General features: G+C 35.2%; 1 protein-coding gene across 1 annotated transcript; it reads right to left on the minus strand.

Moving 5' to 3' along the window:
* Positions 1 to 368: 368 nt before the first annotated feature.
* Positions 369 to 43,396, minus strand: TRPC3 (transient receptor potential cation channel subfamily C member 3). Its single transcript, XM_070948448.1, has 12 exons — positions 43,122 to 43,396; positions 30,432 to 31,203; positions 22,059 to 22,244; positions 14,399 to 14,563; positions 12,197 to 12,413; positions 10,946 to 11,179; positions 9,942 to 10,206; positions 8,314 to 8,509; positions 7,183 to 7,392; positions 4,184 to 4,267; positions 2,292 to 2,367; positions 369 to 511 (listed from the first exon to the last, which is right to left on the minus strand). The coding sequence occupies exons 1-12, from the start codon at positions 43,394 to 43,396 to the stop codon at positions 369 to 371; spliced, it is 2,823 nt and encodes a 940-aa protein (XP_070804549.1).
* Positions 43,397 to 54,258: the final 10,862 nt, after the last annotated feature.

Here is a 54,258-nt window from a genome sequence, read left to right on the forward strand (position 1 = left end):
TTGTTCACAGCAATAATATGAGAACAGACATGCAGTACAATCCTAAAGTTTTAATCTACAGTATTAATTTTTTTCATTTGCTACAAATATTATTCATTTTACTAATAGAACTATTAGCAATGAAAAATTATTTAGATACAATAGTACTGTATTAAATAAATGCAAAATGTTTTATACCTTAAACTTAAATTGTTTGTGTGTAAATTCATAAAATTTTCTAAGACTGTATTTCAAATGAAGCTGTACATAAAGTCATTTAGTACTAAAAATCTACATATTTTTCAAGTATGAATCACTCAGAAATATTATTGCCAATGTTTGTGCTATAGTCAAAATCCAGGTAATAATCTTGAAAATGTCATTTGGGATCATTCACATCTTGATATATTTGGATTGAGTTTTTCACTTAATTTATGTATGAGAATTGCCAATTCCTCTGTTGCTTGAGATTTGTCTTCCAAAAGTTCATAGCGAAGACTAGAAATATCTTGTTTAATTTCCTTTAATTCACCTGTGTAAAAACAAAAAGACTTTTAACATATCTTGATAAAGTATCATCTGCTACATTGTTCATAGTAGTTCATAAAACTAAGCAGTTGAAGTTCTTCCATTTATACTGAACAACTGAAAGCTTTGAAAAAATGTGAAGTGACTGAAAGCTGTACTGTAACCTTCACTTTTTTCAATTTGTCTTCCAAACAAAAAGTTTCACAATCAAGCAATGATGATACATCTCTGACGGAATGGGACAGCTCTCCACAGCCAACTTGCTACGGGCAACTCTCCGTGGTCTACTTGCCACAGCCAACATGCTATGGCCAACGTGCCGCTGGCAAATTCAGCAATTCAATTTAATTATTTCGAATAATTTAAAAAATATTCTAATTTTTGTCATTCACATTTTATTTTGTCCCTCCTTTGGCATCCTCTCTTTAATGATTCTATTTGACTATTTCTTTGATATTAGTGTAACTCTTGTACTGTGGCGAATTGTCCTCAGGTGACTTGGGCAATTGGCCATGGAGAGTTGACCATGGCAAGTTGGCTTTCCAGAATTTTTAACAATCTGCAGACATGGAAGTCTCTTCTTGAGGTAAACTTGTAGAAACTAATCAAATGTACTCATTTGTCTTTTCATATGGGCATCTAAATGAACCTATATAAATGGTAGCTATATAGCTATTTGAACTCTACATGTTTTGAATATATTCTTAATTTAATAAATGTTTATTGGAATATGATTTATTCAAGCCAGTCAAAATCTCAGCAACATCAATCTCTCTAATATAATTTTTCAGATTTGGAATTCATATGAAGTTGTCAATTCAGTATGTTGCATAGTCCTATGAATTATTTGACAAAAAATCTGAGTGAAAAGAACATTTATCAAGTAAGAATTCATAATATTATTTACTTAAAAAGTAAACAGCAGGCAGCTTGGCTTGATTTTAACTTTCAGTGTAATGTGTACTCAATATGCATTATAAAACTATACTAAAAATCCTGACTTTCATTTTAAGAGCATGCAATTTGAATAAAAGATCAGTAATCTTAAAACTGCACAGAGGAATTAGTTCCAACATTTGAGTTTTTTTCTAATCTGTTCTGAATACAAAATAAATTAAGATATTTGAAAATGAATTTAAAGAAAACCTGGGATCTTATTTTTTAATGGGGAAGGGATTCAGGTTTATATAGGAAGAGTAACAAAAAACCTAAAAAGAACCCACATACCTCCAAAAATAAAATGTATATTGTGTGTATGTTTATATGTTTTACCAAAATATCAAGTAACTGTTTTTTTTATTATTTTCTGTTGTACAAACTTCTCATATCTTAAAGCACATCAGTACCCTAGAGAGATTTAGGTCATGTGTTGTATCAGCTAATTTTAGAAGTGAATTCAACTCATGGATATTTCTAAAGGTTAAGACTACTGCATTTTGAAGATTTAATATTTTTAATCATTTTCAAGTATTTTTATAATTTGGCCCATACAGTAGTTAAAACTTTATTTTTATAAAACTAATTTATCCAAATGCAAATCATTTTTAAATTTAATTAGTTTAGTTTACTAAGAAAAACACTACATTTAATATTAGATACACTATTTCCCCCACTTCATTATTTTTATCCGTATTTACAGTGTTAAATATCTGATTTGAAGCCCAAAGAAGACAGAATATTTCCTCCCATAATTGAAACCTCTGGTTTCTCAGACAGCAACACTTTTATTTTTCTTTTGCATTTATAATACTCTATAGGCTCTGAATAACTCTATAGGCTCTTACCTTCATTGACTTCATCATTTTCCTTGTCTACCTGGGCTTTCAAAACGTAACGTTTTATAAGTCTCTTCATGATTTGCTATTGGAGGGAAAAACTTAATCAAATTTTTATTTATTTGCCATCTTAATTTTAAATACATGCTCCTCAAAGTCCTGAAAAAAATATCTGAATCTTCATCTGTAATAAGGACAAGCTATAGGATACAAGTTACAGGATTTAGTTTCTCTGAAGTAACTTCCATTTTAGTGCAATCAAACATTCATTTTCAAGTTTTTACACCATAAGTAGAGCTAGACATTCAACTGTATGATCTTAAATTCCTTTTTAAACTATGATTTTTATAAAATTATTTTTGTATAAAAACCAATTAGCACAATAAAGAACAGAAGTCATGGGCAGTTTTGTATACTCGTTTTAAAATTAAGGCCATTATATGAAACAAATTAGAACAATATGTTGGGAAAGAAGCAAAACAAGAAAAAACTGCTTAGTTTGAATGAATTACCTGCCCTGATGCAATTTGTGTACTCTGCTAACTATTATTACTGTTTAACAAACACTTATCTAAGCAGTTTTTGTGGACAGGACTCCATGGATAGATGAATACCTCAACTCTCCCCCAAATTTCATTCAAAAGGAGATATGGATTTGCACACATGCACATGCCCTAACACCACTAATTTTTTATATGCTCCAACAATATTATATTTATCTTATTCATAATTCACAAGTCAACAGTCTTAAATTGGTACTATTGGTACTGATATAAAAGTAATATTTTCTTATTTAACATAATTGCAATTTCAAGTTTGCAGAATTTCCTCTGGTTTTCTACTCAATATTTGGAGGCAAAGTCAGGTGACTATATTATGTCTCGCTAGTAGTGTTCTTTGGGAATTTTTGGGATGCTTACTTGTTCTAACCATGCCTGTTCCACTGACCTACAGTTTGTTTTTGACACCAATTTCCCTCTGCCAACAAGACAAAAAAATATGATAGAAGACCTGTATTTCCTTTAGACAGGAAAAGGCACTTCTGTGCTAACCAGCGGCTTAAAATGCAACACAATATTTTTTTAATTGCTTTAGTTTGTCATTGTAAGATGATTGTAGAAGATATTTAATTGCAAAGTCATGGCAGTATTAGTCTCTCTTCTCATAGGCTATTTCTGTTCTTTTATCTTCCTGTGTATTATTTTATTTTGTATTATTTTAACTTTGGAGAGGGACTGGCACAAGACCATTTTAGAGAAGTACAGAGAAACTTCTGAAGTCATCATACCCATTTCAAACATTTTTCCACTTCTGCAGACTTCTAGAGCTGTTGCAGTTTAATAAAAGCAAGAGAGCTTTTAACCTTAGGCTATACTTTAAAATATATGATACTGTAGTATGCTAAATAAAATGCATAAAGTACGGTACTCTGAATTATCTGCTTTCACCCTGGTACCATTTACATCAGTATCTGCAGGATAGAAGATAGGTTGGTTTTTAGAAGATTCAGCATCTGAGTTATAACTCCCATAGCAGCCAACACAGATACAGGTGCATGCCCACAGTCTCCCTCCAGCAGACAGTTGTAGTGAATTGTCTACAGGAAGCGGTCATCATTTAAGTGATGTCAACAAGGAAGAGGGATTGTCTGGAGTGTTCCCAAGTTATGCTCTGCTTTAGTAATTATATAGTGAGGGAAACAAGTACCAATTTTTGAACAAGCAGCAATATAATGGACAACTGGAATTTTATCTCCCAAGAGGATGTAAGAAAACCTCTTACAGTTAAACATACAGAGCTCTAGGTATGTAATATGCCTGATTTCTACCATAAATGGAAACAATCTTAATGCATTTCATAAGAGTTTATAATGAATGCACATTATACAAGTAACTGCTTACCTGATAGCGTGAAGGTTGATTGAGAATGCTGTTAAAACTGTGTGATTCAAAAACTCTTGAGTTGGACTGAGAAAAGAGATTTAGCTAGAAAACAATATAGCTGAATTAAAATTTATTCCATAATATTTGCAGCTACTATATAAGATGCTAATACTTAATGACTGATAATTCTGAAAGAAATATATTTCAATTTGTCATATTACTAAAATACATATCTATTCCTAGATTAAACAATGCACTTAAATAGAAATATATTATTTTAACTGTTTCCTAAACCAAGCACATAAAAAAGAATGCATATTCCTGAAAAACAATTGTTACTGTACACATCTTACACACCTAACAACTCCCACATGTATAGCTTGTGCTTGCGCTGAACAGGAAATTAGAACTGAACAATATTTATAATAGTAAAATAAATAGTAATGCAATGAATCTGAGAAAAAATGTGATTAGATTGTCAGAAGTAGAGCTTATTATTTTTTGTTATTTTTCATGCATCTGATAGCATAATAAAAGAAAACTTAACATTATTAATAGTGAGGTTCAGCTACTGCAGCATAGCAAGAGCCTGCTAGGATAGGAGCCATTGACTCAATCAAGACAAAGAAGAGGCAGCATAAAGGATGAAGGCAGGGATAATTCAAACTGATTGATGACACAGTCTCCAGACATCCAATAAGACAAGGTGTTGCATAAAAAAACTAAAATAAAACCCCTTTTCCTTGAAAAAGGATATTAGATACCAACATATGCATGAAATAAGGAACAATGTATGTAGTCTTTGTCCTTGATACTGGTTATGTCTTAATATATCCTTCATATAAGCACAATTTTTTGCTGTTGAAGTGACATAAGACTTGCACACTTAAAAGCATTTCTATGCTAAAAGGAAATTATATAGACGGGACCTGAGATAATGGGAAAAGGTAGTATTCCTAATGTCTGAGCACTTAAATTTATTTAGCTGAATTTAAAAGAGCTCTTGCACACTTTGAAGTAAACATGGAGGTTCATGGGTTTCACTCCCCTTGCTGGTATATAGAAAATTCCAAAGATGTCTGTCAATGAAATGTTCATTCAAAGTTTTCTAATCCATCCATATTTCGGGTGAACACTTTTGATAGTGCGGCATGCATTAATCAGCATTTCATATTATTTTAGCTACTTATAAAAGGACACAACTATTCTAGAAATCTCCTTTGAAAACAGGAATAGTAAAAGATCATTATTGTCATCAAGTTTCATCTGTCTTCTGCTTAAAAATAATCCACTGAAGAAATATACTGCTCAAAAAAATAAAGGGAACACAAGCAGAAGACATCCAAGATCTGAATGAATGAAATAGCCTTATTAAATACTTTGTTCTTTACATACAGTAGTTTATATACTGCTCAAACAACTAAAGGGAACACAAAACTACTGTATGTAACAAACAAAGTATTTAATAAGGCTATTTCATTCATTCAGATCTCGGATGTCTTCTGCTTGTGTTCCCTTTATTTTTTTCAGCAGTGTACTATTCCACATACCGAATGTACTGTATCATTTACACTGCAATATATTTACATATAGTCCTATCTATATTTCCTAATGCACTAAACCTTCATCTCTGGAAGAGATATGGAAGCAGGATATCAAATCTATCCCATTATGTCATAACAAAGGCATCTCTTTCTCTGGAATGTTCCCAAGAGCAGGAACCTAAGCACTTAATTAGTGAATCATATTTTATAAATCTAACATAAATAATAAATGCATTTAAGTGAAAACATGATAGGGGTATGCAAAAATTAGCATCTACCTAATTACAAGAAAGAGAATTAGAGAATAAGTGCTTTTTACTGAAAGTAAAAATAGAAGTACAGGTAATCCTTGACTTACAACAGTTCATTTAGTGACCAAAGTTACAACAGCACTGAAAAAGTGATTTATGACCATTTTTCACAGTTACAAACTTTGCAGCAGCCCCATGATCATGTATCACATTCAGATGCTTGGCAACTGGTTTATATTCATAACCATTGCTGTATCACAAGGTCATGCAATCACCTTTTATGACCTGACAAGGAAAGTCAATGGGGAAACCAGATTCATTAACACCTGGGTTACTAACTTATCAACTGCAGTGATTCACTTAACAACTGAGGCAAGAAAGGTGGTAAAACAGGGCAAAACTTGTTAACAAATGTATCACTTAACAACAGAAATGTTAGGTTCAATTGTGGTAATTCAAGGACTACCTATACCATAAATAACACTGACATTAGACTAAGAGCAGGACAGTGATAGACACTTAAAGCTTAACTCCCTATACTTCACTGCCCCTTGTGGTCAATACTGGAGGTGATGAAGAGTCCTAGCCACTGAAGTCCCACTACATATAGTCTTCACTTACCAATTGTTTGAAGTTACAACAGTTACAACCTATCCTTGAAGTTACGACTGCTGCACACACACACACTTGCGGTCACAGAATAGCATTTACAATTCACAATAGCATTTACAAAATTATAGAACACTGGTTGCAGTGTTCCATAATCACATGACCATGATTTAAAACATTTTTGCTAGTTTTCCAGAAGAAAATGCTCATTCAGAAGAATAATTTGGTTAACAATCATGTAACCATGTGGTTAACAAACATGCTTAACAAACATGTGATTCACTTAATGATGATGATTTGCTTTTCTACCATTGTACAAACAATCATAAAATCAAGTCAAGTTATGTGGTGAGCCATTTAACGACCTCAATGATTTATGACCAAAATTCCAGGCCCTGATGTCATTAGGTGAGGACTACCTGTAGTCCCTTTTTGCACTCATTTAGGTGGGTAAATGGGTAAATGGATATGACTTTAGATACTGACATTGCAAATATGTAGAATTTAAACCAGGAAAGCATGTCTTTTACGTGAAAACCATAATTTAGGATTCAGCAAATTAGTCAAAAATAAAAAACACTCTTTTATATATAAAAAACACGGGTGAACCTACTCTGGATTTTGAGTTACCTATTCCCATTTCCATGTCTTTTTGTAATCTTTTCCTTCTGCACCTCAATAATTTAATGATCTTCATGAAGAGATAAAAGAACGATTTTGGACTTGGTACAAGACTGAATGGTGGTGGTAGGGTTTTTCCATCATCAAAGTATGATAACCAGAGTTTGGAACGAGCAAATTTCCACTCCACATCACTGTCGTCCTTTGTCAGAAACAAAAAAAAAAAAAAATTCCACTCACAAGTAATTTCCTTTTTATTATGAAGTAAATGCTGCTACTTTCTCGTCTTTTCAGAATTTTGTCAGTGTAAATATATAGATCTACTGTTTTACCTGAAAAATCTACTTATACCGTATTTCCCCAAAAATAAGAACTCCCTGGATAAGCCCCCTGAAAATAAGCCCTCCCCCGAAAATAAGCTATCCAAAAAATTTTATACGCATGCACAGCCAGTCCCCGCCATTTCCTCTGGTTAGGGTTAGGGAGGCAGAGTTGGAAAACAGGTAAGACGGCAAGAAGATCCTTGTCTTGTTCCACGCGCCCCAAAATAATAAGACCTCCCCGAAAAGAAGGCCAAGCATTTATTTCGGGGTTCAAAAAATATAAGACAGGGTCTTATTTTTGGAAAAACATGGTAGAAAAATATATTCTAAGCACTTCCAAAAGCTTAGGTAAAACAAGTTAGTTTTTTATTATCTTCCATTAAACAACTGACTCCTTTTGATAAAACAATAGAAATAGAATTTTACTAATATTAATCCACATCTTAATTTGATTGGTAGGTAGTACATATTAAAAATTGTACATCTAAACAAAAAACAAGAAAAATTAGATATAGGGAAATCATTTGGTTATATCAGTGGTTCTTAACCTTTTCTTCAGGATGGATCCCCTTTAAATACTTTTTGCGGCCACGGACCACCAAGACTTGTCTCAAGATTTAAATCATAATATTTCTTCAAGCCTTTGTGGAAGTCCTCTGACAACATCGTGACCCTCCCAGAGGTCTGCAGACCTCAGGTTGAGAACCACTGGACTATATCCATTTTCACAACTGAGCAGAGGAAACTCAAAATCAACATGATTTCTTAGTTCTAGATATATGAACTCTATTGAGACATACCTCTATTTCTTGGTATGAACTGTTAATCATTGCAATCAGCATGTTGAGTAAAACCACAACCATTGTTACATTATATATTCCATACAACACATAACCAATATTTTCTATGAATTTATGATCATATTTGAGGACAACTGATGTAACTTCTGATAAGCCAAATATTGACCAGAATAAAGTCTTAAAGCTTTCTTCAACACTGCATGAAAAGAAAAGAAAAAGCATTAGCTGATTATTACAAGTTTTATAGTTTAATTACCTTAATAAACAAAGTGATAGAGGGCCTAATGTGCAGAACATAAAATATTTTCTGATCAGTTCTGAAACTGATTATGCTATGCCCTATTGTATATGGCCAATTAAATTTGTGGATGTGGAGCTACATTGTTTAACATAGTAAGTCACTATTTCTGATAACTTAAATATTAGATATTTATATTATAGCCTTACAACTTGTATTGATCATTGTCAAACAGAAAATAATTCTTAATTCTAAAAAATTACCAACCAGCACCACAAGAATTAATGGAGACAGAAATCTGGCTTGACATTATACAAAACCAGAATTGAATGATGCTTTACTAAATATCATTTAGTTGGATTTCTGCAATATATACAGTCAGAAACCAAAGTTTCAAGCCACAATAGCTGGGTTTACATAGGAACATATAGATTTGAGTTTACACATGAGCATATACAGACATAGTGCAATAACCAATAACTACAAAGGTAAATTTCTCCCAAATGATTTGGAAACTAAAAAGAGGTTCTTAACTGACAAACTGCTATAGAAGTACTGTCATTTTATAATTATTACTATAATATTTATAATAATAAAATAAATATATGCCAATAGAAGACTTCCATCTAAACACAACATTAATGTCAGCCCATGAACCCAATGAACTCTAATGTTATAGTAGTACTATACTGTACTATATGTTGAAATTCAGAAACAATTACAGCAAATAAACATAACAGAAAATATTAGGTAATTGCAAACATCAATTTAGAAGTAGTCTCAGTTTTTCTGTCATTCTTTCTATTACTTTACAGTTCAAGGTGAACAAACTAGTGCCCTTTTATATTTTAACAAGTTGTACAATTCCTTACTATTAATTATTTGAGCTGTATCTAATGTGTGTGGAAGTCCAAAACATTTCAAGGACCCCAGGTGTAATTAGTCTTGCAATGACTGATTCAACTGATGAAAGTGACAAGTGTTAATTGTTTTCTGGATTCCAGTTGTATAGATAAATACTTTTCATTCAGCTACAGATACGATATTATGTCTTTGAAACAACCATGGTGTGGCTCCTAGTCAGTCTCTTTCTCAAGTGTTTCTAAAGCTTTTTACTCATGTCTGTGTTTTTACATATCCCACTCCTTTAACCTAGAATTACCTTTGCTTAATTTTATCATTGTCAAATATAGTTTTAATTTCCTTTCCTTTCTTTTTCTTACACATCTTTGTAAAAAAAAAAAACCAAAACACTTCCCTCCAAACTGTTTCTGTATAATTCCCAAGCAAACTCCATAAATGTACCTTCCTGTGTATGTAGTCATCAAATCTTTCAGCAAATTTGATCAGAAATGATACAATAATAATTGTTTCTGCACTTGTTACTTACGTAGTAAATGCTGCATTTACTTTGGCTCCAAGATAGTAAGAGTATAGTATGAACATCCCAATCATAAAAGCAAGAAATACCATAATAAAAAGAACCATAAATTTGAAAATGTCTTTAACAGTTCTTCCAAGTGAAATCTGCAGTGGTCCAAAACTCTCATTTGCAGGTAAAATATAAGCAATTCGAGAAAAACTAAGCACAACAGCAATTGCATAAAGACCTTCCGATATGATTTGTGGATCAGATGGAAGCCATTTATCTCTAGCTAGGGGAAAAAATGATATAAACAAGAAGCTTGTTAGTTTTATCTATTTGTTCATTGTGTTGTCAAAATAATAACACAATTAGCAGTTTTTTGAATCTATTTCTTTCCGTATGCTGCATGTGCCTGTGACTATGTATATATGGTTTAAAGATCGATGTAAATATTTTCAAATAATTAGTGGTCAAAAATATTCTGAGCAGTATTTTCTCTGGACCAATCAAACAACGAGTATTCTCTTTAGAAATTCAAACTATGTAACATTTTTGCTTTAATATCTTTTTTCAAATCAAACTAGTTTGTTTTTTATAAATTAAAAAGCAATCAGTGGAGCAAACTTGCCTCCAGAAGTTGTGGGTGCTCTAACACTGGAAATTAAGAAGAGATTGGACAACCATTTGTCTGAAATTGTATAGGGTTTCCTGCGTGAGCAGAGGGTTGAACTAGAAGTCTCTTCCAACTCTGTTATTGTGTTACTAGTCAGAAAAACTAATTAACAACATCCTAACAGCAAAAAATATATAGCTAATTTTTATAATAAATCACATTCAATAGCAGGAGTATACAGTCTATGGCTAATATTCAGCCGCAGAAAGCCTTTCATAAAGTATTGCTAAATCTGCCATGTGAGATAAACATGAAATGTGTTCAGATCCTGGCCAATTGTGAGTTAGCTACCTGTGCTTTAAAGAATATTAGCCATTTTAATATGCCAAAGACACGGCAACGTGTTTGAACTTACCAAAAGTAAAATACTCTATATCTGGTGGAAGTGTGACTACAGAGAGATCTGTCTCCTGGATATATTTGTCCACATAGTTTTGTGCTTTTGTAGCTTGTAAAAAGGCCAACAATCTAGCTGTGAAAGCAGCAATAAAAATAGATAACATTCCAAAATCAAGAACATTCCAAAGCTGCAGAATATATTCACGGGGTCCTTCTAGCCAGAGCTCTTTACACTCAGACCACATCATACCTGAAAAAGAAATGCAATGAAATCCAGTTAAATGTAATTAAGGATGCAACCCAAACAAAACCAATCTGAGATTAAGTCACATGACTAATTTGACTTTTTTTTAAAATACACCCGTATATGACTATACTTTCAGATCAGAAACAGAAAGCATACTAAGAATGATGCAGGTGTTTTTAGGCCTACTCACATTGAATAACATGCCAGTGCATACTATTACGAATACAATAAAAGGTCCTTAAATATTAGGCTAAATCCACTGTAATATCAGTTACCTAAAAATTTAATGATTGATATGTGGGGTGCCCTGTACTGTTCGACAGTGTTCCTCAACATACTATTGCTGTCACTGTTCCCAACATAGTCTTGAGTTTAGAGTTTCTATTTTGCATTGAGTATTACAAGCTATTTAGATGAGCATTCTGGGTAACTCACCCCTCAAAAAGATAAGGTCAGACAACTTTTAAAACTCAAAACATCCAGAATCAAGATTGAGAAGTTCTTTGGTTTGAACATATGTAATCTGAATCATGATTTCTTTTGTTGTATGCTTTCTATATTAACAATTCCATATGTTCTAGAGTAGCGGTCCCCAACCTTTGCTGCTTGGGGATCCAGGAGGGGGGCGAGAGGAGAATAGGGTCATGTGAGCAGTGGGCCAGTGTGCATGTGTGTGCATGCAGTTTGACTCACGCAAGCGGTGGGCCGGCACGCACATGCGCAACTCGACTTCAAGTGGAGATGTGTGTGCATGCACAGCAGCCCATTGCTCACATGAATCAAGCTACATTCACATGTGTGCCAGCCCACCATTCATGCGGGTCAAACTATGCATGTACGCATCTGCACCAGCCCATGGCTCGGTTGCGAACAGGCCATGACTCGGTAGTGGGCCTCAGCTTGGGGGTTGGGGACCACTATTCTAAAAATATGCTGTGATTTATTTATCATCATAGCATCATGCAGAGATGTCTAAAAAAATATACACTGCAATAAGGAAATAAGGAAATATATACATACCAAGCACCCATATCATGATAAGCATCTCTGTCCAAGTGAACTGAGTTGTCTTAACTCGAAAGATCTGTTTTGGATAATCAATAACTGTTTCGTTTGGTAATACTGAGATGCCTTCAAATCTATCTGAAGCATTAAATACTAGTAGTCCCAAGAAAATAATGAAGGAGGCCGCATGTGCCACAAATTTCATAAATGGACTCCGGAGAATTTTCCCAAGCTAAGAAAGCAGATAAAAGTATGGTTGTTAGCTTTTTTTTCGTCTATACATGCTTTCATTTTCAGCAAATAGCAATAGCAACAGCACTTACATACCGTTTCACAGTGCTTTACAGCTGTCTCTAAGCAATTTACAGAGTCAGCATATCACCCCAATAATCTGGATCCTCATTTTACTGACCTCGGAAGGATGGAAGCCTTTAGCTGGTGAGAATCGAACTGCAGTAGTCTGCACTACTGCATTCTAACCACTGCCACCATAGCTCTTTCTGTCTTAAGGTATAAGATACATTGGGATTTCCAAACTTTTTTATTTTGTCCATATATATAATTAAACCATAGTTTTTTTCTCAATGCATGAGCTCACTTATTATGTCTTAAGTTGGTACCAGATGAGACAGCTTTTTCAAAAAAAAAAAATCAAAAACAATGGGTTATTTGTATTAGTGAAAGCCACTTTATTTTCATCATTACGGCCAACAAAAAGTACACAAAGTTTGAAGAAACATTTCATAAATTTTGCAAACAAAGCAAACCCAGTTTGTCCATCTTATTATACAGTAGGTATGTGTGCATTTAAATAAGCAAACTCAAAATGAAATGGAAACAGCTGTTTCCAGTTTGAAATGGCATTTTCTCACTTAACCAGGAGTGTTCCAAGTTAAAACAGCCATTTTTGTCAGCTTGGGAATCATCTGGGTAAGGAATTAAAAATTGGAATACTTCTAGCGAAATCAAAAGAACCCATTTTGATTTCAAACATTTAAAAGAGGTTTTTGACCACTCCATTTTAGTTTTCTAAAACAATACATCTTAGATTAGCCCTTTAGTTAAGTCCAATGACAGATACACTGCACAAAAACCTTTTATAAGAGGGAAGTGCATAAGAAGTAAATCATGTTTTACTTGTTAAACATGTTAAAACATGTTACTGTTCCTCAGCAGGTGTGATGGGATACAGAACTAGTATAGATGGAATACAAGGTAAGGTTGTGCTCCCTAATTCATGGAATGTCAACTATGTGCTCCCTAGCCATACTATAGCCTTTCTAGTGGCATACTGCAGAAACTGTCATTGGAATATATCTATGATTCTCTCTTTATCTGCTTAGCCTTCTTTAAGCATACTGTTGGTCTGGTGGGATCTAGTGGGATTTTGCAAGCACTGCCCAAGAATTTGAGATGAAGGCATTCCCTGGTAAACCAGCAACCCATTCATACTGGGTGAATTAAGGAAATTAATATATCCTACTGGATAGGGAAAATAAAGCATTAGCAAGCATCATTTATAGGGCTTTGATATGTCTATGATCAGTTCTCTTTTCCAAATTTAAAGATACTGTAGCATCTCCGGATTGTACCAACAATGGGTCTTCCCCATGTCCCATTATTAAAGGAGCTTTCTTTCCCCCCTTTTCCAGTGAAAAAAATAGGCATAGTTATTTGTCTGGCAAATATGAATGGACAAAGTCCCAGAATATCTTAGAACTAGCCAAGTTTCAACTCAAGTTTGCTCAGAAGTAAAATTCTATCAATAAGTCTAAGTTCAAACAGAACAAGTTTGTGTGTACATGGTGTGCCACCTTTTTATTATTACTAAAAATAATGCCAGGTTGCTTTCATCCTTTATGAACAAATGTGCTGCTAAGGTAAATACAGTGTGACTCATTGCCTTTAGCTCTGCGGAAGATGGAAGAGATTTCTATCCATGTGCAGAAGCATAAATATAAATAAGCCTATATATATTCCAGAATCATCTGTGAACAGAATAATGATAAGGTAAGGAAAGTAACTTATTCTGTTCACTATATTAAGTGAAAGAAATCAATAATAAATATCATGATGGTTTCTACTGTACAAAACAGTAATTTGGTAATCAGAATAGTTACATTCTTTTTAAAGAGAAGCGTTCATACAAAAGCATTTTCCCTAGAGTTAGTTAATTTAAATGTAAGGAAAAAATATAAGGGGGAAAAAACTCTGTACCCTGCTACATGGTGCAATCCAGTATCCTGTGGCAAGAAATGGAAGGCCCAGTGCAACAACCAGCACAACTAGACACTTGATAGCTATGGTCTGTTCCCGTAATCCTGAAAGGTTTTCATACCAGATGGTCAACAGCTGTTGCTGACAGTTAGGATGGGCTACAAACTGTGGGAAAACAGAAGAAAAATCAAGTTACACAGCACTATAATTAGTGTTTTGCATCACTGCAAATTTCTTTAAAATACAAGTAGTTCTTGACTTATGATGACAACTGAACCAAAATTTCTGCTGCTAAGCGAGACAGTTAAGTGAATTTTATCCTATTTTACGACCTTTCTTGGCACAGTTAAGACAATCACTGCAGTTGTTAAGTTAGTAACACGGTTGTTAAGTGAATCTCAGTTGCCCATTGACTTTGTCAGAAGGTCACAAAGGGTAATCACATGACCCCAGCAATGGTGGGTTTCAAAAATTTTTACTATCGGTTCTGTGGGTGTGGCTTGGTGGGTGTGGCATGGCTTGGTGGGCATGGCAGGGGAAGGATACTATAATATTTCCATTCCCACCCCAATCCATGGGAACGTTACTGCAAAATCCCCATTTCCTCCCGATCAGCTGGGACTTGGGAGGCAGAGAATAGATGAGGGTGGGGCCAGTCAGAATTTTTACTACCGGTTCTCCGAACTATTCAAATTTCTGCTACCGGTTCTCCAGAACTGGTCAGAACCTGCTGAAACCCACCTCTGGACCCCAGGACACCACAACTGTCATAAATATGAGTCAATTGACAAGTGTCTGAATGTTGATCACATGACCATGGGGATGCTGCAATGATCATAAATGGTCATAAGTCACTTTTTAGTAACTTTGAACTGTTGTAAATCGAGAACTACCTGGTACAGATAATCCACACACTTTTTAGGGAGGTTTGGCTTTGTTTTATGATTGTATTTATTGCTTTATCAACTCTAAGTTGCTCAGAGATGGTTTTAAGATAGGCAGGGAGGGAGAGGGAAAGGAAGAGAGATTTTACCTTTGACCAAACAAAAAAAGTAGCTGATCAAATCAATGGCAGCAGATTTTTAAACCTTCATACTGCATCCAAATCAGAAGCAGCCAAGGGATGAAATGCTACCGGTTCGCTCTGGTTCAGGCGAACCAGTAGTGATATAAACTACCGGTTCAAGTGAACTGGCAGTAAAAAAGAGCTACTGGTTTGGTCAAATCGGTAGTTAGCTATCATTTCGGTGGAACCGGTAGTTTAAAAAAGCTACGATCCGAGAATCACCTGTGCTGCACGGTTTAGCTTTGCTAGAAAGCAGGATTTCCTGCTTTCTAGCGAAGCTAAACTGCGCACCACAGCTGATCCCCCCCCTCGCTGTTCTACTTACCTTCCCAAGCCTCCTTTTGGGACGTACTGGGTGCACATGCACACAGTACGGGGCCTAGACACTTGATTAACACAAAAACAAAGGAACACGTTGTTACTAAACAAGTAAAAGTATTCTAAGTTTTAAAGTTCTACTTTCATAAATCAAAGCTCTAGCGCAAGATATAAAGTGTTGTACCAATGAAAGGGTTTGTTTCAAATTCTGTAGCTGGGTAAGAGAATACATATTTTGAATGTAGAAAATCCTAGCACAGCTGTCCACAGTATGGTGCTATCTAGGCAGATTTCTGTGCTGGCTGGAGCATACAATCTCAGTTCAGCAAAGATAGCACTTACAGTGTAGCACAGGAGCTATTTAGGTCCATTTAAATTAACAGTCTAAAAGATAGTTTGTTCTTGCTTTCAGAATACTATACAAATTAAATGAGTCTGTTTTTAGCAAAAACATCAGAACAGAAGCAGCCTAACGAGAAACCCATTAGCTATTATAATTTTGACAGATTCATAATCCAAGTTTGATTATAACTAAAACAAAGTCCAGTAAATACAATACCTTCCATCAAACCAATAATGAAATGGCTAACAAGTTTCAGGTATTATTTTTAATTTCCATCATACTTATAACTCAAGGCATCTATAAAAATTAGAAAGATTTCAAGGTCTATGCTCTGCATATTAAGTAATGTTGACAGTGTCACTGGGAATTATGCATGACAGAAAAAGTGTTTCTTTTGATTATGTTGCCAGTACAAGTTGGTGGTTTTATAAGCTTATCAGCTTCCAAAACTATATATTAATAAATCTGCATGTTGCTACTTAAATCTAACACTGTTAGATTTAACATCTAACACTGTTCTTTGAGGAAAAATCCATTAAATTATAAGGTTCTCCAAACGGGATATTTGAAGTTATTAAAGACTTCCTACTGTATTAATTCTTATTGTTGTACCATTCTATCCTATTATTAGATATTTTATTTAGCATGTTTCAAAGTTGCCAACATCACAGTAACACTTTCTAAAAGCTCAAATGAGATTGGAGATAACGCACTAAAATATAAACAGTTGTTCTTTCTTTGGGTGCAAATGGATTTGTTATTTTGGTCATCAGTCATTATGTGACTTTTTTTCTCATATAAGGGGCAGTAATTGCGTATAAATATATTAATAAAATTGGTTCATGTGCAGTAAGGAGATATATCTCAAAACAGCAGGTGAGACCTCAAACAAAATGTTGCAATACAGAGTACATCTATTTAGCATTCTAGACAGCTGTGCCCTATTACTGGCTTCATCTCCTATCCATGATACTTCATTTTATGGCTGTTCTGTAAAGAATCTTCTTACAGACAGGTAAGTGTGTGTGTGCGTGCGTGTGTGTTTCTTTTTGCAAATGTTCAGTAGATGAGTTTCCCCAATGTCAGAGAAGAAGCACTGGTTATAGATATCTAGTCTGGTAATGAAACATCTGCAGGCAAACAACCAATCTTAGAGAGAACCAAGGACTCCACAGACAGATGTGTGTGTTTGTGTAGATGAACATGATACCGTAAATAGATGATAGATAGATAGATAGATAGATAGATAGATAGATAGATAGATAGAGCTTTCCATTTAATTTAGCTAACTCATGATTTCAGTTTAACTATTATGACAACTTTGATTAACAGCAACATAATACTTATAAATCAAGAACTGATTTTATAATGAAGTCAGAGATCACACCATTCCTTTTCTCAGTCTGGTGTTTTCCAGTTGTTCCAGACTACAATCCCTGATATCCACACCCAATTTACTCTACATCTACCTTTTTTAAAATGTTCAAGTAAGCAGTAAAACTCTTTGTTACCCTTATCAAGAACAGCACACACTGAAAGAAGACAATTGAATCTATTAATCTTCCACTCTCTTTCTATGGCAAAATCAATTCCGTTTCACTTACGGTATATAGCAGTTTTAAAATAAAGATAAAATTCCTTTGGGATCACTTGATTTTTTTTTTCTTTTTAATCCCTCGTACATCAGGGAGTCAACTTTTCTGAGCAGGTGGCAAACATAGGTTTTAGAGTTCCACTGACTTGTCCCAATCCCAATAATTAGGTTTAACTAGCATAAACAAAAGAAAAAAACATCTCCCTGACCTGTATTAACATGCCATGTAATATAAGCTTCAGTACAGGATATTAGCAGAAAAGACAGAAAGAAGAATCATCAATGGATTCAACCTGTCTTCTCAGAGCATTCAAACTGAATCTAAAACAAATCAGGACACTTTCTCATTTCTGACAGTGGAACTTCCTTCTTTCCTCCTGCATACCTTGTTAGTATTTTCAAGCAGCAATTATTACATTTTTTTTGCCATCTACCACCTATTCGAGGGACATCATTAGGGTTTCTGCTGTGGGTCTTTTCACAAATATGCCTTTAACTACTACCATTCAAAACCACTGTCACACATAGAAAGTCACAAGTACACACTTGTATTTCCTTCCAAAACAGCCCCAGGGTGGAAAAGAAAAGGAAGGGAGCTGGATAGCTATGAAGCAAGGGAAAGAGATAACTAGACAGGAAAGGAAGGAAAACAGTGAAACTTGGTTCAGCTACAGGTAGTCCTTAACTTACAACCACAATTGAGCCCAAAATTTCCATTGCTAAGCACAAATGTTTTTACAACACTTTTTGCCATGATTGTTAAGCAAAATCACTGCAGAATCATGAGGTTGTTATCTGGCTTTCCACCCCCCCCCCCCCCCCGGCTAATTTTGCTTGTTGGAAGCCAGCAGAAATGGTGATCATGTGACCCCGGAACAATGCAATTGTCATAAATACGTACATGCCAGTTGCTAAGTGACCAAATTTTGATCACGTGATCATAGGGACACCACAATGGTTGCTACCGTGAAAAACAGTCATGTCATTTTTTTCAATGCCATTGTAACTTTGAACAGTCACTAAAATGAATGGTTGTAAGTTGAAGACTTCTTCAAATTTACTAAGATTCACTGGTAGTCTATCTTAATGAGCCTAGTTCATTAATCCATCCTTATAGTCCTATCTACAGCTATTCTCACCTCCATCAATGAGATCCTGAAAACACTGAAAGAAACTGAACCACCAGAAACATTTTCATTGAATTCCAGAAAATTGACTCATTCATTCTTATCAATTCAAATATTATTGGGAGGAAAGCTCTTTTTTTCTACTGAGAAATATTGAACAGTATTACTCAAACTTGAAAGACTCACAAGCTCATAGCATTAACTGCTCTGAGGCATTTTTTTTCTTAAGGGTAATATTAAAGCATCACATTTAACAGCATACTTTCTATATAGTGACTTCACTGGATTATGAACGTGCACATAATGCAGTTTAAAAGATTCTCAAGTATTACAAAAACAGGACTTTAGTAATAAAATATGAGGACCGAAAAAAGGCTGCCTGCTAATTTGTGCCTGAAGAACATATATTTATTTTTTTATGGGAAAGACAATGCATATTTATACTGTATCTTTCAATGTTTATGTTATAGACCATCTCATTGTTAGCTTTGGAAGCCATATTAACGCCGGAAGCTTCCACGCTGCCACCTTCTTGCGCTTGGGAAAGTAGGAGGGGGATTTAGTAGAAGGATAGTAGTTAGATATAATAGCATTCTTTTTGGTCAAGATCAGTGGTAGGATTCAAATAATTTAACAACTGGTTCTCTGCCCTAATGATTTCTTCCAACAACCAGTTCACCAAGCTGCTCATAAAGTTAACAACCGGTTCTCCCGAAGTGGTGCAAACTGGCTGAATCCCACCACTGGTAAAGATCATGGTGTTCCTGAATCTGGAAGAGGAGTGATGGACTGACAGTCCATGTGATGGACTGAGGGGTGCAGGGGATGGATTTGGGATTTTGATTTTCTGAGGAAAACTCAGAACTGTCAGATTCGGGTTTTCCCAGATGTGCCAGTATACCTACTCTAATAAATGGGAACTTGGTAGTACAGTGGTCTAAAGCACCCTGTTATTAAGACCAGCTGTCTGCAATTACTGCAGGTTCGAATCTCGCCAGGCTCAAGGTTGACTCAGCCTTCCATCCTTTCTAAGGTAGGTAAATTGAGGACCCAGTTGTGGGGGCAATAAGCTGACTTTGTATAAATATACAAAAGGATGAAGGCTATTGCTTAGCGCACTGTAAGCCGCCCTGAGTCTCCGGAGAAGGGTGGCATATAAATCAAATTTAAAAAAAAAACTTTGAGAAGATGCCTATCTCAGAGTTTTTAATTGGAGTTGGGGTTTTCCAGAATGCTGACACTCAAATTATCTTACTGCTGCCTAAACTCTTAATTTTAACCTATTTTGCCAAATGCAAACCATTCAGAAATTATCAGCATTTTTCCAGGGAGTTCCAAGCCAGCAATAGGAAGTCATTGAGTACACCATTAAACTTAGCTTCCTATAGATCATTTGTACTCTAAACATATGACCGGAAAGAAACAGAATAGGATGAGGTGAAAAAAATACGCTTAGTCAAAGAATCAGAAGTGTTCCATTAGCACACTTCCTCTCAAAATAGAAAGTCCTTGAACATCACATATATAATCAAGAATTTAAAAATGCATCAAATGTAGTTTTAACAATGGTTGAGACTAAGGATATTATCCACATCATTTAATCAGAGTTGGGCATCTCAGAAAGCTCTCTTTAACAAGTGATTGGCTTTAACACATTGAGATTTATATCAGAAGCCATGAAAAAGCATGCAGTCTCTGAGAATATACTGTAATGATGAATGCAGACCCATTCAAGTAAAAATAAATCTAGATGTCGTTGTAGTTTTATCCTGTAATCATCTGCCAGTAGAGTATCAGGAGTGATGACCCAAGGTAATCTTCCATCAATAATGTGATCCAGAAAGCATTGGCACTTAATTTTTTTTAAATAGTTGTTCTTTTTTTAAAAATAGAAACCTACCCTTAGCAAGGATTTGTTTCTCAATTTTCGTCTAGGAATATTCCATACATCTCATCATAACAGATACAAATACAAGATGATATACACCATCATTTCACTCCTGAATTTTTTTCTGGAAGTAAATTGGAAATAATAATGCTACATTTTGGTATGGGCATGATGCAGCATTCCAATCTGAAAACAGTAGCACAATACTTGCTACAACAGTATTGGGCATTTTTCAAGACAAGTACCATTTTGGATATAACAATAGTATTATTATTATATGATATATAGTTAAATTTAAGCATAGTTTACACAGACAAAATGTCAGCTCAATATAAGCAAATGCATGCATGTGCATATATGTATGGGTGTATTTGTATATTATTATTTGGGATTATATTTTATCTATATTTTATTATGTGTTTTTATTGACTGAGTATTGATGATGAATGCTGTCCTGATCATTGTTACTGTGTGATGAATAAATAGATACAGATATGAAAAATAAATAATGAATAAAACTGTAAGATCCTTATAGTTTTATGAGTGAAAAGATTTAAAGAAAGTTCCTCATTGCTAAGAATTTACATTAATGATTCCACAGTTAATAATCCTAGAAAGGAAGCAGGAGGAGGAAAAAAAAGAAGGTTGGTGAGGATAAAAAACTACAAGCTTGGTCTTCTCCAATTTCAGTTTAAGGCAGCAAGAATATTCCAATCTGAATATCCCAATAAAATATTTGGAAAGCAAAAAATAAATTAGACAACCCAGAGACATATTACGCAAAGTGAACCAAAGTGTAAAACCAAACCCAGAGAAATATGAAGTATATAGGGAAAAATTGAGGGTGAATAGCCATTTACCCATCTTATCTGTTGCATTTGGCACTTGTATTATTCTGACATCTAAGCCCTCTGCATTTAAATGGAATAGAAATACACAGTATTATCACATGCAAATATTTACATCTGAATTAAATGGCAATGGAATTAAAAGCAAAATAAGAATACAGCATCCTCTTATTTATTAAAAAAATACAAATCCTGTTATTTATCCTAAAAGTAGAAACACAACATGGTTGTTTCTTATCTTTAAAGGTTTTAATAGCCAAAAACAGACATACAGAGCAGTATTAATTGGATTATGTATGAAAGTGCTATAATCTTTTAAAAGGCCAATGTCACTCCTATCTTTGACATCAGTTTAGCAGCATATTATTCCAACAGAGGACAAAGATAAAATTGTCACTAAAATGTTTAAGGTTATTAATGCATGCAGGTTTATAACAGAGTCCACTAGATACATTGTTTGAAATATAATTCTTTACCTTTTTGACTTCGTATTTAATTGCCAGTTTGACACGACTCAGTGAAGCTCTGTGCCTCTGAATTTCAACTGGCTCTGCTTCCAAATCTCCATTTAGAATGGCTTCTACCTCTTCAGAATCCCGACAGAGATCAAGGACACCAACAACAAAGTCCTTGCATTGCATAGACAACTTACGGTAATCATTCTAGAAGACAGAAATATAACAGCTTCTGAGCCCTTAAGTCACATACAAGCATTGCCCTAAATAATTTAATGGTTATTTATTTTCCTAACTTCCTAATTTATTTTCATAAATTAGATTATATCTTTATAAACGATACCATGCCTGCCTTTTTCGTGTTATTTAAATGATATTTTACAGTGCAGAGAAATGCATATACATATGAGATATAATTAAGAAAAACATCTACAGGTAAAATAAATTATTTGTTAGTGGAAAAACTTCAATAATTGCAAAAGAATGATGTTTCAGTAGGTGTGAGAGATTATGGCACATACAGTGATGGAAGATTTTTTGGAAAGATAAACATGGCTTCAGCCCTGCAAGGATTTTTAGCTTAGAAGTTTATACTGTAGACCAAATATTAAGGAAAGCAAGAGAGACATGACAGGCTCAACATGTCCATTGTAAAGCATTTACATTAAATGATGAATCACTATATTTGATAACCAGGTAAAGGTTCTTAATAGCACCTTACAGCATATTGTAGAAATACACTCTAATAAATTCAACTGTACCATAGTCATGTGTTAAAAGATTATTATGGGACTGGAGGATAAAACATATGAAGAACAGTTGCAGGAACTGGGTATGCCTAGTGAAAAGAAGTAAAGGCTATATGATAGCAGTATTCCAATATCTAAGAGACTGCCACAAAGAAGAGGGAATCAACCTGTTCTCCAAAACACCGGATGGCAGGACAAGAAGCAATGAATGAAACTATCAAGGAATCAACCTAGAACTAAGGAAAACTTTCCTCACAGTTAAAACAATCAGTGGAACAGTTTGCCTCCAGAGGTTTTGGGTGTTCCAATACTGAAGGTTTTTAAGAAGAGATTGGACAGCCCTCTGTCTGAAATGGTATTGGGCTTCCTGCTTGAGCAGGGAGTTGGACTTGAAGACCTCCAAGGGCCCTTCCAATCCTGTTATTCTGATAAGTGGGAAAGCCATGACTTTGACAATGTACAGTATATCTTTGTGTTGTGTTTCTGCACTTTAAAACTTTAAGCTGGTTAAAGGTAAAGGTTTCCCTTTCCAGTTGTGTCTGACTCTAGGAAGTAGTGCTCATCTCCATTTCTTAACAGAGAGTGCCAGCATTATGGAAAGACATTTCCATGGTCATGTGGTCAGCATTACTATAAGCTGAGACACATGAAATGCCGTTACCTTTCTACCAAAGCGGTATCTATTTATCTACTTGCATTTTCATGCTTTCAAACTGCTAGATGGGCAGGAGATGGGACAAGTAACAGGAGCTCACCCCATCGACAGCACTCGGGTCTCAAATCCAGGCTGTCAGTTTTCCAGCGGACAAGCTCAGTGTGTTTAACTGCTGAGTCATCGCATCACTATAAACTTAGTTACAGAATAGCAAGTGGTACTGTCTATAGAAGGTTGAAGATTAAGAAATTAGTACCACCCCTCCTCCAAAAAGATTAAAATGTGTGCAGATTATATCCAGATCAGTTCAAATGTCCAGTACAACTTTATGTTCAACAATTGTTTCACTTTAAGCACTCTTTTGTGCTTTAGTTATATTCCCTAATATTACCTCATACACTTGGCAAGAGGAGAAACCTGGCAATGAATCAGCTTGTAAACTCATCTCAGACTAAAGTGCTGTGGTCAGCTCCACGTAGCCTTATTTGTCATAAGTTATAAAGCTCTAAATGATGGATTGCAGGAACTGAATCTTTAAGGAAAACTCACGGCTGTCAGGTCTGGTGTAATTTTTGGATCCCACCCCCCATTTGTTCCTTATCTGCAGCATTCTATAATATTTGACCCAATGAAGGGTTTGGTAAAACTCAAGAGTTTACACTTTTGTTTCATTTTGGGTGATGTTAAAGATATTGCCCAAATGTACATTTTAAATCTTTTTATAACTTACAGTCACTCTGGCTTATTATGAGAAGTTAAGGCTAAAGGAAAGTTCATTGTCACAAACGTTGCATGAAGTTACAGAAATAAAATGGATAAACAATCATTGATTACAACAATGGATCTTCATAGGACCATTTTTCTCCAATCATTTCTTCCCATTCTGTAAGATAGGTTGACATGATTCAGTCTCAATAAAAATCTTATGGGACCCCAAAGGCATGTCTTCTCTGTTGTCATTCTTGCACTCTGGATAGCATTCTTGGAAATCCCTATAGTTCCAGCCATGTTCTTTATGATAGCTTTAAAAACCTGGTTTTTATAGCAGGTCTAGGCCAGGTCACTTATAAATTTTAATTTTTAAAAAATGTGTCTGAAATATTGATTTTATGCTTAGGGTCTCCTTGAATTACTTGCTGCCAGGCAGCCTTATAAAATGGAAAAAATAATGAATGATTATGTGCTAGGCTTAGCAACAGCAGTACATTTTATTTCCAACAAAACAAATGATTTTTCTTTAACATTTCTCCTTAATATTCCTTAATTCCTCAATTTTTAAAAAATATTTAAAGTATAAAGGCCTGTCTCAATGACACTTATATTATTTAACGAATATAGCCTGCAGCTTTCCTTTTAATGTATAATCATAAAATTACCTGTAGCCTTTTTAGATTAAAGAATTTAATCTGTCTGTCTTCAAATGAGTTTTAATCTTTTAAAAATATTTTCATCTTAGTAACCTAATTTAAGGTGCTATATTAAATCTTACATTTCTTAATATTTTTCACTTCTCACTCCGAATCCAAGCTTTTAAATGGCAGAAAAATACTGCAATTCCATGTACTGTTTCTAAAAAGTTAATAGCACCAAAATAATTTGGACTTGTTTCCAAGAAAGTAGAATTTGAAAAAATAAAATAAAATGAAGTCGTAAATATTAGCTTCTTCATTTTATTTCAATCACATCCAGAATATTCAGAACATCTCTGAATCCTGCAGCATTTCGTTCTGAACATGCCCTAAAAGCCTAAACACTGCTTAAATTATTTTTAAAATATATCTGCAAAATCCAGATCCCATTCAAATCAGGAGTGAATTTCATTATAGCTGCTACTGGACTGTAATCCCCCTACATATTGCTCTAATTGGCAGGGGGAGAGAAACAGAACAATACAGCAGTCACCTTTGTACTTAATGTTTAATGATGCTTTTTATTGAAATTTCAACTAATAATTTTAGAATTTTAATGCTATATTGCCATTTGTGTTTTAACTTTGATTTATCTGTACATTGCAGTGGGTATTTACAAACTAACCTAGTTAGAAGTTTATAAGCCACTATAGTTGGGTTTATATATTGCATTAAGACATACAATAATGTAATTGCTTATTTTTGATATAGGATGCTGTCTAAGCCCACCCACTGAATAAGGAAAACATTTTCACAATGTTGAAACAAAAAGGAATTTCCACCCCAGCACTGAAATTATGAGGATGTCTCTTTCAGTCCAGCCCACAGATGAATGCCAAACAGATTGAGATAATAAAAACACATGGAAAAGGAATGGTGTTCTTGTACATGCTGAAAAGCTGAGCTGAACCTGGCTCTCCAGTACATATGGGAAAGTTCTAATAATAGCCACAGCAGTAAATAAGAATGTAGAAGATCTGAAGCAGTTGAAATGACAATTAAGTATGATCTTACAGTTCTGCCTACTTACATACATGTCATTATATCTAAAGTGGTACAAAGGTTTCCTTACACCATAGCTGCTAAATCAAAGCCACATGATTTAAACTGCCCAGAAATTACTATGCTACAATAAAGATGCCAGAATGTATAACATATTACCATAAATTCTATACATACCTTGCTATGTTCCACAACAGGAGCCTAGTATCAACTCTCAATCAAGCAATTACATAAAGCAAGGATCTTTGTAAAATGGCTAATACATTTTAAAATTACTTTGCAAATAATATACTGAGAAGGCTCACCTACAAGGCCTATAGAAATTTAGAGTTGGTTGGTTAAATTGCTATCAACAGTGACAATTTATTTCTAACTGTTATGTTATCATGTTCCTATAGCAATGGATCTAGAAACAGAGACCAACAACTTCTCCTTCACTTAGAAAATGGTTTGAAAGCGGCTTCAAAGGGCCTGCCACTGAGTTGGATCTGCTTTAACTAAAATGTATAACAGGTCAACAAAAAGCCATTGCATCAGACTTAGGCATTTTATGGCACACAGGAAAGCTGTATTCATCCTAGCAAGAGAAAGAGAACACAGGAAGAAATTGTAATGCTCTGCCACTGACATGCCTGTTTTTTTTTAATTTTCTCCAGCAAAAGGCTTCAACTCAGCCAAGAGCCTTATTTTATTTATTTAGTTTGTATAATTTATACAGCCATCTCATACAGCTTACTTGGGCTCTGGGCAGCTTACAAGATTGAAAATAAACTTTCTATGTCAGTTAGCATCTGCAGTATATGAAACTGCTGTTGCTTTAAAGTCATTGTAGTTTTAAAAAATAGCCTTGCTAAGCACAATATATAGGGTGAGAAAGGAATGATAAAAGCCAATTAAAATGTACAGTTAATTAGTACAAGAGTATGAAGCAAATTAAATTCTCCCCATCCCTAATTGATTCTGCTTCTTAATCAGAGTTCTGTCAGTAATTGCTCTTTTCTATAGCTCTCGTAAATTTAAGATCTAATAATCACAAGAAATACCCTAGTGGACAGTTACTGCTATGCTTGAGTTTTGTACAGTAAGAACAACTTGAAGGTTAGTATATCAACAGAAGATGAAAACTTACTAAGGTTTTGTAAATATAATTAGCTGCACTCGGCTGAACATTTCCTGGATTCAAATATGACATTTCTATATCACAGTCTGTGAGTAAATAATTATTGCATTCATATAGCAATCTAAGCATTACTTTAAACTATGGCTTGTTCATTCAGCTAAAATAGTTGGATTCACTATCCATTCATGTCAAACCAGAATGGCCAGGTTCACATATTACAAACAAACCATATTATGCCTGTTTGAATCCATTTTTTAAATTTATTTTAAAAGAAATAGCATATTTCTTCTAAAAAAATTTTTTTGTTTAATTTCATAATTTATCCATTTTTATTTCTTCAACTGAGGAAAACCTGCTTTATTTGAACTGCCGTACCAGATCATGGGTTTGTCAAAAATAGATCATGACAAACAATTCTTATCTCTTGACAAAATTAATGACCAGCTAAATGCTGTGGACATACTGGTAGTATACTTGTATTTCAATAAGGCATTTGACAAAGTAAACCACAGCCTATTTCTAGATATGAGGGATATGCAGCATCACCACCAGCTGGATTTGTAACTGGCTGACAAACCACACTCAACATGTAACCCCTAATGGAGCTACATCTACATGGAGGGAAGTGTGCATTGGGGGTACCCCAAGATTCTCTCTTAGGCCCAGTACTCTTCAAAATCTTCATTAATGAATTAGAAGAGGGAATAGAGGGAAACTCATCAAATTTGCAGACAACACCAAGCTGGCAGGAATAGCCAACACTCTAGAAGATAGGCTCAAGATCCAGAAGGATCGCAACAGAGTTGAACATTGAGCCTAACAAAATGAAATGCAATGCTGAGAAAAATAAGATATTAAACTGAGGCAAGAAAAACCAAATGCGTAGGTATAGAATAGGTAGCTTTTTGGGTGACTTTAGCACACTGCTGACTCAATAGCAGTAACTGCAAGAGGGATCTAGGAGTATTACTGGACAATCACTTAAACATAAACCAGCAATGTGCTACAATGCCAAAAAAATGAATTAATAGAGGGATATAATCAAGATCACATGAGGTGTTAGTACCAGTTCATAATGCCTTGGGAAGACCACACTTGGAATACTGCATCCAATTATGGTTGCCACAATATAAAAAAAGATGTTGAGACTCTAGAAAGAATGCAGAGAAGAGCAACGAAGATATTAGGGATTTGGAAGCTGAAACATATGAAGAACAGTTGCAGGAATTGGGTATGTCTAGTCTAGTGAAAAGAAGGTCTAGAGGTGACATGATAGCAATGTTCCAATATTTGAGGGGCTGCCATAAAAAAGCCCCTGAAGGCAGGACAAAAAGCAATGGATGGGAAACTATCAAGGAGAGAAGCGAACAAGAACTAAGAAATTTCCTGACAGTGAGTACAATCATAGCTATGTCTCTTTTTCACATGCAGCACAATGAATATTCAAAAGGGCAAGGTCTACGTCTTTGAGCCCTTGACTCCCTTTCTCAACTAAGTTTTAGGTTTTTAGGTTTCAGGTTTTTAGCACTTCCTTCCAAAACTATTCTTGTAATTCTAACTATTGTCAGATTATACAGTATCTAGACACATAAATTATCTAACAGGGAAGGCAGTTCCAAATTACATACACACAACAATGGATCACCTTAGCACAATATATATAATAAGAAAAACTGAAAAGCTGCTATAAACTGACAACGCTCACCATATTGCAGAAAGGTCATCCATATATACCTATTGTTCTATGAGAGTATAATATAAATCATATACAATCATACAAATCATACAAATTTTTAATCATTTCATACATAACGAAATGATTAAACATCAAACTATTTAATCTGAATATAACACTAGTCATAGAAAACATCAGATTTGCAAATAGGTCAAGTTTTAATTTCACAGCATTTGCTCCACATAATGTCTTTGAAACTGAACTGAACTGCATAATATGGCTGGACTCTGATTTATTAATTTCTATGTTTTAAGCAGTCCAGTAAACATATGCCATGACCACCAATTTTTGCTCCTGCATCATCCCACAAATACATACTCATACACAAATCAACATGTATTTTCTTCACAGTTCTCTAGGCTTGGAACAGTTTCACACATTAATGTGTCTTATATTAATAATTTAAGGGAAAGTTAATTTTAAAAGTGTAATCTAACACTGACCCTGAAAGACCCCAGTGAAATGTTTGTTACAGTTGGAAAGATGTGTCATTTGTTATAACTAATTTTGTTCACAATCTGTCTCTTCTGACCCATTTTTTTGTTTTTCAGTAAATAAAGATTTTCAGGGGGTAGAATTCTTATTTTATATACTAGTAGATAGGGAATCTGAACAAAAACTTACAAAAAAGGAGCCAAATAAACAATGAAGGAAAACAAATCCAGAAAAATAGTATAGTCAGCATTTTGTGATATTAAAATATATAAACATGGGAGGGAATGAAAAGTAGAACAATTATACAAATTTTAATAGAATCATAGAACTGTAATATATTTCTATCATACCAGTGACCATAATATTATTGAGATGGGAAAATGATAAAGGCATTCAGAATTCTTATTATATAAACCACAATGTTCAAAAGCTTGGAATGGGCATAAGAAAGCTCATTTATTTGCTGGATTTACATAATAGAGCTCAACGCAATTAACAAAGCATTTCCTCTTATTTCCCTTACAACAACTAACTTGCAATGTAGATTGGACTGGACTAAAGTCACCCAGGGGCTTTTATGGATTTGAACCTGGGTCTCTTAGGTACCCAAGTCCAACACTTTAATCATTAGTCATTTAGGACTTAAAATTTGGATACTCATTTGATTTTCAGAGAGCTCATTTTTCATTACTTTATTTCATACCTACCAAGCATTATTTTCATTTCAAGCAAAGCTATTTTTCAAAGGAATCTTACATCATTATAGCAGGACAAGTAGGATTAGATAAGACTTGAGTCTTGGATGTACGGCAACTGCCAGGGTCTGTACTCTTCTTCGCTTTACTAAAAAAAAAAAAAAAAAAAAATCTGCAACTAGCATGCTAAAAAGCAAAATACCAAACTCATCTATCCAGGTTAAAAATAATGCTTTTTTCCCTGCATGTACCTCAAGGGCATTCTTAGAAAATTAGAATGTTTGGGGCTTCAGTCCATTGTCCGATTTAGAAACCTAACCACTTGCTAGGAGAAAAAAAAGTTTGGTGGAAGCACCCTAGAGTAGAATTTAACTATCAGTACGAAGCAATCATACCAACTTAAAATTTGGTAAATGGGGAGCTGTTTGATTCAGTAAGCCCAGCACAGCCCTCATTTTATACGAGTTTCTCAAAATTCCAAATGTGCTTATTGACCCAAAAGAAAGTAAGGGCCTTCACTTAAAGTGCAGAAAAATAATGTAAAGTCAGAATAGTGTAAAGCCAAGAAAAGAGAAAGGATGAAAAGAGACTTACCTTGAATTCTTTTTCAATATTAGCCAGTTTGGCAAGCTCATTGCTAAGTTCTAGAGCAGTGAGGACTGGATCTTCACTAGACAAGGACAGATAGGCTGGACTGGCCAACCCTTTGTATGCATTTATTCTTGATCTAGAATGACTAAAAGAATCAATCTTCTGTTTCTCAGTGCAATCATTGCACTTACAGAAATAATCATGGGGCCTCTCTATCCTTGCCCCTTTCATTAGCAGCATGTGTACCACCTCATACTTCTGACAATGAGCAGCTAAAATGATGGGTGTGATGTCTGGGGAGAAGCGGGTGCCATCTTCATCATAAGAATAAAAGTCATCGTCTTGTAGTTCCTGCTCACAGGGGCTCAGAGTCAGCCGCTTACTAGCTGCAAACCCAGGATGATTCAAGATTGCTTCCACAATCCGGATATATCCTTTGCTGATTGCAAGTAACAGAGCATCTCCAATTCGTGCCAGATTCTCCTTTTTTAATAAAAGTTCTGTCACTTCAAGATGTTCATTCCCTACAGCAAGCTGCAAGGCATTTTGGCCCATATAGTCAACACAATTCACATTTAATGTTTTTGACTCTTCCAACATTTTGCGCACCACAGGAATGTTCCCATATTCTGCAGCATCCAGAAAACGCTCTTCTTCCGCTGTGAGGCTCGTGCCCCTGTCGTTAAACATAAAAGCTGGACCTCTGATGGCTTGCCGTCTTCCCTTTTCTCTCATCATAGTCATTCGTCTCAAAGAAGGGCTTCCATCAATGAACCTACAGAGCAAAAACAGTCATTATGGAAATTTTTCATGGCAGCATCTCTACAGAATCTAAATCAGCTTCCCAAAACCAGTTCCTTTACCCAATTATCTACTGTTCACACTTTATTTTGACAGTTGGTCACCTCTAAATAATATTTCATTGTAATGGTAATTATTTTAAGATCCTATGTAAATAAAAGATCTACCAGAAATAATTGTCCAAAAGATCTATTTACAAAGACAAACATATTCACATGTAGGATATTCATAAATGTAATTATATATATATATATATATATCGCTCTCTCTCATTAGCATATTATATTTTCTCAAACAAGATTAAATTAGATATTTCAGGAAATTGGTGGAATTATATCCACTATGGTGGTCATAATTAGTTTATCAGAAACATCAGTTTTATAATTCTGTCAATTAGTTTTAACATTTATATTCTGTAGTATTTTTATCTGTGTTTATAGAATTAATAGTGAATTATTTCATTTGCTTCTATTGGTTTTAGAAAATGTCTAGGCTTTTTGAATTTGCACTTTGTAACATACTATATTAGTTGCATAAAATGTTGGTTAGTGACTGAATTACAGTTTAAAAGATTTTTTTTTTTTTACCAAATGGTGTATCATTGTTATTTGACTCCAGATAGAAAATATTTAAGACACAAATATTAATGAAGCCTAGGTTTTCTTTTAGGTATTATGGATAAACAAATCAAAAAACAGTTTGGAACACTCTTTCTTTCTTTGATGACTGCTGCATGGATTGTATATGCTAAACATTGGGGGGTGGGGGAAGGGATGTTGACTGTTGTAGAATGGATTTTAAAATTGACTAAATTAGCAGAGATGGCAAAACTAACTGCTTTATATTAGAGACAACAGATTAAACAACTTTATAAGAGACTGGAAGCTGTTTGTGGATTTTCTACATGTTAATTACAATGACAGATGGTGAAGAGAGAGATTTGAAGATTAGTGTAATGTTTGGGATAACTTGTTGACTATTTTATTTTCTTTTACCCGTGTTTTTCCAAAAAGAAGACCCAAGCTTATTTTCTATGGGGGCCCTGAGTTAAGCTGGTGCATGGGGCAGACCTCCCCCCAATACCTCGTGTCGGCAGCACCGCAAGCAACCAGATGGAATGGACAGGCATCCGACTGTGCAGGCGCTCAAGTAGGGCTTATTTTGGGGGTATGGTTTATATTAGATGCATGCATTAAAAACATGCTAGGGCTTATTTTGGGAATAGGTCTTATTTTCGGGAAAACGGTACATATATATTGTGATTAGATGTTGGATCAATTTGATTATTAGGCAGATTTCCAAATCTGGGGTATTTGTATATTTAATATAGAATTTTGCAAAATATAAATGGGAAAGTTTATAACTATTTGAAGACCTGTTACATAAGGAGAGAAAAACATATTAGATTTTTTTAAAATTTATTTTTCAACATCCAGACGGGGTAACTTTCCAACTGAAATTTCTTTAAAAAGCTAAAAAATTGCATCTATCTATGGCATTTCTCTCCTTTTGCAGTTAAAACATGAAAATACAATTCTCAAACTGTCATACATTATCAAACAAAACTAACGAATTACAAAGCAGGACATTCAGTTTTCATACTGCTACAGTCAAAAGATTCTTAACAGTATATAAGATAAGACATCCTGGAGTTTGAGAAGTTCTCTGAGGATGGACTCCAAGATGAATTCAAAAGCTTGGGATAACAAATCTCTGATCTTGGTGACCAACTCAGATTGGATTTTGCAGTATATAAGATACTTTAAAGGACCCATGACAAATAATATTTAAAATGTCTAGGTTAAAAATAAATAATAAGAACAAAGAACATCTTTACACATTAAATTCCAATCAGTCACAAAATGGCCTCCTCTTTATTCAATTAAAATTACAGGACTTCTGGAGGGAATCCAGCTTCACTATCTTCCAGAAGGTCAGGAAAGTTCCACCTCACCGAGTAAGATGATACATAGTAGAATATGACTGACTAGCCTTAGTCCTCGTCACATCACAGAAGTGATAGCCCACCACCAATTTTTCTTAGCATGGCCATACATAAAATCTTAAAATATTTTGCAATGGACAGAATGTTTTACAATAAAAGTATTTCTATTTACCCCAATTTAAAATGTAGTGGAATCATCACAAAGGGCACAAAAAGATGTAATAGCACTCAGGCTGTTTCAAGTATGGAAAAGCTTTTCATCAAAGGAAAATATTTAATTTGCTCTCTGACAGATAATACTGCATGATGCTTGCTGCCTGAGTAATAAATCTGTTAGGTATTCCTTCTGTTCTTATGGATTGTTTTTTATTATTGTTGTTGTTGTTATTGTTGTTATCATTGTTATTATTATTATTATTATTATTATTATTATTATTATTATTATTCAGACTCAATTCTAAACTGGCCAAAGTCTTCTTTTTAATGTCTTCCAGTAGAAAGAAACTTACATTTAAATCACACATATATAACCTTTACTGAAAGTTTAATAAAATTAACTTATGAAAACAGGAACTGTAACTCTGTTGGAAATAAATGGCAATTATCCACTATCATTACTTTTTTATGATGGTGTGAAATTTTATGTATCAAGCCAGGAGCACTTCCACTTTGTACTCCTATATCTTTCTGCATGGTTCCTTAAACAAGCATTACTGCACATCAAAGGTGGAAAACATCTTCCGCCTTGGGAAACCCTGAAAAATACAAGGGTCTGTGACAGACTAGAAAGGGCTGGAATTTTAGTCCCCTCTGATGTAATGTTTCTGCTTGAGTTTTCATCTATTCTGACACATTGTGGTATATTCACCTACTGTACATTTACTTCCTTGAAAACTGACCAAAAAAACTTTCTAATTTGGCAATTTGCCACTACGTTTTGGCAGCATAATATCCAAGCAATCCGGGGCCAAAAAATCAAAGAAAGAACTACAGCAGCTATGTACAGACTATGGGCTACTTATTCCAGAAGCACTTCTTTATATACCCTCAAGTTTGTTTCACTGCTTCCTTCATTGTAACAAATGTTGGCTGTCTAAAGAAATATACTTTTTAAAAATTAGGTAATATGATCATAATATTTTACTTTTGATAAACGAACCAAACACATACCCATCTATCATATGGTACAAAATTAGATAGCATAAAAAAAAGATTGTACTAAATTTGTAAATATTTTCATATATGGACTTTTTAAAAAAGTACATTAGTATTTGAAATGATAAATATATAAACTATGTTCTATTTTAAAGACTAACTAATACGATTTTATTATTCTACCATATGACTGCAATCCTGAAATCATTTATTTCTGATAAATAGCTGCCAAATATATTTAATAACACAATAATGCTACAATAATTAAATTGCTCTCAATTGTTGCCAATAAAACATTAAAGTAGGTTGATGCAACATGGTACCCTCCAGATATGTTGGATTATAATCTCTACCATGAGGAATTATTAATTCTGATTGGATATTGAAATCCCACATTTCTTGTGGGTACTGAACTAGGAAATATCTTCAACCACTCTTTTAAAAATCCACTTTGAATAATAATCTTATCTTATTGAATATAACTATGAGATATTACTTTTAAATTAAATTAAATAGCCCTTAAACTGACAATAAAACTAAGTCATTATATATAATTTGCCTCTGATTAACCATCAATAATAAAGAAACTATTGCCCTCAAAGTCTTCTTGTCATTCACTATGGGACATGATGTTGGATAAAACAGCTTTGATATGAGTCAGGTTTATTCCTTTTTTATTGTTAAACCAACTATCACATCCAATAAAGGTGTATCAGTTCGCTTTCTGGTTCCTTCTCAAAGAAAACCTGATAATTTTCAATAAGAGCAAATGCTAAAAAGTGCAGCAGTTCCTGCGAAGGCATTTAAATACATGGTTTGATAGTAAAGGAATATAATTCTGGAAATGAGTTAAAGGTCTCATCATTTTAGGATGTTTATAAGAAACCTTCAACTTTTAGCTTAGTTTAGCTAAAAAGTAGATTATGAGCTTTTAAATAAATTAGCAATATTAGTCTAATGTTAGCAATGGAAATCTTTTTTGGGATTTGAGCCAGCTTTAGAATTTCCTACAGTGGAGAGGATACAAGATGGATTGTACAATTCTTTTTACCGGGAACTTTCTATGCAATACCAAATCATTAGAATCCAACATTGCTATGATTGCTTTTTTATATTTGGATGAGTATCACCATAAACACAATCACCAGGAATTTAATCACCATTTAATTGGTACTGCTTTTAGTATTACGTTTTGCCATACCAGCTTCATTAGCATGTAGTACATGCTTCTAAGCACGAGCTGCAATCTAAGAAGCTTCCAAACTCCAGCCATCAATTTCTCAAGACTTTAGAACGCAAGACTAAATTAATTTGGAATAGTTCCCAGTTCTTGTTACATTTTGTGTTTTGAAATTCAGAGCATCGTAATTATGGACATTTTTATATATTTGAAAATTTAAAATTGTCAGAAAAAGCCCCTCAATTTACCAACAACTCCAATTGCTGAGCTCACCTGTGAAACTACTGTACTATCAATTAACATTGATAGAAAAATGAAATCAAAGAAAGTTGCTACTGTCACCTGTCTTCTCCAACCCTCGATTGCCATTTCTATACATTTGCCTGGTAACCTGTTAAACAAAAATCCCTCTAAGAGAACAAGAGGAGATGTTGAGAGAAGATGAATGGTAAAAAATTCAAATGAAAAACCTGGATATAATAGCTCCATTATAACGGAGCAGCAAATGCACATTCAAAATCTTTTTACTGTACAGCTGAGGCAGGAAGAGAGAAAGAGAAGAATGAAAAAATATAGCAGTTATAAACAACTCATGGCAAACAGCAAGATAGAGGAATTTCCATGAACAAATCTAAACTTTTATGAAAAGGGGGAGTCAAAATTTATTGTAAATGCTGTTTAATTCAAAGATAAAAATTTAAAGCTATGTACAGGTACAGAGAGGCAGGAGATGCTTTGGGGAGGGTGGGCATACAAATATGATAGATAAATAAAAGAAAAAGAAATCTTTTCTTAAAAAAGCCTATTATCCAATGGGCTGCAAAGGTGTAGCAGAATTTTAATTCCAAAAATAATGACATCTCAAATGAAAAGAAAGCAATGATCATGAAAAGATTTTAAGTTGTGCAAACTGCCAGTAAGGAGGCACATGTTGCTTTGTATGGAAAGAGAATAATAGAATGCCTCTAAAATGCAGTTCTGGAAGACAACATTTGTAAGAAACAGAGCTGATTCTTTAAGGGACTATTCATACGGTAATGCAAAATAGTAAAGATAACATAAAAATCTACTAATATTACTTAATATATTAAGTATTAAGTATTAATATTAATATTACTACTAAATATTTGACTCTAATTTATTCCTGAGGACATACAGGAATATTCTTGAGGTTTGGGGTACATCATTTTTACAACAGTACACATCGATTATGAAACAAACTTCTAACTGGTATTCATCCAGAATCCCAATATCTCTGACATAGTTCAGTACATCCTATTAAATAGATTGAGAAGCAAGGATACTATCACATCTGTTGTCGTAGCAGAACTTATCAGAAGAGACAGATTTCAGAAAATGCATTTCGGTAAACAGCCTTCAAGAAACTGAAATACAAAATACAAGCCCGAAATTAGTATTTGGATGGGAATTCACCAGGATTCCTCAGGATTCCTCAGGATTAAAGACCAGACTCTTAACACTGGGAGAGGAGGATGAAGAGAAGAAAAAAGGATGACAATGTACAATTATTTTTGTATTGTCAGCAAGAAAATTATATGGACATGTCACTAGGACTTGACTATACTTGAAACAAATTTCACTATTAGTCCTCCTTCACATATAAATCATATCAGACAATCAAATAATTTCACTATGATTTTATGATTTTATTGATTAGCTGGGATTTCTGAAGCACACATGCGTACACATTACAGTACTTCAACCATAATCATTAGTTTTCCTAATTACTTTAAAAAAATAATAATGAATGATAGTACCTGTCATTGTTCAGTACCTATCATGGTTCAGAACATTTAACGCAATTCACATGCCAGCTGCACTAAGTTTTAAACAATTGCTTTTCTCTTAGAATATAATTACTGTATATGGAGTTAGATTAGAATAGCTTGTCTATGATCCCACAGCCAATCAAGATTTTAATCTGCAACTTCCATTTGACAGTTGTATTTTGGAGTGCTACACTATCCTAGATCACTGCAATAATGCCTAATTCTTAAACGGGCTATGCATATTCCTTTTCTAATACTGTCATAGAAGAAATAGTTATAACATAGCACCTCTTAACATCAAAAACACAGTGTTATAGAAAAGCTGAACACCAATATATAGGTGCAAGAACTCAGAAGAGCAACTGACCTAGTTGATCTGATTTATTAGGTTCCCATAGCTGGGAATAGTGCTTCAGAGGCTAGAATCCAGCACACAACGTCACTATATCTTAGAAGTAATTGCTTTGCATAACTGCAATCACTTTGGCAAATGACAGAGTGTGTCTGTCAGCTCACACTGTGACCCATAAAGCATGAAACCTCTCTATAGTGACAAATTACAGGTATTCCCTGATTTACAACAGTTCATTTAGTAACCAAAGTTACAACAGCACTGAAAAAAGTGACTTATGATTGTTTTTCACATTTACGACTGTTGCAGCATCTCAAGCTCATGTGATCAAAATTTGGACTCTTGAAAACTGGGTCATATGTTGCTGGCTGCAGTGCCCTGGGTCATGTGATCCTTTTGTGACCTTCTGACAAGCAAAGTCAATGAGTAATCCAGATTCACTTAACAACCGTGTTACTAACTTAACAACTGCAATGATTCACTGTGGCAAGGTCGTAAAATGGAGCAAAAGTCACTTAACAAATGTCTCACTTAGCAACAGAAATTTTGGACTCAATTGTGATTGTAAGTTAAGGACTCTCTATACAATATATAGTCTATTTTACACTAAAGTAAACCATTATCTCTAGAGATAAGTGTTGCAAATATGAATAGCAACAAAAATCTGACTGTCTTGCCACACAAGACTTCTTTAAACTAAAACACTATACCTCATACATATAAAACACCTACTCATATTAGAATGAAGCTTCAGAAATCCCAGCTCATCATTAGTTATCCTGGCTAGGAACTGTAGCTTTTGTCATTTGTCAAAGATACATTATTTCTATTTGAACTGCTATCATGTTCTGGAAAAATGACTCCTTAAATGCTCTTTAAAATGACAATATAAGATATAATTATTATATGTGATCTAATATAAGATTAGATCTTATATTAGATCATATATTAAAAAGTCAACTTTTTAAAATCTCGGGCCCAACTGTGAAATAATCTAGAAACTATCTCCTTCCTATCCAAGTATCACCTTAAATATTACAACTTCTCATGTATAAATGCCAGAATTTCATATAAGATTTTATCTATTCTGTCTTTCTACACATTCGTGTTTTTTTTTTTTAAATCAATTTCATTTTGGAAATTTGTGGCTATCACTTGAGGCTGGTGCTTCAACTGCAGCTGTCCCCAGCTCCTGCTCATTGATGTCATCCTGATTTGTGAGCACAGTAGGCTTTTAAGGCAAAGTCCCTGCTTTTTCTCATGTAGCTTTGCTGCTGTTCTGTTTAACCAACAAGGAAAGCATCTACTAAAGAAGCCAGGGAAGAAGAAGTGGGATGGATCTGATTTCAGGGCATTACCGGAATTCTCAAGACTGTTCTGTCTGCATCTCCTCCCACATTTGGGCAACTCCCAGTTTAAAATAATATGAAGGAAACAAAGATAACAGATAGGGAATGTAAGAGAAGTAGCCCCAGAGAGGACAGAGATACACACTGCTGGGATTGGGAATAATTAGCTGGGGTCAGTAGAATTAGCCAAAAATGACTAACTCCTGGGCAGTCATTCTCCTGCTTCAGGGAAAAGAAGTAACTGAAACTGACAAACACAGGGAAAGGGGCAAATAAGCTACAAAAGTTTGAGAAAAGTGGGGATGCTAAAACTTACATTTCAGAGCAGTGTAAAATAGAACAACCCCCCTCCCTATTTTTTTCCCCAAACAGAAATAGCAAAACTTTTGGGAAACTGAACAAGAGTTGGTATCAAAAGTGGCAAGGTGAATATGAAAGGAAGACAAAAACTGACGTGCTAATAAATAGGTCAAACCCTGTGAGAAATAATTGTGATGGGGGACGATAATGCCCTCACTTTCAAGCACTCTCAAAATAGGCCTCCAATCTCACCTTCAACATGTCTTATCTTCATAATGAATGACAAAGTATTACATATTTTCCAAATCTTGCACCTTTCGTGGGATTGTGTTAGCTTCACAAAAAAGGTAATATTTCCAAAATGGTACACTATGACAACCAAAGGATGTTTCACTTATAGGATGTGGCTGAGATGAATACTGTATGTCCCAAAGGGAAATTGGTGTCCTTTATATACAACAGTAAGACTTAAATAGTGGCAAGATTCTTTACTATTCCTTAATTTGACAATATCAATTCAAAAATTAAATAGATGGATGGATGGATGGATGAAGATAGAGTTACTGTATGTACACATATTCATCATACACATATACATAAACACATACATATATGTAATATATATGTAATCCTCAACTTACAACCATAATTGAGTCCAAAATTTCTATTGTTAAGTAAGACATTTCTTAAAGTGAGTTTAGCTCCATTTATGACCATTCTTGCTACAGTTGTTAATTGAATCCTTGCAGTTGTTAAGTTAATCGCATGGTTCTTAACATGTTTGCATTATCCCAGGACACTGCAAAAGGTGATTACATGATCTTGGGACACTGTAATCATCATAAATATGAACCAGTTGCCAAGCATTTGAATTTTGATCACATGATCATAGGGATGTTGCAATGGTTATAAGTGTGAAAAATGGTCATAGGTCACTTTTTTTAGTGCTATTGTAACTTGAACGGTTACTAAATGAACTGTTGTTATGTTATGTTCATTATGTTTATTATATTTGTATACCGCCCTTCTCCCGAAGGACTCGGGGCAGTGAACAGCCAGCAGATAAAATACAAAAAATACAAAATTTAAAACAATATTAAAATTCAATTAAATTAATTTGGCCCACAGTTAAAACACCCCTGTATTAAAACCCATAATTTAATAATTTAAAATTAAAACAATTTAAAAAAATTAGGTCAGGTCAGCCCGGCTTGATGAAACAGAAACGTCTTTAGGGCACGGCAGAAAGTGAACAGATCCGGGATCCGCCGTATCTCCAGGGGCAAGTTGTAAGTTTAGGAACACACATACACACCCGTGCGCACACACACTGTTGTTAAAATCTTTCTAATTATAAGTTACAATCATGGCTACAGCATCTTACTGTAATTCATTTCATCACTGCTGATTAATTTTTCTTGCCATATAGTAATACAGGCAAATTGAAGGAAAGGTAATTTATTTTGTAACCAGAAGCATAGCAAAATGATTACATCAATTCAAAAGCCTGAACTGACACAGTAACTGGAGCTTCTTTCTTGGCAGCTATTCTAGAGGCTTGAGAAAAACACCTTTGACTCATCTGTTCCTATTAAATAAATGTTCTCATTGTCAATTAAATGTATTCAGCAGAATATTAGAACTGAATTAATGTCTCACAATTCCATAAATTACAGAAAATTTGGAGAAAAGTTTTATGAATCCTTCTCACTTGGACACTTCATATATATTTTTTACAATTATTTTATATGGAGAGCCAGTGTGGCGTAATGGTTAAGGTGCTGGCCTAGAAACCAGGAGTCTGAATTCTAGTCCCACCTTAGGCAAAAAACCTGCTGGATAACTTTGGACCAGTCATACTCTCTCAGCCCAACTCACCTCACAGGGTTGTTGTTGTGGGGAAAATAGGAGAGAGGAGTATTAGGAATGTTTGCCACCTTGAGTTACTCTTAAATAAAGGTTGAATAAAAATAAATAATCAATTTAAATTTTCAAACCTCAATATATATATATTTAGCTTCCCTTTAAGTTTTGTTAGAATAGAAAATCATTTTCCATCCCATTGTAAATCCTCTTGCTAATCTTCCATTTCAAATCCTGAACAGTTTAGGCATCATTTCACTCATACAGCTCTTTAGGTTATTATTCTTCACTGTTCTATTCTTGAAATCTTAATGCTATTGGGGCGCCTAGATTTTTAATGTGCAATGACCTTCTCTTACTATATTTGTAGATTTTTACAATGAACCCAAGTAAATCTGGGTTCCATTAAGTTTCCTGTGATCCCTCCAACTTCTTTTTGCCCTAAACCCAGAAAATTGACGTTAAATTTCCCAATGTCATTTGACTGGCATACCCAAGAAATATTCTGATTGGGTATATCTAAGCCAGTAACATTGTAATTGTTATTACAATGTAATATTCTTTTGCAGTTGTAATTGCAAAAGAAGATCCATAGCCAAATGGCCCCATTCAACTTCATGGTTCTATTCCAAGATTTATATCTTCCATGCTTGATTTCTCAGCTGCCTTTTCTATTGTTTTCGTAAAGATGTATATTTGGATATATCCTGATACAATGATGGAATTCATTGGGTTGGGCTTAGTGGCTTATATAAAGCCCATTATGGTAGTTTCATGGCTTAATTTGATACCAACCAATTATGATCCAAGATTTAAAAAAACATGGCTATATATGTCATGTGAAAAGAAGTGTTTGAGTGATCTCACTAATGAATCATACTACCTTTTACCCAGAAACTGTAAAGGGGCAGTACTGATCCTTGTAGAGATACCTGCTTATTCCAGCCTGACATTCAAAATCAGTAGACTGGAACTTTGAGTGTGTGTGCTAAATTACAACTCCTTAGCCAACCCCCCATCTCTTTCGATTTTAAACATTTATATTCTAGAGTTTATATTTTCAAAACTTATATTTCACCATTTCTTGTTGGCTACTTTGTTAGTCACCATATGACTGAAACCCTTGCAATCAGATATTTTGAGATTTGTTGGTAACAGACCTACCTGTTATTTCCATTGTTACCGATTTTTCCCCCCTTCCTTGCAAGATATGGGATCCCAGCATCAAGGCATTGAGAATTTAGAACCTAAACTTTGAAAGTTCTCTCAAAGTTTCTCAGCCACACATATTTGAGGGAGGGGGGATAAATTATATTGTACATAGCTTTTGTTTGTTAGGACGGCATCTTAAAAAAAAAACAACAGCCATTCTATGGGAGAAAAAAATCTACAACTGTAAAAAATTATGCAAAGTTTCTTCATCTAAAGGGGCAACCTGAGCATTGTTAAAATAGGCAAGTCCAGTCCAGTCCGTCTGTGCAGAAAAGACAAGAGTCAAACTTCGGGGCGCCAGAATTAAATGAGACTACAAAAAAGGGATGGACAATCCCACAATAAAAAGCGTTATCAATTCCCAATTACTGAATTTCCTAAAGAAACAATAAATCGCGATTTAGGAATTCCCGCGCCCCATAACACACACACATACCGCCCCAACTCCTAAACGTTTCTCCCATCAACCACACCAGGCGCTTTCTCTCCTTGAAAGGGCTAATATTTATTCTTCCCCTGACTTTAAAACCTGCTCTCGACCGACTAACAACGGCATCCCCCTTCAGCCAAAGTCGTTGTACAGCTGCCCCCCAACTCCCGGTAGCTGCCACGGCTGCTTTTCGCGGACAGAGGGCGACCGCTGTCCGTTTCGACAATGGGGGAACCATAGCCCGCTACGGGATCTCCCTCCCTCCGAGAAGAGACGCTCTCCCAGCCCTTCGCCCAGGCAGGCTTTAAAAGCTTACACATTGCCCACCACTGGCAAGGGCGGGTGGCAGCCGTAGGTTTCTCCCTGGGTTTTCACCGCCTGGTGCTGGGGAGGCTCCAGCCCGCCATTGACCCCCCTCCACCCTCGACGTGCTCGGGGTTGCTGTGAGGGCGGCGACAACGGGGGCTCTTCTTCAGAGGTGCCTTCTTCCTCTTCCTCCTCCTCCTCCTCCTCCTCCTCCTCGTCCTGCTGCTGCCGCTGGGTGAAGGTCACGCTTCCCCGCTCCTCAATTCTTTTGCCCGTGCCGGACATGCCGCGGCGACGCTTTGGCTTCCGCTCGGTAGGCACCGGCCGCCTCTCCGCTCAGTTGCTGGTAGCCGCTGAGGGGTAAAAGAGGAGCAGAAGGCGCTGCCGGCGAGCAAGCGAGCGAGCAGCCAGCCAGCCGCGGGAGAAGCTGCAAAAAAGGTTTTCCTCCCGGCCGCTTTCCGACCCCTGTAGCGCAGCGAATCCGAGAGGGAAGCCGAACAAGAGTCCGACCGGGGCCCGAGAAGAAAGCCAAAGCAACTCGAGAGGCAAAAACGAGGCTCCGCTGTTACCGCCGCGCCTTTTCACCGCCTCGTGCTCGAGCTGAGCTGAGGGGCGGAAGACGCAGGAGGGCGTCCGCCATCTGAAGATAACGGCCCGTCAGCGGTCGGAAGGCGAGGAGCAGGACTTCTTCGTCCCTTCCCGATCAACGCATCCGCACCGAGGCGAGGAAGCGCGGCGCCGGGCAGTTAAGAGAAGCGGCGGCAGGCGCTGCTAGAAAAAGAAATTCCGGCCGCGATGCAACTTGGCTGCTGCTTGCAAATGCTCTCCGAGCAGCCCGTTTCCAGCGCTTTAGCCTCCGAGGCGTGCATTTGCTAATGGAATCGGCTCACCCACGTGTACTACTTTTAAAGAGGCGAGCATCCCTTCCAGCGTGAGACGTGATATCACCTGCCTGTCAGCGGTGCCCTTCCGCCTTTTCCCTCAGGCGAACAGGCACCCTGTGCAAATCAACAAATGCAGCTTCGATCCATCACGAGGAAGAGCCCGTTCGGCATCTGCCCGGCTCCGCGGCCGTTTTTTGGGTAACCGTCCTTGAATGAAGGAGGAACTTTATGCGTGTAACAACCCATGGAGAATTTCAGTTCTGTCTCCTTTATTTTTTTACTGTAGGCGGTGCAGGAAGCAGTTGTACGATGCTGGAGGACAAAACGAACCCTGCTCTGCATTTTGTCCTTGGGTTCTGCTACCTTGCTGTCCTCCCGCGGTTGAGGAGTACCAGCTCACCGTCAGTGGGACTCCTTTATCTCGCCCATCGTTTTCTGGATGTGCAATGGGGAAAGCACAAGTGTATCCTTCACTATGAGCTGCCAAATTCCCTGGGCCAGACTTCTGTGCCATGAATTTTAAAAATAAGAATTAAAAACAAACCCTCTAATGAACTCCATATAGCAATATGCTGAACCTTAAGCTGTCTAACCAAACTTTAGTCTAGCAGGCTGTGGAAAGAAACTCAGTTTGTATATTTTTTATGGTTCAGTGCATCATAAGAACTCAGACATTTGGGTTCATTGAATCAACCATCATTCAGTTAACTGAGGATAACCATATCATAGGAATACAGTCTATATATATTAAATAACCTTCCAATACTTGTTACCTTAATGAATGGTCTCTACAATGATGCATATTAAGCTTTACCATACCACTACATTTTATTGCTGTATGATGTTACTGTTATTTCCCAAGTTTATTTAAAAACACTTATCAAGTGAAAGCTCCCAATTCATGCATTTGATGAAGTCTTCTCAGGTCCATTAAGTCTGTACTGTAATGGTGTGTTAGCCTTTAATGGGACATTAGTTTAATTATATCAACTACAATTATTATAGTAAATAATTATTACAAAGGTTTCAAGGATCAATTTAAACATGGCTCAGTTGGTCATTCTCAAATCTAGGGATTTAAAGCCTTCTTATAGCTCTTATATGCAGGCAATGTGAGATAGAAAGTACATTCTAAACTGAAAATTATAAATCAAAGATGAATAGTTTTCAGTTTTATTTACAGTATTTACATATACGTATAATTTATATGTATGGAATTAAAATAAATTATCAGACATTATAAATATTTTATTTAATCAATTTTATATTTTAAAATTAAGTATATACTGTAGTATTTTCCTAACAGTGTATAAATTTGGTTTTTGCTATAAACTTGTTTCCTGGTCTTAATAAAATTACATTTTTAATTGCATTATAATTAATACTTAAGAAGGGAAACATTCTTGCTATAATATTGATAATTTTTATTTGAAAATATGCTGCATCACAAAGTTATGAATAAAAATCTTTATAAATGTGAAATTAGCATAAAGCTATCATGCTTTACTCCCTTTACTGCAATATTAAAATATGTTTGATTTTTATTAATTTTGATTTTTGATTAAATGTGAATCATGGGCTTGTTGAAATCTCTTATTGATTGGTGTGTGTATGTGTGTGTATATGAATGAACATATACTTGAAATGTATTCCTTCTTTCCTTGCAACAGATAAGATCTTTGCCAGGTTGCCATCTGCAGCAGGTATCATACGATGTAATCAAGAGGGGACTTTGAGGCAGAGATCCAGTTCTCTTTGAGCAAAATGAAAAGGGCTGCCTTACATAATTTTTAATGAGTGAAGTACTTTAAAAAGGACTCTCCTAAGACTAGAAAATAATACCGAGTCTTAAATTAACTAGTTTCACTGCAGGGAGAACTACTAACAACAGTACTCCAAGAAAACAGTGGATTTGACTACTGCGACTACATTTTAGCTTCACTTAGGTTGCAGAACTTTTTGCAACATGCAACACAATGCTCAGACTGAATTGTCATAGGCTTTATTCCTTTGCTTTTCAGCTCCAGTCCTAAAGGGTCCTCCCATTTAAACTCAGGCTTATTAAAACCTCTGAAGTAAGGGTCACATTCATCTGAAGGAGACAGCTCTGTCATGAAACATTATGCCCTAAGAACCTGTTTTTGCTGCAACAGGCTAACATGCCAGTCCCTCTGGAAATCATTTTCCCATAGGCAATTTTTTTTCTCATTGACAACAGTTATTTTTAGTAAGTAATTACTCAAGGAATCTTTGGGCATCAAGATTTAATTTCCTTCTTGCACCGAGTTCAGAGTATTATACTTATTTCCAGGATACAGCAATTCTTTTTTCTTTTCTCAAACAAGTCCCAGAAGAGATTTTTGGTTTTTACTTGGAAAAGCCAAGGATCCACTTCCTGAAATGGAGATGAGTATGTTTTCTAAGGGGAAAAATGTGCATATAGTTACATAAATATATGTAATATAAAGGTGAATGAAGGCAAATCAGTAGGCCATTTGTTGACATTGATGACCAGCTTCAAAAATAATGTCAAAATATTTTCCTGGAAAGTCTGCATGGAATATTTTAGGAATTAGTTTTTACAACTGTCCAGAATTTCAAAATTCAGAATATCCAATTGAAAGTGAGTCATATAGTGTATTCATAAATAGTATAATTATTGATGTAATCAAATGTTAAATGTAACAATTATTTGATCCACCTTCAGCTGTTCTACAACATATCCTTGACTATAGAATCTTCCTGCTACTAGAAACCTCTGTTACTCAATCTGTCATAGAATCATCATTTCATTGGGAAAATAGTTTTAGAGTAGTTTGTAGATCTTAAAACTAGGACTTGGTGCTTAGTTATTTTAAACTCTGACGGCATGTTATATGCATTGGCCTTACTCAGCCACCCAGTAAATGGCCTAAGAATAAATCAAGAAAAGTATTATGTAAGTCTCTGTAAAAGTTAGAAAAGAGAAGTATGTTACTCAATGACTCAACAGCATCCACACTGGGAGGGGTAGAAGGCAGAGGAAAGGGCTTTCAGGCACAGGAGGAAGAGCTGCTACCAATGTAATAGATAACAGAAACTTGAGTATGGGGCAGAAATGTAACATGTAAGAGTCTCAGACAAGTGTCTTCCTAGAAGTCTGGATGGGAAACAACAGGTTTTGACTCAACCCTGGTAAAACTGAGTGGCTTTCAGTTTGAGGACCACCTGGTTCTAGGAATTTACTATCTTTGGTTGCACTTAACAGTGCACACTCTGGGGGTCTTTCTGGATTTATGACTTCTGCTCAAAGAGGAGGTGATATTTGTGCCTAGAAGGGCTTTTGTACAGCTTTGAGTTGTGCGCCACAAATTGTGGATCAAGAAGCTCTACACTCACTCATTGCTCTAGATGTGGCTGCTTTTGAATTGTATTCAGACGCTTCAGTTGGTGTAAATGCAGCAGTGCAGACAGTTATGCTCATACTTAGTTCTGTGCATACTACACCTCTGCTCTGTGAGCTGCATTGATTATAGGTCCAATTCAAGGCATTGGTAATAACCTATGAAGCCCTGCATGGCATGCAGACAGCTTATTTGAGAACCATCTCTCCTTAGTGACATCTACTCATCTCATTAAGTCCAGCAGAAGAAGGCTTCTTGCAAGTTCTGTCCACTAAGTGGTATCATCTGGTGAGGACCAGGAGGAGCACCCTTTTTGTTTGCTGCACTTGCCCTGTGGTACATCATTTTCCTTGAGATCAGGCTGGCCCTGAAATTATGGCTTCTGGAAAGACTGAGCTTTCCTTGTGGTTGTACTATATGACTTAATTGTTTGTTAGAATTAGAGAAGCATAATCTGAGGTTCGGCTAACCTCAGGTTTTTTCTGCGGTTCTAATCTCAGGTTTTTTCTAGTACAATAAAGTTAAAGGAATTACAGGTTCGTAAACAGGGAATTAAAAATTAAAAATGTGGATTTTAAAAACTTTCATGTTACAGATGCCATATTAAGAATATGGAAGCAATATAAACTCAGGCTGTGCCTGGAAATATCTTTATTGATTTTAACAAAATAAACATTTTATAGAAAAGAAACAGTGGGTAAAACACTTGGTGCATGTGCAAAAAAGCTAGAAGATTTTAGCTACAATTGCATGCATTGATTCAAAGGATTGTTTGGAATAGATAGGATATTATACAAAAAAGAGAGTCACGGTATAACTTTAGAGAAAGAAGTAAATCTACAACAGTATAACTGCTGTAAAGAAGATTAGAATCCACTTCTTTTAAAAACATTCTTTTCTATATTCTTGTATTTTTCTTTCCTTTTATTCTTTTTTAATTTCAGCCTTTTCTTTTAACCTTTCCTCCTTTTTCCTTTTTATTCCATTTAATTGAATTAATTTTTTACTCTTGTTTTTAAAACTTTCAGTAAAATTATATCAAAAAAAGATTGTGAGATGTAAAATTGTGTTAGAAAGTTCAATATTTGTGATGCTTAAGTTACTAAAGGTACCTTGCTGGTTTAAATAGTTCATAGCTTTATCAGTTCAACCCTTACAAAACTTCTTTTAAGTCCAGCTTGACACTTTCAAGAATCCGTTGCTTAAGATTTGCTATTAAGATCTTCTCTTAATACTTGAGGACTAATTTTTGAAAAGTATGTCCAGAATGTTGCCTTGTTCCCAGGAAGGTCAATGCAGAGTTACAATTTGGACTTCATGGCACAAAATTTACTTTAAGCCAATGAATGAAAAGTGCTTGCCCAAAGCGCTTCTGATCTGTGGTTAATTCAGCACCAGGTCTGTGTGGAATACCACATTAGAAATGCACTATGCAACTGCAAATAAAAATATGGTGATGGTTAGCAAAAGCAAATATCCCCTCCTTTAATTATCTATCCATAGAAAATAAAATAGTTAGCTCATCCATAAAACATGGAAACACAAAACTTTGGTAAAACTATAAAAAAGATAGTACGGAATGAAAACAGCTTTTGGAAGCTCTTTTCCTGTTTACCTAGCACCCTTGCTAGGAGATAACATTTAAACAACACATTTAAAAATAATCAATTCAAACAACTCAGCCTTTGTTTATTGTCTTTGTAGTTCGTCCCACATTGCATACTCTGCTGCAATATTCCATCAAATAACTGCTGCTATATCCAATCATTCTAATTTGCAAATTTTAAATAGAGGGGTCTACAATGCTTTTTAAACACAGGGTAGTTCTGGAAGCCTAAGATTGCTAGTTCTTTTGTTCACACATGCGCAGCACGCTATCCAGTGCACCCAGACTATATATGCCATACATTTTAAAAAAAGAGAGGGATTATATTCCTACCCACTTTTACATTAGCTTCTGCTGTCTCCAGTAATTGTAATAAACAATTTATGCTTTACTGGAATTGTGTGCTCTCTAAGAAAGAAACTCCTTGGAGAAATTTGTGAAAGAGGATTCTCCTACACAACTTGGTTCAATTTGGATTGAACTATTTTACATTTAGCAAAACTGAAACACTTGCTTAGCTGTGCTTTATAAAAGAGTTATGTCAGAGCCTTGACCTCAATTTTAGAGTTCCCCGAAGTTATTTTGTATCTCTGAGTAGGAGAAGTGATAGCCAGAGATATCATCTGAGCTTTTAGTGAAAAGTGGGCGTTTCGTGTCCATGTAAATAGAAATACAGGACCCAAATCTTTGAAGCATGCAGGTTATGTACTCATTGATGCTGGTGTTTCTTCTTTTCAGTTTACTGAAGCCTAAGGGAAACAGGGAGATATATTAAATACTATTGATAATTATTGTACAAATTTGCCAATTTTTAGCAAAAATCTTCTTAAAAGTTTTAAGAAAAACAGGTATGTTTTCTAATATTTTTTCCCATTTTTCAGCCAAAGTACAATCCAAAGAATTGCAATCTATAAATAAAAATCTAACACAAAAGTTTAAAGGAAGGGAAGGAGTTTTACTGATTTTATTTTTGCTGAATATTATTGTTCCTGATATTAATATTTTTATCTCTGTTTGCTGTCACTCATGCAGTAATATTTTAATGTTTTAAATAAATAAATTCAATTAGGAGAGGGGAAATAACAATTCAATAATCTGAACCAACAATGGGTTCAGATTATTTATGAAATCCATCAGTTATTAACTGACCAAGTTATTAAATTAGATTATTTAATAAATCTGACCAAGCTATTAAATTATAAGATCAAGCCTTCTTTTTGTTCTCTTTCTGATTGCATTAGCAATGATAGTTTTATCTTTAGGCAGAATAGCTAATTTCATATTTATTGAAATTTACAATCTGGACAGAAATATCTTCATTTCTGCATTCATAAATCCAAATAAATAATAAATCAGTGGGTCTCAAATCTGAGTTCATATATACATGATTATATGCATATATAATATATTAATAAACAATACCTTAATGTGAATTTTTGAAAAAAAAATTGTAAGAATCATTTCTCCATGGGTGTTACACCAATGGACACAATTCTGGCCAAACAACATTATTTTAGTCTCTGCACACAAAATCAACTTGATCAAAAAAGAATCCATGCAGCAGTCCTTCCAGGGAGAGTTGAGGTGGTATAACAATTATATGGGGGAAAAAGGAAACAAAGCCATAGAATGAATAGGTATATTCCCAACCTCTACATTATGTTTGACTCAAGTACTAGAAAAATGCATGGTTAGCTAACAAGTATGCCTCCCTCCTGTTTTGACCATTTGTAATCTTCTAATGCAGCTTCTAAAAAACACTTCTTCTGACTGATGAAAGTAATTTGAACCCCTTGAGAATATTCCATAAATCTGGTATGAAATGATTGTGTTTATAAAGCCACTCTGAGAAATTTCTGATGTAAAAAATGGCCAAGGGCTTCAGTGCAGTGGATAATAAGGTGCTAAATGAGACATTTGTTAAGTGAATTTTTCCTCATTTTTACAACCTTTATTGCCACAATTGTTAAGTGAATCACTGCAGTTGATAAGTTAGTAACTTGGCTGCTAAGTGAAACTGACCCCCCCCCCCAAATGACTTTGCTTTTCAGAAGGTCGCAAAAGGTGATCATATGATCTTGGGACACAGCAGCCATAAATCATAAATATGAACCAGTTGTCAAGCATCTGAATTTTGATCACATGATCATGGGGATGCTGCAAAGATCATAATTGAAAAATAGTCATAAATCACATTTTCAGTGCCGTTGTAACTTTGAACAGTTACTAAATGAACTATTGTAAGTTGAGGACTACTTGTAGTCCTGTTGTTATTACGGATGATGTTACTATTATTTCTTCTAGGTCCTCAGTGCTACCTCTTTGAGGCAGGAGGAATGAGCAAAGAACACTGGGAAAGATAGTTTGGTCTAGTGGTGAAGGCATCTAGTTACAAGCCAGGAAATTGTGAGTTCTAGTCCCACTTTAGGCATGAAAGATGGCTAGGTAACTTTGAGCCAGTCACCCTCTCTCAGCCCAATTCACCTCTTGGGTTTCTTATGGGAAAAATAGGGGAAGGAAAGAGTAATAAACATCTTTGCCACCTTGAACTATTTGCAAAAAATAACAAAAATGGGATAAACAAACAAATAAGGCAATGATGTTTGTTTATTTGCTAAATTTATTTGCTACCTATCTTGCCATGGGGTTACTCTAGACAGCTTACAATAATAAACAAGGAAGAAAACGAAAGGAGAGTATAAACAGAACAGAAGTAAAATAATAGAACAATAAAATAAACAATGAAAAATAACACATTGAGAATACATCAGTTTGATAACCAAAAAGATGGACAGGTGAAGAGCAGAGCACAAAGTAGAGGAGATGGGATCTACCATCAATCCAGCAGCCACTTCTAGCATGAAATTCCCCCATTTAGTCCGAAGGCCAATCAGCAAAGCCAGGGTTTTAAGTTCTTGTGCAGAAATAGGCAGGTAGGGCTATATCTTACCTTAGAAGGTAACATGTTCCAAAGGGTGGGTGCTGCCGCAGAGAAAGCTCTTCTTCTGGATGTCAATAGTTAGACTTCTTTGACTGATGTGATCTGAAGTAGGACTTCTCTGCTGGCACAAATTGGATGGGCTTGTGCTAACAGTGCTAACCAGTTCATCAGGTACCCTGGACCTATGCCATTAAGAGCTTTAAAGGCCATAGTCAACACATTGAACTGTACTTGAAAACAGACCAGTAACCAGTGAAGTTTGCAGAGCATAAATGTAATATGGGCCATCCTAGGGACCCCAAAGACTGCTCTGGATAGTAGAATAGCTGCACTTTGCACCAGTTGAAGCTTTCAAATCGATTTCAAAGGTAGTCCTATTGCAGTCCCACTGCTGCATATGGCATTAGGCCAGACAAGAGATGATCAGGGCTTGAGTAACAGCGTGCAGGGAGTCATGATTCAGGAAATGTCACAACTGGTACACAAACCAATATATATATTGGCCAGGAAGTAAAAGTTATCCTAACTAAAGCAAGTAGACACCTATATTGGGTAGCAACAAAATAAGCTAATGCTGGAAGCAGATGGTCACTTTAGTGATAACAGGAAATTGTTTTATACTGCATGGAGAAGGCAATGTTTAACCACTCTTGTGTTTTATCAAGATAACAACATGGATATACAAGATAAAATATTTGACTATATAGTGTAGGATTATGAACAGTCAACATGCTGCTGATAATCTTCCTTTATATTAATGGTGTTTAAATTAAAGGAGCCTCTAGTTGCTGATGTTGCTGCTGCACAGAAAAAGTCTGTGAAGATTCTCAGTCATCCAGGTCATAGTTGTCTCAAAGGTGCTTTTCCAAAAGGCAACTGGACTGTTTTTTTCTTTGAGGAGGAACAACAAAATGTTTTGTTTCTCATCCAAGAAACTTCATCAGTTGTAATGGCTGGGAGGATGGAAGGATAGGATTGTCAGTACCTATCCTTCCATTCCCCTCCCCCCATCACAACTGATGAAGTTTCTTGAATGAGAAACAAAATATTTTGTTCTTCCTCCTCAAGGAAAAAACAGTCCAGTTGTCTTTTGAAAAAGTATCTTTCAGATATGAAGAAAAAGAAAATCTGAAACTTTAAAGACAAAATAATAGCATGAAATTGTTATTTAATAAGCCTGAACCTGAAAAAGTTTGACAGAACATAATCAATCATCATCATCATTATTATTACTGCAATCATTTAGAAGAATGGTAATTTGAAAAATCAGCATGTTCAATAAACAATGAAACACCATTTCTTTCATCTCTTTCCCAACATTGCAGTTAGACTTTGCCTAGATTTCTGTGAAGTTAATTTACATAGTGATTATCTGGATTTTGAAAGTGTCCTTTTTATCAAAATAAGGACCAGCCATAAATTTTCTCATATTTGACTAAATATTCCATGCCCTGAAATAAAATAGCAAATAACTAGGCTGTTTAGAGTTCATTCTGTGTTACTGAACTGACAAACATTATGCACAAAGAAAATTTAGGAAATATTAGTTGATATGTGTTCACCTGAATTGATTTATTTGTTTTTCAGAGAGACTGCTACAAAGAATTTCCTGAATATGACAAATTGGAGTTGGAATAAATAATGGAGCCTGGAGGATTCAGTTGCTCAATTTCTATGCAGCAATTTTTCACATGCATCTATATAATTTTTGTTGAAATTTATATCTCGGTAGGAATCCTATTCTCTGAATCAAGACATGTGATAGCTAGATAAAACTGGATTCGAAAATGAGATTCTATAGAAAACAAACTGTTTTTCATGAAGTCTCTTCTCCCCTTCTAAATTAAGACAGTTGCACTCATATTCATTGCCAGTATTTTCTGCTGAAATAATTTACCAGGCAAATGATAGATCTCAGGCAGCCCAAATGGGTATAAGAAGGAACAGTAGCATTTTTTTTTTTTCAAATCCCTGGTAAAACATGTATAGAGCTTCCCCCCTTTTAATGTTAATTTGAAATTCATTAACTGAAATAACTACACAGCCTTCCATCTGGAATATTAATTTTACTTATGATATCCTATAAATCCTTCTAAAAACCAGGTTTAAAGTGACAAATGAAATTCAGAGTCATGATGGGCAAATGTGGAACTAGCACAGTACATAATTAGTAATGATTTTCCTCACTGCAAACAGCTAAGCCCAAATAAACTTTCAAAAAGCTTAATCATAGTGTAATTGGAAAGTCAGACATTAAGTTAATGAGAGATTCAGAATAGCAGAGATACGCCGATGATAAATTAACAAAGGTAATTACAAATGAATATTATGCA

The sequence above is a fragment of the Pituophis catenifer genome, unplaced genomic scaffold (genome assembly GCF_029215685.1).
Source record: "Pituophis catenifer annectens isolate HBS135680 unplaced genomic scaffold, rPitCat1.0.hap2 SCAF_8, whole genome shotgun sequence".
Lineage (NCBI taxonomy): Eukaryota > Metazoa > Chordata > Lepidosauria > Squamata > Colubridae > Pituophis > Pituophis catenifer.

Bases quoted from the DNA above. Each gene is read 5' to 3' on its own strand.
- TRPC3 (XM_070948448.1), bottom strand. From the start codon at position 43,396: ATGTCCGGCACGGGCAAAAGAATTGAGGAGCGGGGAAGCGTGACCTTC. The intron at 11,180-12,196 runs GTATGTATATAT...TTTCTTTTTCAG, and splicing joins TATCATGATATGGGTGCTTG to GTATGATGTGGTCTGAGTGT. The intron at 4,268-7,182 runs GTAGGTTCACCC...ATTGTTTTCTAG, and splicing joins TAGGTAACTCAAAATCCAGA to CTAAATCTCTTTTCTCAGTC.